Source organism: Akebia trifoliata, chromosome 3, assembly GCF_017979445.1.
Source record: "Akebia trifoliata isolate Shusen 1 chromosome 3, ASM1797944v1, whole genome shotgun sequence".
Lineage (NCBI taxonomy): Eukaryota > Viridiplantae > Streptophyta > Magnoliopsida > Ranunculales > Lardizabalaceae > Akebia > Akebia trifoliata.
The window spans coordinates 48,784,160-48,844,549 of record NC_141377.1 but is presented as its reverse complement, the minus strand read 5'-3'; the positions used below and the strand labels follow the sequence as shown (position 1 = coordinate 48,844,549).

The 60,390-nt window shown below is 35.0% G+C and overlaps 5 protein-coding genes across 6 annotated transcripts; 2 read left to right on the top strand and 3 right to left on the bottom strand.

Moving 5' to 3' along the window:
• Positions 1-1,354: 1,354 nt before the first annotated feature.
• CPK29 (calcium-dependent protein kinase 29) lies at positions 1,355-7,920 on the bottom strand. Its single transcript, XM_086436231.1, has 8 exons — positions 7,087-7,920; positions 5,411-5,554; positions 4,982-5,134; positions 4,371-4,486; positions 3,078-3,245; positions 2,870-2,997; positions 1,753-1,852; positions 1,355-1,658 (listed from the first exon to the last, which is right to left on the bottom strand). Exons 1-8 carry the CDS (start codon positions 7,784-7,786, stop codon positions 1,572-1,574), a joined length of 1,596 nt encoding a protein of 531 aa, XP_086292357.1. The 5' UTR covers positions 7,787-7,920; the 3' UTR covers positions 1,355-1,571.
• A 14,550-nt stretch (positions 7,921-22,470) lies between these two features.
• Positions 22,471-24,689, top strand: LOC147407587 (NEP1-interacting protein 1-like). Its single transcript, XM_086436230.1, has 5 exons — positions 22,471-22,784; positions 23,521-23,699; positions 23,886-23,969; positions 24,061-24,228; positions 24,348-24,689. The coding sequence occupies exons 1-5, from the start codon at positions 22,598-22,600 to the stop codon at positions 24,468-24,470; spliced, it is 741 nt and encodes a 246-aa protein (XP_086292356.1). The 5' UTR covers positions 22,471-22,597; the 3' UTR covers positions 24,471-24,689.
• Positions 24,690-28,329: 3,640 nt separating this feature from the next.
• LOC147407586 (protein CHAPERONE-LIKE PROTEIN OF POR1, chloroplastic-like) lies at positions 28,330-36,242 on the top strand. The gene is made up of 3 exons (XM_086436229.1): positions 28,330-28,706; positions 34,607-34,967; positions 35,822-36,242. Exons 1-3 carry the CDS (start codon positions 28,371-28,373, stop codon positions 35,995-35,997), a joined length of 873 nt encoding a protein of 290 aa, XP_086292355.1. The 5' UTR covers positions 28,330-28,370; the 3' UTR covers positions 35,998-36,242.
• A 1,028-nt stretch (positions 36,243-37,270) lies between these two features.
• Positions 37,271-43,236, bottom strand: LOC147407585 (protein ALTERED PHOSPHATE STARVATION RESPONSE 1-like). The gene is made up of 4 exons (XM_086436226.1): positions 40,846-43,236; positions 40,350-40,573; positions 38,875-39,089; positions 37,271-38,775 (listed from the first exon to the last, which is right to left on the bottom strand). The coding sequence occupies exons 1-4, from the start codon at positions 41,618-41,620 to the stop codon at positions 37,992-37,994; spliced, it is 1,998 nt and encodes a 665-aa protein (XP_086292352.1). The 5' UTR covers positions 41,621-43,236; the 3' UTR covers positions 37,271-37,991.
• A 155-nt stretch (positions 43,237-43,391) lies between these two features.
• Positions 43,392-51,470, bottom strand: LOC147407584 (putative protein phosphatase 2C 60). Of its 2 annotated transcripts, XM_086436228.1 has the most exons (5): positions 51,125-51,470; positions 50,183-50,599; positions 49,707-50,074; positions 44,102-44,338; positions 43,392-43,980 (listed from the first exon to the last, which is right to left on the bottom strand). In XM_086436228.1, exons 2-5 carry the CDS (start codon positions 50,499-50,501, stop codon positions 43,708-43,710), a joined length of 1,197 nt encoding a protein of 398 aa, XP_086292354.1. In that variant the 5' UTR covers positions 50,502-50,599; positions 51,125-51,470; the 3' UTR covers positions 43,392-43,707. The 2 variants fall into 2 exon arrangements, with proteins under 2 accessions (XP_086292354.1, XP_086292353.1); XM_086436227.1 differs by having other exon boundaries at positions 50,183-51,470.
• Between the last annotated feature and the right edge of the window lie 8,920 nt (positions 51,471-60,390).

Below are 60,390 nucleotides of genomic sequence, written 5' to 3'. Positions count from 1 at the left end.
TGCAATTACAATGCTTGCAATGATTGACTAAATTCTCATTAGAGAAGTTAAGAAAGCCAGAGCTAATTAATCCCTCTAATGTAGATTTAGATTCTTGCTTTGCTTACATGTTATTATTCTAAAAATTCTCTTCTGATTAAGGTAATCTAGCTTATAGTTTTAATCCAACTTAAATAGCCATTACTTAGATAAGTTCAAGAATGGTTACGCTCTGTGAAAAATTAGAAGATAAGTTGGGCAATCTAAATCATATTAGTATTTTCATGAATAGCTCTTGATTACTTTCAAGGATTTAATTGTTCTACCATCCGATCCATGAGCAATGACTTGCTCCATGGATTGAGTTATATTTAGAATTTATCTACATTATGGATTCATTGCAAAAGCTTACTTGACTTCTCTAATCTCTTTCTCTTAGATTTTCAGTCTTTATTTCTTATTTTGATTTTAGTTTCAATCTCATTTCCAAATTAGTTGTTACCTTCTTCTCTGTTTTTACAAATCAATTTGTTTAAAGAAAAATCTGTTTTCTAACTCTATTTTGACCTTTTTATCCGAATGAGTTTTTGAATCCAAACTGTCCCTGTGGAACAAATTCGACTTGCCCAAAGTCTTATTTTAATTTCTATATCTCAACATTTACACTACAAGTTTTACAACCGATCATGGGAGACCAAAATTAATGATGTTTTGTATAATAATATGCCCCACTTATTATTTAAAGGGCATTATGATCGTTCAAACACAATCTAGTATCCAGAAATTATTTTTTACCAATTTACTAACAACGATTATAAAAACTTCTAGACACAAAAAAACAATTCCTAACCACTTTCTCCAAATGACATATTAAACATTCACAATTAAAGAACTGATTTAAAGAGAAGTGAATCCATAGAAACATTTCAGTTAGAAGGGAATGTCACCCCGGAATAAATATTTGCTGTTTCTAAATATATGTGCTAAGCTGAGCAAGAGTGATTGGTCACTAGAGAGAAAATTTTGAAGCAGTTTAAGTGCTTTATTTTAGTATTTTTTATACATATGGCATCATGAAATTGGTTCATCAGCTTAGCACATAAATTACGAAATAGCAAATCTCCGTTCCCCCCAAATGAGCCCTTAGAATTTTAGTAGCACAAATACCATTAGTATCAAAATTGTTGCATCCATTAGAGTGTTCTAGTTCAGACATGGAGCTCTGAAAGATTAATTGGACATTAATACCTGCCAATCCAATCTATATGCATTTATTCTTTTTCAGGTCATCGTTTGTGTTCTTTTTTTTTTCCTTTCAAACGTCCAGTAGAATCAAGAGATTTAATAACATCATCTGCTTTTGTGATCTTTGATATAGGAAAAAACAGTAAACATAATATTAACAAATATGTATACATTTGGATCGTTAACATGTCTAGTCTTATATTTAACAACTCAATCCACAGAGAACAACCCATTATTACTCGTAAGAACAAGAATTATGTTACTGACATCACAAGAATAATGCTACCCAATTTAGATTAAACAGAATAGCTTTGGATGAAATGAGGAAAACTTTGGATTTCATATTTTCACACAATTGATATCTGTTTTCCTTCAGATTCATTAGTTCCCTTTTTCATCATGTTTACGAACTCCTCATAATTGATCTTCCCATCCTACATTATAAAATCAACATAAAAGAACTTCAGACACTGCCAGTGAGAAAAGTAAAACAAGGATGATTACAAAATAAAAGAAATGAAAACTCACTTTATCCGTGTCGACGTCATTGAGTACTTCATCTATTGTAGCTTCGTCACCCATTCCGTATTCAGTCATTGCTTGTTTCAATTCATCTCTCGTGATAAACCTGTTGATGATAAAAATTTATAATCCATGTTTGATCATTAAGATTAAGATCACACTACGCTGAACACTCACTCGTCTCCAATAAAAGACACAAACAATATGTTTGAACCAGTGTTCAAAAAATGTACCAACTTACTAAGAACTCGCCTGCATTAACTCGTTCTTCTTGTAGGTGGGGCTGAAAAGTATTCAAACTCCAGATTTATGAAAAGCTTGCCAAGTCAATTAGTTGACTTGGCCTGATTTTTACATGAAGCTGGCAATTTTTAATTCTCATACACTACTTGAAAAAGGTGTCAATTGGATGCCAAGATCCGTTGAATTTACCCCTTTTTCACGTAGTGATCCATCCATCCAATCTAAAGATTGATTACCAAGTCATGCTAGAAGCTCATAACAAGACTTAAACCCATGCTTGATTTTTTAGGTGGTTGTTGCATTGCGAGTTTCTCACTTGAAATGGGTTTGCGTTCGCTATCCTATGGACTCTGCTGGGTGGAAAGGCTCACCAATTCTACTGTTTTGCTACACTGACTTTGTTGGACACTGTATTCAACACTGTGCTCATGTGGCAGTGCACAGATAAACATAGATTTCTTTTTGAGTCGTGATAATCTGATGCTTTTTTTTTCAGATGCCCCCCCCCCTCCCCAACATACATCACAGAACCGTAGAACCTTTGTTTCGGGATACACAAGAAAAAGATTTATGATTATGTAACTGCCATGTCAGGGAGCGTAAGGGGGTGTCAGAAAAAAGGAGCTTCAGATTATCATTGTATTTTCTTTTTTTGAGATGCAAGATAAAAAATCAACGGTTCTCTATGCACTGCCATGTCAGCTCACTGTCCAACGAAGTCAGTTAAGCATTTTTCCTTTTTTTAATCGCATTTTTAAGTTTTTAAGGGAGGAGGAGCTCGGACAAGAACATCTACAAGTCCTAAAAACCAGAAAGAAGAAAAAAAACAGAATTAAAGAATAAACCCAAGTTTTTTAGAGGGTAGAAATAGAGTACTTACCCGCTCCCATCCTTGTCGAACCACTGAAAAGCTTTATACAGGTTCTCTCCTTTTTCTAGCCTATGTCGATGCATAGTAGCAGTAATGAACTCAATGTAATCGATACTTCCATTTTTATCAACATCAGCCTGACAAAAAATCAATCAAAAATTTAATAAGCCTTAATAATAGTAACGAATAGAAGTATACTTGTTATAGAGTAACTTACTGCATCCATCAGTTGCTGGATTTCCGCTTCAGTAAGTTTCGATCCCAGTCTAGACAGTCCAACTTTCAGCTCTTCAAATGTAATTGAACCACTTCGATCAGTGTCCATGTTGTTGAACATGTGCTGCAAACCCTTGATATCTTCCTCTGAAAGATTTTCTGCCATGACCTAAAAGAAATGTACAATTAGGAGGAACAGAGTTACGATACATGACATATGGATCGGATACATCCAGAAAATCACTTTAGCCAAAAGTAAAACTGATGCTAATGCAATAAATTGGACAGTTTAAGATCATCAATCTGATTTATTTTTGTCCTAGGAGATCAATTTGGTGGGATCCATCCAATGGTTGGTTGCAAAATTATATTCTTTCGTATAAGAGAAAAGAGAGCCTCACTCAACCAATGGTTACTGTAATTTCAATTTCTGTGCAATTGGAAAAAAGAAAATGAAAAGAATGTAGTCAAAAGTTTTGTCGGGCTGACTCTGGAGCCTCGGAATCAATGTAGTTGAAGGCAAAAGGCGCATCTGAGATGCTACCACACTAGGACAGGCACAAGGGGCATGTTGTTTTCAAGCTAGTTACTATTTTTAAAGTCAAAAGAATTAATTCTAAACATTTTACCATTTCAAAATGTATGAATGTGACAAAATCAAAGCAATAACCTACGTATGATACTATTCACAACAGTCATGGCAAAAACATGAGAAGAAGAAGAGTAAAGTAAGCAGCCAAATGGGCATAAAAATAGCAAGTCGTAAAGGTTATAGCTACGATTTAGGACACAATAGACTTTATAATATACAACTTGATTGAAAAGATTTAAACGTGGTACTTGCTATAAATATAATTGAACAGATTTTAACATGGTAGCTAGATACTATAATTATAATTAAGAGCCGTTCTACACTAACTTCCTATGATACTGCACCACCATGTCAGCGCAGTGTTGAAGGCAAGTGCCGTAGGAAGTCAGTTTGGTATTATTATTTTTTCCTATAATTAAGCAGGAGCTACCAACAAAACGATGTAACAAATGACATATTGGGACAATTTGCACCCAACTCCTGGCATTCACATTGGTGGATAAGGCTAAGGTATGTGCTGTAGTTACTGCCTTCCCTGGGCCCGGGAATGGGGTTTAGTTGTGTCTTGCTGTTCCATGTGCCCTCATGCATCCACACAATACTTATTGGAATCTGATATGTGTAAGACATGGGTAGCTCTCTTTTCTACAGAAATATGTGCACCTATGGGAAAATGTGGTAGTAATGAGATAAGGAACAGACCTTAAGAGCAAGTTTCTTTAGCTTGTTCATTGCTCTGAATTGCTTCAGCCTAGTTAAAACAGCACTATCGATAGGCTTGTCAAATGCTTCACCCTCATCTTTCATCCATGGATGTTCTGGTTCATATATCATATAACAAAATTATGACAATGTTTGTCCTTATAGATCAGTTTCTGAACATTCTCGTCCTATGTGGGACTAATCACACTCCTCCCTGCCATTCCACCCCTCAACGTGACGGCTCCACTTCGACCCCTCGGTCTCTGCAGCCCTTTTCACGTTCACCCAGTGGCGCACTGGAGAGGCCTTGACAACCTTCCTAACATGAAACAAGAAGAGTTGTCCTCATCTCTGATACCATTTGTCACACCTCAAAATCCGTGTCCAAAGCTAGAGGATCTTGAATATTCGGATTTGGGGGTGTGACAGGACAGTTCTATAACTGCTCTTCAAAATCCCATTAGACAATCCTAATCAATCGATGTTTGAATGGTTAGGATTGTCCAATTGCTATGGTTTTGTGGCGATAACCAACGTCCACCAATTAAAGGGACAGGCCAAGTTATAGGTGGTCGCACATTAGACTTATAAATACAATATACACAACTTACCGAGGATTTGGGCAGCAGTAATCCGTTTCTTTGGTTCCCATGTTAACATCTTCATGATGAGATCCTTTGCCGAGTTGGATATAGAAGGCCATGGTGAGCTTTTGAAGTCAATTCGACCTTCTAAGATAGCATCAAATATGCCTTTCTCTGTCTCTGCAGTCAATTTATTCATCTGAGCATCACATCAGTTATTTTAAAATTGTATTCAGTAAAGAAAGTATTGGTTCTATAAACAGGAGACCAAATGGCTAATGTAGCCAAGATGTACTTTATAGAATTAAGTCCATGATGGGTTCTTACCTAGTGTTATTGATAGAACCATTGTTGCCATTAATAAGATAGTTTTACATTATATTTGTTTTCTTTCAGAAAATCTACAGATTTTGCAAAAGCAATAGCAACTGAACTAAAAACTAGAAAATTTCTCACCTGCCCAAAAAGGAGGAACACCACTTAGAAGGATATATAATATGACCCCAGCACTCCAGACATCCATTTCCTTCCCGTACGCCTTAGCTAATACCTCAGGGGCCACGTAATAAGCACTTCCCACAATGTCATGGTAAACTTTCCCTGGATTTGCAAGGCACTATATTTTGTAAAAGAAGCTTACTAGGTCGATAATAACCAAACATATTAGATACAGTGGTAAAGTGCATATCTCTCAGATAAGAACTACAAATGTTTTGTTTCCTTTTATTTCAAATGGAACCAACTTAAGCCAATTGGACTAAATCACTGGAAAATATTATTGAGGCTAATAGTCATTCAACTTGTTTCTAGCACTTTTCCCCACCCTATTTTCGTCCACTTTCCCAAATGAAAGATATGCCATGGATATAATAGGATTTTCATGACATAATCTACCACATAAGTCTCCCCCCTCACTTGATAAAACCTCTGTTCAAAAAATTTCCCCATCAGTTTGGGTCTCTGATGACCAAGGATGCGAAAACTTATCAATTTTGTGGGATATTAAATGGTGATATCTTGAAAATTTTAAATATTTTCGAAATAATTTGCAACTTGTTTGATTCATCTGTTTTCTTCATCAATTTGAATGAATTCTTATTCAGGTATGAGTCTTGGAACATTTTGCATAAATATCCATTATATAATTATATTTAAAAGATCTATTATTCACTTCAAAATCCTAGTGGCCTTGAAATTACATATCTTCTTTATGTAGGTCCTAGCTTTATGGTGCAGGACAGGATCTTAGGAAAGAAAACCAAAATAAGATGGGCTAGGTTGAATGGCTAAACATGCACCGTAGCTTCAAATAGGCATAACTTTACGATCATAAGTCGGAATTTCTATTATAATATCAATTCGGGAAGCTAACAAAACCATCTACAGTATATCAAGAAAATGTACTTTTAGGGTATGAGTCCTAAATTATTTTAGAAGGTTCTTATTAAATGTTATAAGATTAGAGGGAAAGTTTTAGTTGAACTGGAATTTTTTTCACGTGAAAGTAGGATATTCCAAATTTGGGGGGGTCAAAGAGTTTCATAAAACGTTCTTGGTGGAAAAAGAATGTAAGTGAAAAATCCCACTGAATCGAATTTGGTCCATGAACCTAAGAAATAGTAAGAATGCTTGATACTATTTTTTGAAAATTTACTATTTTGGATAAGTACGGTAGGAGTACAAAGTAGAGTCAAATTAAAAGTCTGAAGTCTTTTTAATTCAATTTAAGAAATTTATTATTAGTTATTCATCCAGACTTGCATTAAATCTAAAATTTTCTTAGAGAATTATTTCTCATATGTTGCCTTGAGGATTCAAGATGTTTTCATAAGGAAGAAGACAGTGATTTTCTCTTTTGTTTCACCACAGTTCTACAACATCACTTTACAGAACAAAGTAATCAGAATTGAATTTGAATCCCCAAAGAAACAATTCAGACTATTGGAATAAAAAATTGAGTTTCTTAAACTTGAAAGATTATCGATGATGAACACAAACAAATCAATCAAATTGAAGAAATACATAACTCCTATGCATAAATTCAAACAATTCAATTGAAAAAAAAGAGAGGAGAATTTAACCAAAATTCAAATTAAAGATAACATTTATAAAAGTAAAAATAAAAAACTAACCTTCCTCAATGAAGACCGAGAGTCCAAAATCAGTTGCCTTGATAGTCGAATTCTCACTACTATTTACTAACAAGAAATTCTCCGGCTTCAAGTCTCTATGCATCACCCCCATGAAATGACAAACATGAACCACATTCGCAATTTGCCTAAATATATCTGCTGCTGCCCGCTCCGAATAACTCCCTTTAGCAGTAATACGATCAAAAAGCTCTCCACCCGAACACAATTCCATCACCAAATGCACATTTTGTTTGTCCTCATAAGCCCCTTTGAATTCCACAATATTGGGCTGTCCTGTAAGGTGCTGTAAGATCAAAATCTCTCTTCGGACATCCTCAATATCCTTCTTTTTGGTTAGCTTTCGCTTCGATATCGACTTACAAGCATAGTTGATCCCTGTCGCCTTTTCAGTGCAAAGATAAGTAATCCCAAATTGCCCTTTACCCAATTCTTTATCAAGAGCATAAATTGAGCTTAAATCAATAAGAGGGGTTCCTAGAATTGTACCAGTCTGTGAAGATGAAGGGTGTTTGGGTGAATTTGGCGAAAAAAATTTTGATCTTGATGATGGTGATGTAACTGGTATTTGATTCCTCTGTTCTTGAGGGTACTTGGATTGTGGTAGGTAGTGATGAGGAGGAGTGTTCTCTGGGGAGGAGGAGATTGGGATTTCATAGGTTTTTTTAAAACAATTACCCATTTGAGAAGATGTTGTTTAGAGATTTTTTTTTTTTGGTGGGTTTGGACTTTGGAGAGAGAGAGAGAGAGAAGTATTTGAAGGTGCGAGAAATGGAGGGGAATCGATTTCTTCCTTTCTTTCCACTTTTTTGTTTGGTATATTTTGGATTGTAGTCATCAAATTTCATATTTTCTTTGTATCTGTCAAGTACTTTGCTTGTATCAGATAGAGAAGTGTTGCTCTGTGTTTTGTGTCTGTTTCCTGATTCGTTGCGTGGGATCAGGCTTTTTGAGCTTTTAAAGTTACCGTTGCTCGTAGATTTCCGTAATTGCCCACGCGAACAACAGATCGCTTATGGGTAATTTCGTCATCTCATCCGATATGAGGTTTTCTAAGAGTTCAAAACTGGAAGCGAAGGAAAGCTTCTCCAACTCACAAACATAAACGTGTTCACCAATCGAGAGGTCTACACGTGTCAATTAGCTTAGCTACAACGCCACTAAGTAATGTAAAGAGCGTGGTTACTTCCCTTCTCATAAAGACACGTGGATTATTTTATTATTATTTTTTGATAAATATTTGACATGTCCCTTGACCACGGTCCTTTCTTATAGATGAAAGAAAAATGGTTTAAAAACCTTAAAAAACAATTATCCTTGAAATCATTCATCTTCAACCTTTGAAATAAGATAATGATGATGAAAATATTGGTGATTACGATATGAAATGCTAATCTAACTTCCTACAACTCTGCTTTCAGTCCATAGTTATTAAGTCAGAATGGATTAGACGACTTTCGGGTCTGATCCAATCCATAGCCCAAATCCAATTGTGGAATGGGGGTAATTACTGACTTCATCTTGCCTTGGGTGTATATGCTTAGTCTATCTAGTTTTAAACGTACAAATCTTTGATGTTAAGTGGTGGAGCAGCCTTGCAATTGCATAGAAAAAAAAAAAAAATCATTCTATCAAATTGGTTGAATTCAGAATATTTCATCATGAATTTGTGGTTCCAATTATTACCTTTTTTTATATACTAAATTCATATTTTCTTTTTTTGCTAGGCAATAAGGATTGACTTGAGTTGTGGGAATTGGGATAAAATGACGAAGGAAAATGTTGAATTGAGTGTGCTCATCACTGCGTTTGACATTGTACTGACGTGGTAGTATCTCTAGAACCATAGATTTTTTCCTCAAGCACAACATCAAACGCAACATCGAGAGTAATCAATTTAGAACAACTCAATGATCACACACTAACCAACTTGAAAAATGCTAAACTAGTCTCCTACGCCACTGTGTTCAACATTGCGCTGGTGTGGAGATGTGCACAAAATCATAAATGCTTTTCCTCGATATATAAGTGAAGAGCATATATGATTCCTTGCACACCTCCACGTAAGTACAATGTTGTAAGAAGTCCGTATAAAACGGCTCAACCAAGTTAGTTAAGGTAGCACCTTCAAAAGTCAATTCACATGTATACTTGAGATATAATTGTGATGTAAGATTAGTTGCAAAAGAGTTTATAGAATGTTTGGATCGTCAAAAGTCCTAATGTAAGGCCTAGTCTCATGTGGGCCCACGGATCCAAACAAGCGATGGAGTCATAATCGTCTGAGGAGACCAAGTCGTGGATGGAAACGTCAAGATTTTTAAGATCCATTGGTTTGTGATGGAATTTTCATTTTTAGGCTTGATTCCTTTCTTTACACCTCTTATCTTTTAAGTAATTTGACTATTTTTGATAATTTTTATTTTGTTAATAAGTTTAGTTATAGAAATCAGAATCACACACCGTTGATTCTGCTTTACTTTTAGGCTTAAATAGTTTGTATTTTCATGTTTAATTTGTCTTTGTTATTTTTAATAATTTTTGTATTTTTAACTATTTTCATATTCTATTAAGATTTAAAAAATATCTATAAAAGAGTTGTAACCCCAACGTAGAAATCATATCTAGTTTAATAAATTTTCTTTGTAAGAGTTCTTTTCTTAGGGATTTCAGATTTTCTTATTATTTTATCGTTTCGCGTCCCATCAGCTCGAAGGTGCAACTTAGCTAAGTTAGTCTAAGGCTTGAGGAGAATTGAACCCCATGACTTGGGTTCAGCTTGATTGGTGACTTAGAACCATTGGATCCTAATAATCAAAAAAATACTGAAAATAAGGTAGAACTAACCAATCAGACTGATTTGTGGTTTGCAGGAGCCGACAAAGATAGCCCAAGCATTCATAGGTCAATGGCTTCAAAGAGTGATCAGATGGAATTTTAAGGTCGAACCCACAACTCTTAATCCCTACTTAGTTAATGGAAATTTGAAAAAAAAAGAGAGAAATAGAAATTTTTTCCTAGTAACCACCACTCCTTTGAGAAATGTTACCTTGCATGGCAACCTGATCTAGTCCAATGGCTTTCCATCACTCTTCTTAGAACAATTGTGAAACCCACGCCGATGGGGATACTTAGGATGTGAAATGGCTGACTTGTCATTCCTCTTCTTTACAAGCACGATGCCCTCAAATCAAAGGAAATGTCTTGTCGTGCCTTTCCCAATTTTCAAACTTCTTGAGGTTACATGCACATATGGGCATGTCAATATACCAATCATTTTAGAGTCAAGATCCCATACGGTGTCACATTTCTATAGATACAAATGGTGTCTACATGGCACAATTTGATTAAGAAATAAATACATTGGGCAGCATAAATGGTTTGATTATAATCTCAATGTGTTTTAAACACCAACTAAAAGCCACATAAGCACCTAATCTATTTTATAGGAACGAGACACCATATTAGATCCCGTGTCATCATTTTATTGATGTCTCGATTTCATGAGCCAAAAGTAGTTCCCATCATCAATTGGATTGAAGTTTTGACATTTAAGATCTCTTTGGTGGGATACATTTAATCAGATGCACGATTGTAATTTTTTTCTAAAAAATATTTTACGATCCAAAGCACCCCCCTAGGTGGGAAAAATATATTCCCATCTCACCCATGGGAAATTGATTTTCCAACCACCTAATATTCGTCTCTCATACCATCCCATCCCCAAAACCAATAACTAGTGTGACCAAATGGTGAAAATTCATTTTCTCATTAACATTTTTCCAAGGAATTCATGTTCCCTTGAAAACTTTTATTTTATTTTAGTATTATTATTATTTACAATCAGACCCTTGGATGGGCTCAAAGTCTCTTGCACCATGTACCATGGGTGGCACAAAGAGCTATCTTCCCTTCCTAAACCAAATACCCCTTTCCAAATTAAAAGAAAAGTTGTTTTTATAATAGATATTGGCCTCAAAGATGAACAACTTGGATTGGGCCATGGTTTGGATTCAATTGAATTGGGCTTGGAAGGAAATGTTTGAAGTTCAGGTTGGGCAATTGTCTACCCCAAATCCAACCTAATCCGTCCAAGATGCATTTCTGCATAAATCCCCATTTAAAAACTTTTTCGATCTCCATTGTATACTATACTATAGTATATTATGTATAAAAAGCATCAATGATATGTGTTATTGATATCTTTTTATTCTAAACTGAAGCTAACCAAATCATGGTTGCAAAACAGTAGATATGGTTTAGGATGTTTTGGACATATGTTTACTTAGGTTGCAACCTAGGCACGTTGGAGGGTAAAGTCAGGCTTAACCCGAGTGGTAGAATCCTCAACCCGAGCTCAATTCAATCTAACCATCAAGTCAGAGTTCATTAACCCAAGCTCAACCTGAGTTTGAGCTTTTAAAATTGGGTTGAGCTCAGGTTAGCTCGAATTAGGTCATTTTGGACAGGTTGGGCAGGTTGAGCTCGTTGAACAATTTAATTAAATTCATTTTGATCAACAAATAACTTGTACATTTTAAACAAGAAAAACAATATAAAATTACATACAACCTCCAAATCCATCATTGAAAAAAATATTTAGACGATCCATACTAGAATTAAACCAATGCCCACAATAATAATATCAAATTATCTACAATCCATAATAATAAGATGAATAAAAAAGTTTTTAAAAAAATCTCGATAATGCTTCCCTTCACTCCTTAATCTTTAATCTCAATATCATTAATAAAATAATTCTTCATCTGCATATAATATAAACATAAATAGAAATGGATTCAATTAGAAAGAAAAGTAAAGAAAGAAAACTTTTAGTTACTACAATAGATATATAAGAAGAAATAATGAAAATAATTAATATAAACATATTTATATATTAATAAATAGCATCTGATTGCTAGAACCCTCAACCCAAATTGAAGTCGGGTTGAGATATTCTAACTCATGTTCAACTCATCTTCTACTTGACTTAGCCCATGCTTGCCCATCAATCGAATTGAGTTCGGGCCAACTCGCCCAATTTGCAGCCCTAACGTTTACCTTGTAAAAGGTTGTTTAACTCTCTTCTATTCCATGAAAATGTAAATTTTTTTTTTATATTTTTTGGAAATTTCCAAAGTATCATAACCTTTAATTTGGAATAAAATAAAATTGTTAAGATTTCATAATTTCAACTCTGCCCTTAGATCTCTTTTAAGATAATTCAAAATTTTAAAGTTGTCCCAAGTTCTCTCCTCAATCCAAACATGGTGGAGAGAAATTGAGCTTCTCTTCTCTTAATGAGTTTCTCTTCTCTCCACTTCTCTCAATCCAAACATAACCTTAAACATATGATTTTATAGTTTCATTACTATGAAATTGTTTACAATATTCTTATAAGTTCGATTTCCATGTTTTTAATAAAAATCATTTTTGTAAGTGAAAATAACATAACTTTCAAATTTAGGGGTGTCAATCGGTACCCATTTATTAGGAGCTGAACCACAATGAAATAGATTAGATGGTTTTGGGTCCCTTTCTATTGGAACTGATTCGAGTTTGGTCTTTTGGAATTGAATCAATTAAAAACCAAAACCAAAAGGAACTAGTTAAAATTAAGAACCGAAATCATTTAAAGAATTTTTTTTTTTTGGACCGTTCAAGATCTATTTAACTAATTTGAGAGTCAAAATTGAAACTGATAAGAATTGTAGGAACCAAGAAAAATTAATTGTTCCAATTTTGGTTCCTATAGGAAACAAATCCGCACCAACCCATTGACACCTTTAACTTTCATAACTTAACGAATTATTAAATTGAATCTTCTATTAGCCATGCATACCATGGTCATGATGGAGCTGTGAAAAATTGTGACAACTGCTTATCAAAAAAATTAAAAATTATGTAAATTTTCTTGCATATATTTTTCAGAAAACATAGATCGTAAGTGCAAATGGTAACTTCTACTCTCATTATTTAATATTTAATTAATATATATTCAACTATTACATTATATATGTCAATTTGTATAAGTTTGAAATATTTAATTAATCATCATATATTATCGTTTGATAACCTAAATTTATATTTTATATCAATATAATAATATTTTAAGTATATAGATATCACTTCGAGTGGACATATGTCATGTAAGGAAGTAGGTAAGTGTTCACATTCAAAGGGATTGTCATCTCAATTGACTTTGCTGATCGGATATTGATCGTGTTGGCTTAGTATTGGATCAAATATAGGGTCGAATCACAGTGGATTTGAATCCGAGTATCTGAAGTCCGAATCATATCTTTATCAAATCCCAAAAGCCCATTATAAAATCTTCTGGTTTGAATTGAATCGTATATATATATATATATATTGTTTGAGACTAATGGGATGGGTTGGGCCCACGTCCTATGAGCCCTACAGTCCCATTCTCATTAACTGTTGACGATGATAGGCCATTTCAGTTGACCAAACATGACCTACCCATGACACATTTGATTCAAGCACTGTACTTTAACCAATTGTCTTACTTTGGGTCCTCAAAGACCCTTTACTTCCATCCAAAAATATACATCATTGAGAAAAAAAAAACACAATTTTTTTTAAAAAATCCAAAAATAATGCCAGTGTCCAACTGTGTTGGATACAAAATCATCCAACACCAGTAATATTGAGGTATGCGTAATGCTGGCTGGATACCTATCCAATATCTTATCGACGTTGGACATATTAAACATCCAACAAAGAGTGACTCTTAACAAATTATTTTAAAAATAATAAAATTTTAATATAACTAGTAACAGCTCATATGACCTTTACTTTATTCTAATTCTTACCTAAAGTAAGTGAAAAAGGCTGCGCTTCCATCAGCAGCATCAGACACAATAGTCACAAGATCCAAGTCATTGGATAGACCTAGAAAATCACAACATATGAATCCCATGAATTATCCAATGGTCTTGAATTGATGTTACGATTCCAATCTTGTTGGGGCCAATAGTATTATTTTTTGTAAGTAAATTGACATTAGGTTGAATCCTTAATTAGTAGTTTTATCATTTTGGTATTAGTAGGTTGGCCGCAGGGAACCATAAGCAGACGTACCACCACCCACTTGTGGTTAAATTTATAATTTATGGAGGCATTTTTAAATGGCATTGGGGAAGATAATGTGTTCAATCGACCCTCACTTTTTGTAATGAGACTACAATGATATTATCCTTTAAGTTGCTTAAATTTATATAGGTTTTCTTAACATATGCCCTAGGGCACACGTTAAGATGCATTAAATATATCTCCAAATTTTATTTTCTTATCAAAAATGCCCTCGCACCCTCAAATGCTTATTTTCAAGGTGTATTTAATGCACCTTAACTTAGGACACAAAACCCAATTTATATTACTTTTATTTGAATCAACTATATCTTTATGTGTATTTTTCATTAAAAGTAATTTGTATGTTTTAATTTGTGATGGGTCGCGTTAACATAGTTTAGTTAAAGTTAATATATTTATAATAATATTTATTATTAAATCAAAAAATTTAATATAAAACTACTGTTTATGTTTTCTTATAATATTTTAAGAACATTTCTTTGGAGAATTACTATCACAACTCCAACATTTTTTAACACAAAAGTCAAAGAAATTATTACATATAACACATCTAATTAATAAGGATAAAGACAGATCAAACCGCCTAAAGCCGGAGTTAGAAGATGGCTTGCCCTTAGTCCCATGTATCCTAATATAAATTAGGTTACAAAACCCAATTTATATTACTTTCATTTTAATCAACTATATTTTTCTGTGTGTTTTTTATTTAAAAGTAATTTGTATGTTTTAATTTGTCAAGGGTCACGTTAATATAGTTTTGTTAAAGTTAATATATTAATAATAATATTTGTTATTAAATTAAAAAATTTAATATAAAACTATTGTTTATGTTTTCTTATAATATTTTAAAAACATTTCTTTGGAGATTTACTATCACAACTCTAACATTTTTTAACACAAAAATCAAAGAAATTATTATATGTAACACATCTAATTAATAAGGATAAAGACAGATCAAGCCGCCTGAAGCCGGAGTTAGAGGATGACTTGTCCTTAGTCCCATGAATCATAGACCTGCACACAATCAATATGGAAAGACTCAGTAGATCGTAACATATGTTCTGCAAGCAATCAGGTTAATCAGTGGTTCGGAGAAGCGAGGGTCAAGCGAGGGTCAATATAATATGAGGAATAACCACCTTTCGTCGGGCAGGACAGTCAACCAAGAGTCATCGTTTTCATATGCCCTTTCTCCTATTTCTTTCCGAGAGTCAAGAGAGAGATAGGGGGCCTAGGAGGCAAGTAGACTACCTTTGGCTACTAGCTGGAAAAAAAAAAAAAGCAATGATTTTGACCGAAATTGATTGGCAATCAATCTTCAATTTCTTTCTCTATCACTCTCTTAAAATTAAAACCAATCCTTTTACAGCTTGAAAAGCTGGTCTCACCACTTTAAAAGCTCAAATAGAAGAAGAGAATAAGAAATTGGAAGCATTGCATTTATATGTAGATCTACGCATCAAACGACACATGTTTAATACGAGATCAAAGTACTTGTACATGGGCAGAGTCCACTTGAACCAATTGCCTTATCTTTAGATTATCAAAGACTCTTCTATCCTCTTTACTTCCGAAAGAGTCCTGATAATATGATTCACCAGGTGGCATACTCAATTGACTCTATGACGTGAACAAATTTGGGAATCATAGATATATTTGCCTTGGAATACACAATTCCCTCAATATCACATTTTTTATGAGGAAGTAAAATAGTGTATCCCGAGATGTACAAATCTACAACTCTCAAATTTGTCATCGATTAAGTGTGCCATGTGGGGTAGTCATATATTCACAATTCTTCCTAAAGTATCTCCAATGCCCAAAAAAGTAAAAATCCCTGTCAAATTATTAAAGTATACATTATTAGTGGGTGGCCTACTACGTATAACCTTTCTCCTTCTTGTAGGGTCAGGACATGTGATAGGAAGGATTGGTCCGGGTTGTAGGATAGAATATGTTACTGGAAAAAAATAGAATTATATATCCAATGAAGTCGGCCACAGAAGCATCAAACACCAATAAATTTATGCCATGCCTATTATAATCTAAGTAGCCATTATTATGAGAGGTAGCTACGAATCTAAGCGATCAAATTCCCTAATATACTTCTCTACCCATGTGTCAATATCTTATTTTATTAGTGTTGTTGAACACTTTGGATCTTCTTAACGTGTCCCCCAAGGGAACATGTTAAAGTGCAATAAATTAAGCGGAAATTGGAATTTGTACTGATAATGCCCTTAATTTTTTTTTTTAAATTTTTTTATTTATCAAAATACCCTAAAATTCCAATTTTCAAAGTGTATTTAAAATTATTGCATTTTATGTGTGCCCTTAGGACATACATTAATAAAACCCCTTAAAGAAAACTGCGAGACAATATATATATATATATAGGAAATACTAATGTCATAAGGTCTAAGATTTTATAGGGACGTTAGGATTCTCCTACACTTTATTTTTTTAATAATATCCTAATTTATTTTTTCTTTTAGTGAAAATAAATAGAGATATGTTGATCTTTTACACAATAAATACTTGTTTGTATTGATTGTCAAATCATTGATTACGACAAGACATTTAATTCTAAAGATTAAACGCCCTTAGCATTTATTATAAAAGAGACAAGAATTAATTACATAAATAAATATTTATTATGTTAAAAAAACTAGTATACTTTTATCTTTTTCACTAAATGGATAATGATAGTATTTGAAAAAAAATGTTGGAGAATGTTAATGTCCTCATAAAGTCTTGAATGTTAGCATTCTCCTATATATATATAAAGGCCGATTTAAATGAACTTGTCTTTGAAAACAGAAAGTTAAGGAAACTTAATTTTCCTAGGGTTCAATATCACTTTTGAAATCTCCAGTGTTTGTGTCATTGGATTAGGTCTTCAGAGGTAATAATAACCTTCTTTTAAGGGTTTTGTTAACACGTGTCCTAGGGATCAATATCACTTTTGGAATCTCCAATTATTGCATCATTGGATTAGGTCATCCAGAATGACAATAACTTTTTTTTTTTTTCAAAATACCTTCAGTTTCCAATTTCCAAAGTGTATTTAGTGTACTTTAACATGTGCCCTTAGGGCACACATTAACAAGTCCCTTTTTTTTTTCATAAATAAAATTTAGTACTTTTCTTCTCCCTTGTTTATTAAAATAAATCTCATGGATGGTGAAAGGAAAACCGATATTAGGTTGAACCCTTAATTAATAATTTATCATTATTTCAAGGATTATGGACCAACTATAATCCCAGAGGATGTATAAAATACATACGTTTAATGGACTGGAAGATTTGATGCCTATATAATCATTCCTTTAAGTGCTTAAATTTATATAACTTTCATTACAATCAACCATATCTTCTCATGTATATTTTGTGTAAAAAATAATTTTTATACTTCAACTTTACAAAAATCAATGCCCTTCCTTTTCTAAGCTGGTTCGAGATTTAAATAATTGAAATAGAAAACTTCTGGGTAATAAATTTACAGTTGTATCTTCTTAAATATTTGTTAAAATATATAATTATTTATATTTTTGGTATAATATCCTTAAAAACATTCCTTTGAGATCTTATAGTCATGTTTCCAAAACTTGTTCAACTTCAAGACCGAGATGACTTGCCCAAGTTATCTTGATATTACTCATATGGATATTCAATTCGATGTGAATCATATTACACATTGTCGCGTGTGATAAATGTGTTGACTTTGACAATATTTTGAAAATCTCAATTGTATCAATAAAATTCGACCGAGCCAATCAAGATTTAGTATATTTTATTAATTTAATCCAAATAAAAATGTGATCTTATGACTAAGCATCTTCTAATCTATCTAATTTTATTTTAAAAAAGTTATAATTATTATTTAAGTAATTATAAATCGAGTTAAATGATTTGTCTCATCCACGTTGAGATGACTCATTCAAGACAACTCGGTCTTATCCATAAAGGAGACTAAACGTCAAATCGAGAATTAAAACCATGCTTATAGTGCCACACCAACCTTTTTTTATAACATACAAACAATTAATTGAAGTATCCCTGTGTATCCATGAATATTGGTCTGAACCTGGTATTACATTACAAGGGTTAGATCCTTATCTGCAGCCCATAACCATGAACTTATACTACAAGCAGAATTTCTTCTACACTGCTGGATGCATTAAATACGTTACAATAATCTGAATCTAGTGTATTTGGTGTGCCCCACAACATGAATTGGGAATCAATTTTCTTATCTATGGCCCATCATTTCAAGATGATCTCAATAATGATCGTTTTTTCATTTTCATACTGCCCACTCACATTAAATGCATCACAATCAATTCTTGTGTAAAACACAAAATTGCCATCTTCAGATATTTGTTTCCCTCTGCTGGAGGCTCTTCATCAACATGGCCGATGGGATTCGCGAAAAATTGCAGATTTCCTAGAGATCAGTACCAATCTTCTAGGGATTGACACACATTTTTCTAAGGATACATTTTTCTTGGGAATCCCTAACATCCCAACGGTCAAGTTGATGGAGGGTTAAGGCTAGCATTTTCCTTACAAGGACTTTTCTAACCTCATGACAGTGGGATTTGAGGAAAAATGCAGATTTCCTAGAAATTAGTAATTTTTACATAATGCTTAGCCCTTTTTTGTAAAGTTATTAAGGTCCATGGCCTAATTCAACCACACAAAAATCCTTTTTGTACCGTATGGATTGGGATCCCACAGGCGATGTGGGACTATCGTTTTCACAACAACCTCACAAAAATCCTTTTTGTACCGTCATTATTAAAGAAATTATGCAAGCGCATTCCATCGAGTATCTTATAATAATCTCTATTGTTAGTATGCCCCTCTTCTCCTTGGAAGGATGCAATTCAGTTGTCATCACTAAAATTGCAATTTCTCCAAGATTTTGATTATTAATGTTAGAGAACGCTCTACGAAGTAAGCATAAACTCCAATATATATCATAATTTTCATTAAAGTCGTCATAATCTTACGCTCCCCTCTGACATACGCTCCTCTATGCCCCCATCATAGAACTGTATATCATTAGCCTCAGGATACATTATAAAAGATGTATGATTATACGTATCCCAAGGCAAATGATCGTGGTTCTGTGATGGGGATGTATGAGGGAGGGGAGTTAGAAAATCATTATTCTTTTCATTATATCAAAACCGTTTGTCATTTTATTTAATATTTCGTTTGTCATCTTATTTGGTGATTATTACATAGGGGCAACTATTTGCATACACTAAATGGCTCAATGCACCCACTTAAGTCACTTATGTATATATAAATAATAAAAAAAGTAAATTATCATTTCACCCTTTCATTTTGACTTATTGCACCCACCGCTACCAAGTGAACAAAAACCCACTTTCTTTTTCTTCTTATGCCTTCCTTCCTCATCTTCTTCTTTTTCTTCATATCCATCTCCTTTTTAGTTTTGTTAGAGGTTGAATCAAAATAGATTAGGTTTTAGGTTTTTTTTTTTTTTTTTTTTTCTAGTCATCTTGTTTTTAAATTTTTTTTTTTTGCATTTAATCATCAAGGAAGATGGAAAACCGTTATTAAAAATCTTAAAACGACGATTTTCAATTGAAGAACTCGAATATTTTTTGATAGTTCTGTTCGGTAGGTTCAGACCGAATTTACTTTACAAAACCAATTCAGTAGGTACCTACCGAGCAAACTTTATCATGATTGGAAGTGTTTTGGTTATAAAAAAAAGTAAGATCAAAGCTTAAAATTCTCATTGGAACTTTTTAAATATAAAGAAAAAGAAGTGAGAGAGAGAGGAGGACGAAGAAGAAGAAGAATGATTTGATACCTTTAACTGGTTGAAATAAACAATTTAGATTAAAATATATTTAATAAGTGTGTGTAGATAGTTATTTTAAAGTTAAGGTGAGTTGATGAAATGAGCCATTTTAGTGTGTGCAAATAGCCACCCCCTTATTACATCCTAAAATAATCCACGTGCCATCAATCCAAGTCCATCGCATATATCATGCTTTTGTGGCATGTTTTCATTCTTTTAGCATCAAGTTTTGATGCTTTTTTTGTGCATATTTTTTTTAAGAGTTTACGTGTTAATTAAGTTAAGTAGGCCTTTAAAGGTTACTCATATTTTTATCTATATAACTCATTTATTAGAAGTCATAACATTGACGACATTTATTATATGTTGCTCTTTGAGATAGTGAAGGCTTCTTGTGCCCCTAGTTTTTGCTTCCTTGTTAAGTCTCTCCCTCTCTCTTCCTTTCTTTCTCATAAGACCACACAGTCTAAGTAATCTCAAACACATGTAACAAATGCCATGAAGTAGCCCTCCATGAAACACGGGAGGCATTCTGAAGAGCAGAGATCATCAAGACCTATTTAATGGCAGGTCTTTCTCTTTGGACTCAAGATCAAAGTCATTACATACATTTGTCATTAAATCCTTAATTATCTTAAAAGTTTATGATTGATTAAGGAAAAAAAAAAAGAAAAGATCCATGTTCCTCAATTCAATAATATCTACAGCTATATCTTTTGTTAATTCAAATTTGTTCACATATGTTCTTAATACCTCTAAAGTGTCAACTCAGCTGAGTTGGTAGTGCATGTGGAATGTTGATCCCCCGACCTGAGCTCAAACTTCAAATGTTCTTTTTTTGTAACTCGAATCATTACCGATATATGTATAATTTTTTTTGCACATGACCAAATCTTCTTAATTGGGATTTTCCTATATTTTCATAAATACTTTCATTTCTAATTTTATTTTCTTAGTCTTTCCATTTTATGAATCTTAGTATTCTCATCTTTTTTGGGTATTTTCCCCTCAATTTTGTAACTTTAGTCCTAGGGAAATTTTGTCTTTTGGACAAACTATAAATTCATGACAATTACTTATTTTACAGTTCATTCCTGGGAGATTTTCAATTTTTTTTGGGTGGAAGTGAGCTTGAGAGATTGTAACCTTATTTTTCTATGAAAATAGTGATATGATCTCATCAATGCCCATGGAATGAGGCAATCTTGTTAGATCACACGAATCTCGTGTTTCTTAATTGTTTTCTTTATTTTTTGACATAATCTAAAAGCCGACTCAAAACATATCGATTTTTTTTTTTTTTTTTTTTTAAATTTTCTAAGCAAGCAAGGTGGTTAGTTGTCATTGTGAAAGTGTGTTTATTGGGATTTGATCCTAACTTGTGGTATCAACCTTCCATATGCCTTTCAGTCGTGTTGGAGCAACATTGCGAGGGACATTTTTGACAATGAAAGTGTGTATATCTCAATGAAAAGTATTCATGGTTCCTACACACTTTCATTGTTAGAAATGTCCCCCATGATATCCCCTACAATGTTACTTCAACATTAATCTATGCTTTAACCAACTTAACTAAATTTGTACTTTCGAATGAGTGATGAAATAAACGTGGATTCAACGAGAATTGAACCTAGGTCATTGACACCTTCAATACTAAACATAGTAACATAATAATTGTCTCGCTAAGTTTCTAATCTCAATTCAACGAGTTTACAAATTGGCCCACCGAGTTTCTAAGCTGAGTTGATAAAGGACCCTTTTCATGTTTGTCTACATTCAACTACAAATTCCAATGAGTCAAGTCAAGTTAGCTGAGATTAGAGGTGAACCATCCAGTTTTAAAATGACCCGAAAAAAATAAATAATAATATAATAATAAAATATTGGATGATTTAGTCTTACTCATCCATGTTTTTTAAATATTTGACATACCCTATGTTTTCAAAGCCCTAGATACACCTCTTGACCTGAGTCTTCCTTGAGATACTAACATGAATTACCTAACTCTCATCTGCAATCTATGGTAAAAAAAATCCTTCAATTTTTCTCTTCAAAATCACTCATCTTCAATATTTTAGGCTAATTTTTTTTTACCATGAACTTTAATTTTAAGATCTTATCTCCATCAAACTTAACAACCACGATAAATGAGATTTGTACAAAAGTAGAGAAGAAGATGGATTTTAGAGTAGAAAAATTAAGGGTGGGGGTATTTCAAGATGTTGAGATGAGGTTGGAAATATTTTTTTGATTAGAAGTTTGAAAATGAGAGCATTTAGGTCATTTTAGTTAGTGTTTTAGAGTACTAAAAGGTCAAGTGGCATGTCATCAATTTAAAAACAGAGGTATCTCAAATGTTCACCTCAACATGGAAGGGGGTATTTCTAAATCACCCTGAAACAGAGGTCCACATTCCACAATTTCTCTATTAACGTTCTCTTAACGTCTAAGCATCTCTGTTACGTCTCTATATATTTAGTCACCGCCCAATCTACCTATCTTGATCCAAATTTTGATTAGTTTTTGGACCAAACAATGGAAATTTATACCTGCCCATCTCTTCCTCTTTCTCCTTCTCCTTCTCCTTCATCATCTTTATCATCATCATCATCATATTCTTTTGGGATTTGGGTTGATAGAGTCACAGAGATATGTAGTTCTGTGGTGTCTGCAGTTTTTGGGAACCTTTTCTCTGCAATTTTTACCTTCTTTTTCGCAGTGGGTGAGTCTCTTTTTCTCCTTGATGCGTTTATTAATTTTCATTGTTTTTTCTTTCCCTTTATTCAATTTTTTTTTTCTGCTCTAAAACCTGATTAAAAGAAGATGAGCTTTGTTGAAGTTGGAAAAGAGGAAAAGAGGAAAAAAATGGTTTGCTGTTATCTTCTTCCTTTCTTAAATGATTTTGTCTTAGAATGCATTTTTTTTTTTAATGAAATGGGTGCAGATTATCGATCTTCCTTTCGTTTTGTGACTTTTTTTTTTGTGTGGTAATTCTTCTTCTTTTTATTTGTATTTTCTTTTTAGCATATATGCTTCTGTTGTTCTTTCAATGCTTTATTATTGTAAATTCTAGTTTGTTTTCTTGATTTTCCATCATTAATTTTAATTTCCATGATACCTACCTATTCTTTCCCCAGAAATAGTGGAGTTTACTCATCTGGGTAACCTTCTTTTTGTTGAGTTTTTTTTCTCCTTTTTTCTTGAAGAATTGTTCTCGTAATCTAGAACTCATTTGTGCATCCTTTTTTTGGAATTAAAATCACACACACGCAGACACACACAAAAAAACTGTTTTTTCATCTAATAAAATTTGGAGTTTTCTTGTTAAATCCTTGTAGTTCTCAATGTTGTTTGATTATTTAAGAGTTGGGGGTATTAAGCATCTAAATTGGGAGGACTGACAAGGTTTCTTCAAACTGTTAGTAATGAAACAAGCCTGTATTTCTGTTTATTTGTAGTGGGCTCTACTTTAGGAGCCATGACTGGTGCATTGATAGGCCAAGAAACCGAGTGCGGGTTCTTCCGAGGGGCCGCAGTTGGAGCCATTTCCGGAGCTGTTTTCTCGATCCAGGTCTTCGAGTATTCACTTCTTCTCTGGCAGTCCGACGACACAGGAATGGGGTGTCTCCTCTACTTGGTAAGTGACTTGTTTGCTTTTCAACTCCTTTCTTCTTCTTTTTCCTCAGTACGGTATGTAAAAGAAGGAGAAGAAATCATTTAGGTTCCAATAGATAGCAACACTTCTGAATTTAATCTCAAAACTTAGATGTTGTGTTGTGATTTTCAGTGGGTACTCAATTCATAATTGTTTAATTTTCGACAGGTTGATGTCATTGTTAGCCTTTTAAGTGGAAGACTAGTTCGGGAACAGATCGGTCCAGCCATGCTAAATGCAGTACAAAGCCAGGTACCCCACATCTTTAGTTGAGTTATGGATTTCGAAACACTATAGACAACATATATCATGGTTTAATTAATTAAAGGATGTTTGTTATCAGATGGGTGCTATTGAATTAGGCTTTGAAGATGTTTCCAACATATTTGAGATCAGTGAGGTAAAGGGCTTGTCAGGAGATTCAGTTGAAAAGATCCCAAAGATTAAAATCACAACCAAGAACAATGTTGATGCCTCAGGGGAGAGGATCTCTTGTTCAGTATGCCTTCAGGTTCAATCCTTAATTCTCTACCAACTAAGTTCTCTTTCTAGAATCTCATTGATTTGATAAAATATGAAGGGGCTTATACCATTGTTCCCGATTTTTATTTTTTATTTTTCTATTTTCAGGACTTCCAGCCCGGGGAGACAGTTCGAAGCTTGCCTCACTGTCACCACAAATTTCATGTACCTTGTATCGATGCATGGCTTGTCAAGCAAGGTTCTTGTCCACTATGCAGAAGGGATCTGTAGTGCTCCTGTAATTTACAAGATCAAGAGAAAAAAAAAATTTCCCCTTTGTTTTACTAATATATCATGAGGTTTTGTCATTGATTAATTTCAATTCCTCATAACCCAGTTTGTATCTGGTATTGGAAATACACCATCTCATCAGTATAAACTGAGCAATTTTGTACAGAATTTTTGAGTTCCTCCTATTTCTTGTTTCTATAGGAATTTAAGTTCATGTCTTTCTTGTTTTCCAATTAAAGATACACCATCAGATGCGTATAAACGAAGAAATTTTGTATACATTTTTTGAGTTCCTCCTGTTTGTTGTTTCTATAGGAATTGAAGTTAATGTCTTTCTTGTTTTTCCAATTAAAGTTTATTTTGCTTTTATAGGAATTGAATGGAGGGATAGGATTTTGTTTCAGCGATCCCAAATATTTAGGATGAGGCTTTGATGATGATGATATTTGTTAATATGAACAACTTGGACCAATTAATAGGGAAATCAGTAGGTGTAACGGGAGACTTTCATTTTAATTACATATCCATATCTGATCTTTGTATTGTCCGAATTACAAAAACAATTAATAGAACATCTAACCATTCAAATCAAGAAACATAAGATACATTGAATTGGAACATCATCATGTTGTGCATGTTCCATATTGGCTAGTGTAACAGGGCCAAAAATAGGTTGGGAAAGGTATAGATTTCCTAAGCCACAAATATCGGAAAGAGTGCTTAAAAGCCGATTATGATTATGCCTTAGGAGGTGGAGATCTTGAGTTCGATCTCCACCTTAGGAGCCACCCTATGGGATTTATCTCGGGTCTCTTACATTCTATTGACGGTGTCAACTTAGCTAGGTTGGTAAAGGCGTGGAGAGTGTTGATCCCATGACCTAGGTTCAAATCCCATTGAACCCACTTTCAGGTAACCACTTTGCTTGTCTAGTTAAAAAGAAAAAGAAAAGATCATCACATTTGGAAAATGATTTGAAGTTGGAAAGCCAATGAACTCAGACAAGTGCTTGGATAAAGTTTCCATAGATTGTCAGCGGAGTTGACAACTGACCTTTTTCAGCTTAGTCACATATAAGAATTGGGGTAAATAACAGTTTTGGTAACTGATAAAAGATTTCTACACAAATCTATTTGTTATTCTTTTGGATGAGCAAGAATAGCGTGAACCAAGCAGTTAAGAGTTTGCATCCAAATAAATTTGAGTGCAGTCTTCGAGAATACATTAGGCCATGGGCATAATCCACAACAAAGAAACATCAATAAGCTTTATTATTGATGTTGAGAGCGCAGAGCTAGTAAGGAGCTGGTGGGGGCAATTGCTTCCACAGAACTTTGAAACACCCTTATATTTTCAACTAATTACATGTCTTATTTGTCCCCCCTCCTCTTGACTGGGCATTCTCAAATACTAATTGAAAATGATCTAAATATCATTTTCTTCAACTTTTGACCAAAAACCTTTGAATTTGTCCTTAAAATCATTCATCTTCAAGTTCTTCAACTATACAACTAACCATAGTTTGCCCCCACTACAAGAAAATCCTGACTCCGCCCCTGAGTGATCATGATGTGCCCATGATCTAGTAACTTTAGAACATATTCGTGTTGATTCAAGAAAATACCTTAAAATTATCTAGTAAAATTGAACGCCTAGAAAATTTACATTACTTTCAAAAAGAGGAGTGTGAAAGGCAATTGAAATGAAAAAATAAATAAAAGATTTCTTATCCTTTTTATTTTTAAAATCTATCCATAAAGTCAGACGTATTGCATTGTTATCATGATTTAGTAACTAATGCTAATATTGTATATGCACCAAGAAAGTATGTAAATTCTCCAGATCTTTGAGAGAGTATTGATGGACAAAATATGTACTATGGTGAGATCTACGTGCATGTTATTAGCAAATCATGCACATAGATCTTTATAAGAGTACTTGTGGTCCATCAAAGTTGAGACATAAGATTGTTCTAGACCTACTTGCAGTGAATCCCATATCCTTCGAAAACGTGCTCAAGGAGCTAAACCATGTCCTAAGTGTCTGTTTTAATCTATACAACGATTTGTGCAACCGACAAATAGGGTTTGGAACATGACTCTAGATGTCTTGTTCTTATTAACATAACATCCCCTTTTTTCTTGGCTCTTTTGGAATTGGTACAGAAATGGGTGCTTTTTCTACGTTGTTTACTTTAGTGACTAGAGGGTTTCATGGAAAACGAGAGGAGAAATCAACCTGTCATATGAAAGACTTGTGATAATCTGCCTCCCCACTCTGACATACTCCCCTCTCTACTCTCCTAACGTGGCATGTGCATGGAACCATCGATTTCCTTGAGATACACAATTGCACATCCCTAATAATATGTGCATTTGTGTATCTAGAGAAAGAAAAAAAATCTATGGTTCTATGCGCATGCCACGTTACGAGAGTAGAGGGAGAGTTAGAAAATCATTATTCTATATGATATCATGCTCACAAATCGATTGGTGTAAGCCTTAAAAACCGATTGGTCTAAGGGAGTAAGGTTGACATTCCACTCATAATAGATATTATTATCTTTAATTTATTTATTAATTTGTTCTAATAGCAATACTATTACTAAATTTTATTTTCTTATCACTAAATTTATTATCAATTGAGGTTAACAAATGTAGTGATGGTAGGAATTAAATTCAATGATACATTATTCATAAACTTTACAAATTAATATTGTTTGTACTTCACTCGAGAACAATTATAATATCCAACTACCTAGTAAGAGCAACTCAACAGACTATTTAAACAAAAGACGCTCTTTTATTATAAGGTGATGAATGCATGCAATAAATCATATGTGGTTGACGTGGCAAGGGCACAAAATCATATATCTTTTCTTTGGGATATATAAGGAAAAAGATATGTTGTTCTATGCTCTTACCACATCAGCCGTGTACAGACCGTGTATGATTTTCCGTGTGCATTCATCATCATTCTTCTTATAAAGAGCCAAACAACAAAAATCAAGTTCAACAAACTCTTTACTCCCCCCATGTTAAAGTAGGGGACATAAAAATCGAGACATAGACTCACTACATATAGTGAGGATGCTTTAACTTGTTATTAATAAAAATAATTATATAAAATCATAGAAAAAATATTTTCTTTACTAACTAAGTAAGATTTGAAATCTTACTAAAACTCGTTGGGCCTACATAGATTATCACATTGACAATCTAACACATCATTCTTCTAGATTTCATGGAAAAAATCATATTCATAAAAAAAATTTAATTTTTTTTAAGCTTGATTCAAGGTGTTGAAAATGGACAACTTCAAAACTCCCAAATTTAAAATTAAATTCAACAGTGAAAAATACTCTTTTTTCAAAGTTCTTAGATTTTCTTTCTCTAGAAGCCTGTGGCATCAAATCATGTTTTTGGATTTCAAGATGTAAGATCACGACTCTTAGTAAATTTGAACATGTTTTAGTAAATATTTATTTGTAAAATAAAATAATATTAAATATTAAGAGTGGAGAAAGATTTGTTAGTCTCTTGGAGCACTTAATAAATTTAGACTAGTAAAAATAACATTTGTCATTTTTTGACAAAATATACTCTTCATTTTAAAGAGCATTATTGAAGATACTCTTATCTTATTAATCTCGATTAAGATTACAAGCATTCTTGATTAGACAGATTTAATCTTTTACATTTACAGAATCCTAAATATTTTTATAGATCATAAACTTATATTTCATGTTTTAAAAATATAAAGTAAAATTGTAATATTCTAATGTGTATTTATTTATTAAACGCATAAACATAATTTTATAATCTAAAAATTATAATAAAAAGGTTGTTGGATAATAATAAAGTAAGCACCTCTTACTTCTCGCTTTAAGGGACTAGAGATATGGAAATGGCAACTTCTCTCTCCTTCGTACCAATCCCAACCAGATCCCTCTGGGCTCCACCTTTGGTTCGTCTATCTGCAACACCACCGCCACTAAGGAGGACGAATAACATAGGGAGATGGGTAGTGGTCCTCCCCTCTCGGCTGACATTAGCACGGACCACCCCAATCATCCTCGCCAGGTCGAGAGCAGACGATTCGGCTCCTTTTGAGATGTCTGTGGACAACGCCTTGAAACTACTTGGCGTCTCTGCAGAAGCTTCCTTCGATGACATCCTTCGCGCCAAGAATTCAATTCTAGATTCCTGTAAGGATGACCAAGATGCCGTGGCGCAGGTTTATATTATAAATCACCTAAACCTGCACCATTTTGTGTGTGTGTGTGTGAATTATAGTATTTTTGGTTCTCTTTTTCTTAAGATTGATTTTTGGGATTTCGATATGGGTTTTTATTTTATTATTATTATTTTTTTATAGCCGATGAACTATAGTTGTAGAAAAACTAAAATTTTCCATTGGGTTTGAGAATTCTTTTATCTGAGATGGTTGTGAGGAAACTGGGAGAGAACCAATTTTGTGTGTATAAGCTATTGGGCCAGTAGAGAAACTAAAATTTGAATAAAGGTATGTGAATTTGTGATTGGTTACTTGGAGACCCACGGCTTTGTTTGAGCTTTGGAGCCAATAGAGAAACTAATTTTTTTCTATTTTCATTTAGGTTTGTGATCCGAGTCGATTACTTGGAGACCACAATAATGTTTTTGAGCAATGATGCCATCATGCCAATAGAAATACTAAAAGTTTTCGTATGTTTTTTTTTGTGTGTGCTCTGAGTTGGTTAGTTTCAGACCTAATGGTGTACTTGAGCATTCAGTCAGTACAGAAACTAACATTTTTCATTTGGGTTTTTGAGTTTGAGATCTTAGTTGGTTACCTGGAGAGCAAGTATTATGTTTGATATTTGGACCCAGTTGAGAATCTAGAACTTGTCTGTTTTTGTGAACTTGTGTTACAAGACTCTGTATCCGATTGGGGTTTGCAGGTCCTTGTAAAACCAATGTTTTAATTTGGATCTACAATTTTTTTATGTTTTCATTACTTGGACTCTTGGAGAACCAATGTCTTTGAATTTTGGAACCATTTGAAAATCTAAAATTCATTTGGGTTTGTGATCTATATTGGTTACTTGGAGACTGAGTATGATGTTTGAGCTTTGGGACCAATATAAAATATGAAACTTCTACCTTGGATAGCGAATTTCTCATATTTGGGAGACATGATCATATTTGTACTCTAACCTTGTTGAATTTCCAAACCTCGTAGCTATCCTGTTCTCATCCTATTATTTGATGTTCTTAGGGAGGATATTGGCCAAGGTTGTTGATATTGACTTCTCATCTTTATCCGTGGATGATACGTTGATCTTCTTGGATTATTTGCCTAGGAAGTTGAGTTTTTTTAGTGAAATTCTTGGTTGCTTTGAAGCAATTTCTGGTATCCCGATAAACCTTTGCAAGAGTAAACTTTAGGGGGTGGGTGAAGCAGAAGGAGTGGAGGTAGGGGCAGCATCTATGGCCTTCCAAATGGGGTTTTTACCATCCACATATTTGGGACTTCCATTAGGAGCAGCATACAATAGTAAGGAAATTTGGGAGCCTAATCTAGAAAGGGTAAGGAAGAGATTAAGTAGGTGGAAGGCCAAGCTTTTATCTGAAGGGGGGAAAATTACTCTCATCAAGAGTACGTTATCTAGCATCCCTATTTATTTTTCTTCTATGTTTTCTCTACCGAGGAGTGTTGAACTGCAATTGGATAGAATTTGTCGCGATTTCTTTTGGCATGATAACGATGGAATGAAGAAGTATCGTTGGGTGATTTGGAAAAAAAACTTGTGCTTGCCTAAGAAGAACAGTGGTTTGGGGTTTAGAAATTTCAAATCAATAAATTCGGCTATGTTGGGTAAATGGTTATGGAGGTTTGGGGAGGAGGGTAAGAGTCTTTGGCGGAAAGTGATTGTGGAAAAGTATGGGGTAAATGAGAATGGGTGGGAGAGTGGTCCGACTAAAGGGTCATTTGGTTGTGGGGTGTGGAAAGGTATCTAGAGAAGTCTTTCATTATATAAGAAAAAAGTTAAGTTCAAAGTTGGGAGAGGAACTAAGGTGAGATTTTTTTTTTGATAAGTGTAATATATTGAATGAAAGAAAACAAAGTACAAAGAGGCCGAGAAAGCCTCTAAACAATCTACAAATCAAAAAGAAGTTAAAGCATCAAAGACTACATAACGAGTTCCATCTAAAAACGAAGTCATCAAAAGTAATCCCCTTGAACTCAATGTTCTGCTTCGCCCAAAGGTATAACAAGCCCAAAATCTCCAAGAATGTGCCGTGAGAGCTTCTCATCTTATTGTTAAACACCCTGTTATTTCTCTCATTCCACACCCCCCAAGCAATAGTCGAGGGAAGAATAGCCCACAAAAATCTTTTTCTGGAAGAGAAAACATTACTGGCCCACCCTTCTAACAACAAGGAGAACTTACAAGGAATGACCCACTGAATACGAAAAAGACCAAGGAATAATGACCAAATTTGATGAGAGAATGTGCAATGAATTAAGATGTGGTCGACAGACTCCCCATCTTTCATGCACAGGGGACAACAATTAGGTGTGATCCACCCTCGAGCAATCAAATTATCCAATGTAAGAATTTTTCCAAGGGAAGCCAACCAAACAAAAAAGGATATTTTAGATGGAATGGAAGTGGTCCAAATGATAGATCCCAAGAATGATCGCTTGGCATAAGAATTGAGGCACTTAAAGAATGAGCTGACAGAGAACCTCAAGTCCTTGGCCCTCGTTCATTCCCATCTGTCCTGTTCACTTTCGTTGAGAGGACACGAGTGCAAGAGATCAAGAAAAGATATCACATCCGTTATCTCCCAATCATTAAAGCTTCTCCTGAATCCCAAATCCCAAGTGGAAGTGAACTCATTGCGAATCAAACACTGCTGAATCGAGCAGTTCTTTTTTGTAGAACAGGCGTACAAGGACGGAAATTGAATTGCTAGAGGCGATGTGCCACACCAACTATCCTCCCAGAATCTGATCTTATTACCCGTTCCCGCCTTGAACCTAATCCCTTTCTCGAACTCCTCGCTCATTTTCAAGATACCCTTCCAAACACTACACCCGTATGAGCCTTTAGCCTCGCCACTATACCAACCCAGTCTCTTTTCCCCATACTTCACCAAAATGACCCTCCTCCATAATCTACCCCTTTCCTCTCCAAACCTCCATAGCCATTTCCCTAAAAGTGTTCTATTAGCAAGTCTAAGACCCCTAATCCCCAACCCCCCATTCTTCTTGGGCATACATATAACCTTCCATCTAACTAGGTGATACTTCCTCTTACCGTTCTTGTCATTCCATAGAAAGTTTCTCATAAGCCTCTCCAATCTGATTTCAACTGACCTAGGAAGTGTGAATAGGGATAGAAGGTAAACCGGGATACTCGTCAAGGTGTTCTTTATCAAGGTAACTCTCCCTCCTATGGATAAGTACTTGGCCTTTCACATACTCAATCTTTTCTCCATTTTCTCCAGCACCCCTTCCCAAATTTTGATGCTATTGTAGGGTGCTCCCAATGGTAATCCCAGATAAGTCGTAGGTAAAACTTCATGCCCACATCCCAAGGTTGCAACCATCAGATGTATATCACTCACGTTTCCTACCCCAAAAATCTTGCTCTTTTGCAAATTGATATGTAAATCAGACATAGCCTCGAAGCAACACAAAAGAACCCGTAACACCCTCACCTGATCCCTAGAGTGATCTAGGAAAATCAAAGTATCGTCCGCAAATTGTAAATGAGAAATCATCAGCTCATCATTCACCCTAAACCCTGAAAGCTTTCCTATTTCGACTGCTCTCCTAAACAATCTACCCAGAGCTTCTGCTATGATAAGAAACAAGAACGGAGAAAGCGGATCCCCTTGCCTCAGTCCTCTTGATCCTCTAAAAAAGCCAGCCGGACTCCCGTTGACAAGAATCGAGTAGGAGACCGATGTAACACATTTCATAATCCAATTAATCCATTTTACCCCAAATCCCATTCTCCCCATCATATATTCCAAAAAGTCCCAACTCACATGATCGTAAGCCTTTTATAAGTCTATTTTTCTAATCATGCCCTCTTTCTTTTCCTTAATCCTTGAGTCAAGACATTCATTAGCCATCAAAACACCATCAAGAATTTGTCTTCCCCTCATGAAGGCTCCTTGTTCGTCATCGATAAGTTTGGGTAGGACTACTTTCAACCTCGAAGCTAACACTTTGGATATAATCTTGTACACCGAACCCACCAAACTAATAGGTCTGAAATCACTTAACTTATCCGACCCAACTTTCTTGAGGATCAAGGCCACGAAAGTACTATTGAGACTGTAATCCATGCAATTTTTGTCTTGCAATTCTTTGATGACTTTCATGAAATCTTTGGCGACAACATCCCAGCAATGTTTGAAAAATTCCATAGTAAAACCGTCTGGCCTCGGGGCCTTTTCCCCACTCATAGAGCAAAGAACCGATCTAACCTCCTCTTCCTCAATTTGTCTTTCCAACCAATCCCTATCTTCTTGACTTAACGCAGTAAACTCTAGGTTATCCGGCCGAGGTCTCCGAGGTTCTTTTTCCTTGTAAAGATCTTTGTAGTATCTCACCACACCTTCCCTAATCTCATCTTCTCCCACCACTACGACATCCTCAATGGAAAGCTTATTAATCTGATTACTTCTTCTATGGAAGTTGGCAATTTTGTGAAAGAATTTTGTATTATTATCCCCCTCTTTCAACCATTTGACCCTCGATTTTTGTTTCCAACTTATCTCTTCCATTAGCGCCATTCTTTGAAATTCTAAGATATGAGAATGGGTCGCTTAAGGATAAATTCTCTGATCTTTTTGAGTTGTCTTTGAAAAAATGTCAAGTTATTTCTCTTCTTAGAACCATTGGGAATGGGGACACCAACTAAGATTTTGGGTTTAGAAGGGCTTTTAATGATTGGGAGTTGGAGAGCTTGGGGAGGTCGATCCATTTGGTGGAAAATAATCTTACGGAGGCTGCCTTGGATAATCGTAGACTGTAGGGTGGCGCAAGGGATGGGAGTTTCTCTGTCAAATCAATGTATCACTCGATTGCTCCAACGAGCTCTATGGTCTTCCCTCACATGTTTGTCTGGGGTGGGAAGGTGCCCTCAAAGATCTCGGCTTTTACTTAGCTAGCAGCTTAAGGGACATTACCAACTTTGGACCAGTTAATCAATAGAGGTTTCATTTCTCCAAATCAGTGTTGCATGTGTAGTTCTTGTGCAGAAACTTCAGATCATCTTTTCCTTCACTGTCAGGTTGCTCGTTAGATTTGGACACATTTCTTATTGCTTTTTGCCTTAGTGGATTGTTTTTCACAATCGGTTAAGACATTGTTTAAATTGTGGCTTGCTTGGAGAGGTTCGTTTTCCTTATCAATCAAAGAGGATTCTTTGGTGCTTCGTGCCGTTTGCGATCTGTTGGGGCATTTGGAAAGATTGAAATAGTCATATTTTTTAGGGGAAGGATTCCGAGCTTCAGAATTTGATTTTATCGATTATGATGCTCTTGTTCTCTTGGAGCAAACTGTTCAAGGAATTCGAAGGGGTCTTTTTCGGAGATTTTCTTTTTAGATGGGAGAGGGTCTGTAATTTGTCGTTGGGGTAGTTTGTTTGGGGTTTTTTTACTTTTTTTCTTTTTGTTTGTTCCCTTGTTTTTGGGTTGGTCCTCTCGACCCCCCTTCTTTCCCTTTCTTCTCTTAATAAAATTAGCTTTTCCGATCAAAAAAATATATAAATGACAATCTACCTATAAGCCAACCGACACCATGAAGGTGTATGATCTCTCCAAAGTCCCATTTGGAGATATACCATCCCAAAAACCATCCTGATCAGATGATCATAACCATCAATTTCTGTGGATTTTTCTTCTACCAGAGCTTCTGCCAAATTTTCTTGCCCATATAAATCATCAGCTCAGGTTGATTTTTGGTTTTGGAGATCTTACATAGTCAGCCAGATGCTGTGCCTCAAACCCTGCATGTCCACCACTGGTACTTGTTTTCTTTTGCAGACAACCATTGGGGTCCAACAAATAATTTCATTGTATTTTCTCATCATTTCAACCATGGAAGTAATGTGCTGGTTTGTGTCTCAGGTAGAGGCTGCCTATGACATGTTACTTTTGCATAGCTTAACACAGCGCCAGGCAGGAAGAGTTGTAAATAGCAGCATTCGTTATGCTGATGTTAAACCTGCAAATGGCCCAGGAATGGATTCAATGCCTAGGTGGCTACAAGATACAGTTAAAAATTCACCTGTTTCGGTTGAAGCACCTTCTGCTAGCGACTTGGGCATACAAGCAGGGGTTTTTGGAGCCTTAATGGTCTTAATGTATGCCAATGGTGCCTCCACATCTTCAGCTGGGCCATATGTTGGGGCTGATGTTCCTGGGCTAATCTTAGCTACTAGCTTTGGAGCTTCATTGTACTTGTTGACCAAAAAGAGCATTAACCTGGGTAAGGAGGTATTTTTTTAAAGGGTAAATTACACTTTGAGCCCTTATGCTTTGGCGTAATTTCATATTAACCCCCTAATGTTTTGACAATTGAACTTACCTCCCCTAAAGTTGTCAAAAGGATTCATTTAGACCCTTTTCATCCATTTTCTGCCAATAAAACAATTAGAAATACATTTTACTTTTTATAAAGAATATTTTACCCCTTTTTCAGAGTTGAGAACGTAGGGAGCACGAACTTTTTATTAAGAGTTGAGAACAGAGGAATCAGGAAATAAAGTTTATTCAACAGGGGCTTTGTCTTTTTCTTTTTTCTTTTTTCTTTTTTTTTTTTTTTTTTTTTACAATAGAAAATATAAAAATGAGGGGGATTAAAATGGTCAAATAACATTGGAACATTAACATCATCCTGACAAGGGAGGTAAGTGAAGTTATTAAAAAGGTTAAGGGGTCAACATGGAATTATGCCAAACTATAGGGGGACAAAATGTAATTTACCCTTTTTTTAGTGATCTTATGCATGGAACCGTAAGCATCTGATGGAATATCTTATAGGATAGAAACACACTAAACATGTTCAGATGATCACTCTCTAAGCTATAGAAGAAAATGTACTTTTGCAGATTGGAATACCCATTAACTTACATGCAACATAAGTTCATGTTCTTCCATAAAATACCAAGTTTCCATCAAGCATCTTACTTATATTGATCCCCAAATTAAAGTTTATTGTGTGCCATTTACCGTATATTTTTTTTCAAGAATGTGCTTCTGCAAGCACCTCACAGTTTCAGTTCTCTTGTCGGCAGCTTAAGTGGAAGTATCTAAGAAGTGCTTGGTCATGTAATTTTGCAGGAAAGGCGACTTTAATAACTATTGGGGGCCTTGTCATTGGTGCAGTTGTGGGTTCAGCAGTTGAGAACTGGCTGCAAGTAGACGTTGTTCCATTTTTTGGCATACGCTCCCCTGCTGTAGTAGTAAGTGAATTTGTACTCTTTTCTCAGTTCTTGGTCTCCTTGTATCTAAGATAGGGTTTGGAGCAGGAACTATTGTAACTTAAACTCCGATAGCTGTAAATATTATTCTAACTGTTTGGTGGTGTATTCTTTTGCATGACCATTAAGATGTCGTGCTTTCCTAGTAGGATGTATAATCACCAACTGGTACAGAAAATAAATGCATCAGAGCTAAAATTATGTAAGGATTCTGCTCTAGAAATTTCAATGGGTATGTACAGCTTTTGCTATCCAGCGTTAAAAAAAAAACTTAGAAGATATTTTATTCCCTTGCCAATATGAAATATTTGTTTCAAGTTCAGCGATATTTTTTATGGAGATCTTAAGTTGCACTATCAGATACAGATCTGCGTGAGAATAGCACATGAGCATGCTTGTTGTTCCTGCTGAGATCTTTTAAAATATGCTATTATGCAAACTTATTTGCTCCCCTTAAGAGAATCCAGGGAAGGAATGTGATGGGTATTGATAAAAGTAATCAGAGAAGGTTAATATTTGGAGCTTATACAGAAATTAGCCTATCCGTTCATCTTTTCGCATCCTTAAGTGACAAATGTTCAAATTTAATTTATTTATGTAAACTTGAGTAGCTGATGCCCAAACAAACCCTGTTTTCCCTCTCCATCTCATGGCATCCCTAATCCTTAATCCTTATATAAATATAAAGCTGTCGCCAAAATCTTGTTCTTCCTCTCCACCACATGGCATCCCTAATCCTCCTTTTTCTTTTATATGCTCTCTCATATATCAATTTCCCAAAATCATGTTTCCTTAATCCTAATATTGAATTCCGTTTGTTCCTTACCTTCCATCTCTCAATTCCTAATCCTAATTAAAATTGTTTTTCTTATATCTTTCTAAACCGCCTTTTTTCTTCTCGGCTATCATCCATGGAGGATCTGCTGTGACTAAGAAGTGAAATACCATGCTTCTCTGTCTGGCAATGTGAACCATGATTCATTGTCCAGGTAATTTCCCAACTTAAATTTCCATAGTTGAATTTTTTTTTTTTGTTGAAGTTTGTTCGTTGTCAACAACAAACAAATAATGCACCTCTTCTTCAATAAATTAAGATTTCGTTTCATCCACCACGAAAATATCTGGATAACATTGATATTTCTTTAGTGATGGTTTTAATCGAACAAAAGTTAGCACTATGTTTGAATGTTGCTGTTACTTGTATGGGTTATCTTTGCTACTATTTGTTCCTTATTCTATTTTTTTCCTTGGTGAGTAATGGGAAGCATTTTTTGAATGATTAATTTCTTTGAATTATGTTTTAACTGGGAGCATTTGAGGATCTATAAAGAATCTAATTATCTGTACTTCCATACAAAGAGTTCTTTCTTTCCATTCTTATTAAATTGTTTCTTACTATGATTTGTTATATGGTCATAGTAGAATGCCTGTTCGACGTACAGGCAACAAACACTTGTAGCTATAGAAGCACCTTTCCTTTCACTTTCAGAGCCTCACACAAGCTAAATGTGTTAAAGATCCAAGTTCAATCACAGACAAAAGCCTTCCACCCAAACCAGTTTCTGCAATTCTCTGAAATAGAAAATGTGCGTACTTGGTAAGTTGGTAAAGTATGTATGTTGTAATAACATAGACCTAGGTTCAATACCCACCTTCATCATTTGCATGCTATACAGCATTGAAATTACACCTGCAATAGTTATTCCCAACTCAATTCCCACTACACGTTTTTGTGGCTTTTGGCCACGAGAGATGTTAGAATTGAGGATTTTATAGGTGCTTCAACAAATTTGTGGGCAACCAGAATATATATGAATGTATTTTCATGAGCTGCTTTAATTCCATCGGACGAGAGTCCATCTCAAGATCCCAAAGACCCTTGAAATGTACCTTTCAAAAACAAAACAAACAAACAAAAATCTTGAAATGCCAAATACTCAAACTGCTTTTCTTATTTCCAATTTCATCTACTATCAATTTATAACTTAAGAGCCCTCTAGGAAAGATAGTTTTCCACCCTACTCAGCTCCTTACTTCGCCTTTTCACTGTATGTCAACACCTCATTGTAAATCTTTAGAGAAGCCTTTGAGAAGTCCACAAGCGACGCAAAAATCAAAGATAACCCTGTCTGAAATCCATTTAATGTGATCCTCTGTGTGTCCTGCATGAAATTGTGGTGCTTTGTCTTCTCTGCCTCAAGCCTCTTTCTGAACTTGATCAACAAGTCCTTCCTTTCTGCCAAGTACTCAACCTGATGCCGCATATCCTGCACAGCTTTTGTTTCTGAAAGCTTGGGCTCAAGAATGCTGCTTTCTGCCTTCTCAAATGCATGAACCTTCCTGTCAAATTCTTTAGTGAGACTCTCAACTTTCCTTTTCTGCTGCAGTTCCTTCCCTTGTTGAACCCACAAGACCTTGACATCTTTGGCAAAGCTCTTCATGGAATATGTAACTGCCTTAACTGGTAAATTCTTGAGGGATGTTAACCAGTCACAACAGATCATGAGCAATGGGGGCCCATTGACTATATATGGTGGGACCGAAGATATGGTCCTCGAGTAAAATTCAACTTCGGGGATGAAGAACTTGGACAGCCATCCATTGAGAGCTTCAACATACGCCCTTTGTGCAGAGAAGTACTCGGTAAAGCATGCGCGCCAATTCTGAAGCTCGAGATAAAGTTTGAGTGTGGCCAGCCGGTGAGACTCATCGCAGAACTTGCCATAAGCAGGGCATATAAAAGCTTTCACTTCTGACATAATGAGTTTCTGGGTTTCATGTGATTCCAACATAATCTTCCAGGTTCTCATTAGGCTGCACAAGAAGGCAAAAATTAGGCAAAACCCATAATTACAAATAAGATCCAAGAGTACTAGGACCTCTGCAAACAGTTCATCTCTTTTACTTCCTTACCCTTGTAGCAACTCAATAAGTTGTGGCTGCAACTCTTCGTCTCTCAGTTTCTGAATTCTCTTTGAGGTCATCTCAGCAGTACGGATGCCTACCAAGATCCTAGTATATAAATCTTTAACTGCAGACCCTGGTTTATCCATTGAGAGCTTGTCATCATCCTGGTTTCTCAGTTTTGTACATTTCCGCTCATACATTTTTCTCGTACGATTTCCTGCCTGAGGTGATGAAGATAGTATATCAAAGAATAGTATTATTATTACACATCATGTTGGGTGCGTGGTGGGGGAAGAAAAGAAAAGCCAAAAACAAAAAACTCCCACATTTTTTTCCTGACAGGCAACCAAAAGCAGCCACATTCTGTTGAGATTCTTTACCAAAAAATCTGATACATGGATCTCTTCCTGTGAAGTTCCTTGTAATTGTTCTTTTTTTTCTAGAAAACAGTGCAATAGATCAGATTGTACAGATGATTTCCCATGGAGAATGACTGAATGGTGAGTCCTAACCCCTGTAGCTCATATTGTGTAGAGCTTGGCCGACTTTGGCTGATCATTTAATCAGTTAGAGATGGTGTAGAAGATCTGCTAGGCCCATTTCCTTTTTGTCCATTTTTTTACTAGTTGGCTATGTTCAATGATAGAAATATTAGACATGAATTTCAAAATTTATGCTGTGCATAATATCAGATTAAATGAACCAAAATGATTTAAGTAGGAAAACTCTTTGATAAAACAAAGTAGGGAATTCTCAAGAGGTCTAATGAAAACCAGAGGTGAACTGCAAATCTGGATAGTATGAAAACAACTAAAGCTGAAAGAAGCTGCTTATCACATTTTTGCCCTCAAAATTTTAGTTTCTATTAACAGCGATGTACATAACTTCATTGTTAATGATTTTACTATAATGGAAATAGGTTTCTTAAACTTAGAACTTAATCCCAATCACCAACACTTTCCAAGTCTTGGAATAGTTCTATAGTTTTTTCTTTCAACAAATATGCAATTCTCATATGTAAAAGAGTTGTCATTTGTTCACAGTAATTTTATCTGAACTTCTAGTTATATCCAACAGAATATTAGCTACCCATGAATAGCTTTAATTCATGGCTAGAAGCAGTGATCCATTTGACACTGAACTTCTCATCGTTCCCCTGAGACACTCTTTTATTTGTCCTAGTTCTAACAAGCTTTCCTTCAATCAACACTAGGGAGGTGCCTCTTTAGTCACTCACTACATATCAGGAAGAGGAAGCATGGGAGGTGCAGGGAGGCAAGTGAAAGCAACAAGTTGAATGTTAGCTTTTGGTTATATGTAATCTTTTGGTTAATTATCCAAATATACAAGAACAGAGAACAAAATATATATATATATATTTCAGGTAATACACATCTAAAGGTGGCAGAGACTAGGATAAGCCATAGGACATTGCCATAAAGATGAAGATGGTACGAAGACATTTTGTTTAGTTTGCTTACCTTAATCTCTTCATAGAGCTTATTTTCCCAGGCATATAACCTTCCTAATGTCATTGAATGGCTCCCTGATTCCATTCCTCCATAATCATCATATAGACCACTCTTCAATTCTGTACATGTAGATGAACTTTTGGGGCTTGATGAAAGTAGACTCTTAGATGATGTTGACCAAGACATAGTGAACCGGCGCCATTTTATATTTCGATTAAGTTTGATTGAGTTCTCTACATTCAAAATGGAATGAATGCATGAAAGAGAGAATAGAAATTGAAATTGATAAGTATGCAACAATGTTAACCTATTCTTCCAACAAGTCACACTAACGGACAATACAGATGAATATAGTTAGACAAGGGTATGCTATTCTTCCAAGAACTCTTTTTTAGAGGAACCAAGTACAACCAACTTTATTTCATTCAAGATTAAGAGAAAAATTGAACCCTATGCAGTATGAACTTAGTTTTCAACACTATAAAGCAAGGGAAAGATAAACCACCTTTTATTTCCTCCAAACTAGGTTGCAAATGAACTCTTTTGGCCTCGAGCATCTTGGAGATGTCCTTGACAGAATCGTAAGCCTTGATGAAATTGTCCTCCACATCCTTCAATGCTTTCAACAGCTCTAACCCCCTCATAGGGGTATCGGTAGCCATCAGCCCCTGATGCCCCCCTAGGCTCACATTAGCCCCATCCATTACCTCCACTATCTCCAACCCACACTTATCATCCTTCGCAGTCACTCCCACATATATTTCCATGGGTATTGTCTCTTCTAAGTCTTCCATCTCTGGTCTTACCATGCTGAATGTATTGAAGAAATCCCACCCGGAATCTCTCTGTGGGGATGGCATTGGCGGTGGAGTACTCATATAGAAGTATGGACAAACTTCTTCTTCTCTGCCCAATTCTTCCTCCCTCTCCACCTCTGAAGAATCCGAAGAAATCGAATAATTGGATAAGTGATGACCCTTGGGTTCTTCGGTTGATTTGGATGGAATCTGCTGGGGGGATATTGGATTGGAGACAATGTTATCGGTGGGGAGAGGGGCAACACAAGGATGAAAGCTGATGAGGAATGGTGAAGACGGAGAGGAATGTCGAGTAACAAACAGTTTTATTGCTGCAGCTATGGCTAAGAATGAATCGATGTACCTGCTATGTGCGTCAGCGAGAGTGTTTCGGCGCTCTATGGCTAGTTTCAAGAAGTATTTCCTCTCTTTGCAGAGGGAGACCACCAACTCTTCTTCTGGCTTAGAAGTAGCACTACCCATCTCTTTTTCTGCAAAATATAGTATAGAATTCTTCTACAATGGTGGTCGTAGTGCTAGATTTTAATACTCATTCTAGAGTTAAGAAGGTGAGGGAGGTGGTGCCAATAGTGGTTCTAAAGAAACTACTCTCAGCAGTTCAAAGGCTTGAAGGTGATTCTAGACTTGGCAGATGGTTAGGAGAAGAGATTGAAAGGTGAGTTAGAAAGGAAAAAATCAAAGGTGGTAAAGAGGAGAACAACCCAAGGAATGGTTCATTGTAGATGGTGAATCAACCTCTTAATCTTATTAGTCTAAAATGTTCTCCATTAAATCATATTCTTTAATATTGAGTTGTCCTCATAAATGTCATCTTATGTTACCTTGTTCCTTAACTAATCCCACCATGACAAGTGGCAATTATAATCTGCCCTCTTAATTGATTTGTATTCTTCTAATGATTTTGCTCGTCTCAATATCAGTGCTAAATCTTGGACAATATATACGCCAACTGTACAAATCTGCCTGAATAAGAAAGATAGTAACTAGTATCAAAAGAAATACAATCAAGCATATTGTTGATAATAAGCTTTATGTTCAACTTATTTTCACAATCAGCCAATCACCCTCCATTGGGAAGAGTTGTTGATTATTAAATTTGTGGTCAAGATTAAATCTGTTGTCATAGTTAAAAGGGTGAGTTTTGATCCCTTCGTTTGTTCATTCTGATTGGTGTGAGCTTATCTTTAAAGAGTTGTGTTGTGCCCATGGGCATTCTCTACACACACACACGTACTCTTTTGTTTGCATCGTTCAAGCTTTTCCTTGTAGTATGTAACGGGTTATTTCTAAACGATAGTGACTGGTTTCTCATTTAAAGATGGCATTTTTTTTTTTACCTCGTGTCTGAAATATCCTGTTTTATTAACATAACATATTTGTAATTTGGATCATCGTGGTTCCCCCAAGGATCATGTTCAGATTCTGACCCATCAAAGAGCTACTTCCTTGATTGGATTGACTGTACCAGTGGGCTGATTTGCTCTCAAGTAGGGTGGATATGGCTGTTAGACGCACAATATACAAACTATATGTAAACCATCTATTGATTGCCTATTTATAAAGAGGCCCATTGATGGCCCACATCCACATCTTCATCAATTATATCTTATTAAATAGTGCTTATTGGTGATCAGTTGTAATTTTTGAGATGTGGGCCCATCCTGATCAATGATCTTGTGCACCAATTCGATACAAGCAAAGGACCTACACTGTCTCTAGTACCGAGAGTCGGGAAGATGCAAGGAGGGCCGACAATGGATTACATCTGGTTGTGATCGGATAATTATTCGATCATAATCAGATCTTTATCAAATGCAAAAACATTTTCTAAACCCAATTTGATAGCAGTGGCGGCCAGTCGGTTTGGAAACTAAAACACATTCAAATGAAAGAGAGGGCTCTTTACTTGTAAACATTTGAACTGAATTAATTTTTGTAACTAAACCATCATTCAACTGAAACAGGCTTATAAACTAAACAGAGAAAGCTATATCAATCATGCAAATTATTCAAGCACATCAAGAAAATAAAAAACTTTGCCACTACATCTCAGCCAAATTTTATCAGTCACCCACGAGCTTCCATGGATTTCTGTATCCATTCACCATCAAGGGAGGGCTGTCTGTGTAAATCCATCCCCACCGTTCTAGAGCTTGAACTCAATCATCTTTCTCATAACATGTTGACAGCTGCACTCACCATTAGTGTACTTAACAGTATAAACAAGCAAACAAAAGTAAAGGAAATTTAGATTGCCATGGATGTTTGTTTCACACAATTTACAAAAGACAGATAACCCCAAAAGAAAGAAAATAAGTGTCCTACGGAAATAATTTTAACCGTCACCTTGAAGCTCTCTTGTTTAATCTTTTGCTTAGAAACTAAATCAAGTACCTGACTTCCCAGTTAAATGTTACAGTGTTGTACATCAAAGAATTGAAGGTCTGCTCCTTACCTCTCCCATGGTTTACCTACTCACACAAGATAAAAGAGGATCCAAATGGCCCCCACATTAATACAACAGGGAGACTAAAAAGAAAGAACCCATTTCATCTAGTGGTACCAAGTTCAGTTGGCGTGGCACAAGGGGCAAGAGTGTTCGCAGGTAAGCTTATCCCGCCTCCCCTTACAGATACCATTGGGTCCTTTACTGTGCTAGCCCTGCTCACAAGATTAGAATCTAGAAACACAACTACAACTGTGATGTCATCGTGGAAATGCCGGCGGACCCCACGGTCAATTTTCTTTAAGTCTGAGTACCTCATTTCTCGTTTCTTTGCTGCTTCTTGAAGTGCTGCCTTCACAAGCCTCCGTGCACTTCCCTGCATAAACAGCATGGACAAATTATTTCAATTTCTGTACTTACTAAAATTAGAACTCATTAAAGTTAAAGTTTACTCAAACAAATATAGAGATGGGTTTCTTCTGAGATAAACATCTTACATTGCGTGGATTATTTTGAACCATATCCACCGCTTCTTGATTGCTAAGGTGCTCCCAAAGCCCATCAGATGCAAATATAAGAAATTGATCATGAGGCTGAAGTTGGTGCACAGAAACTGAAGGATCAGAACTCAGTATTGGCCTTTTGAAAGGTTCGCGGAGGCGAAACTTTGCATATAAAGGCTCTCTGTTGAACTCGGCCCTTTTTAAATACACATCACCAATAGATCTAGAAACCTGTATGACCATGACGGAACCATTCAAAGGAAATAATAAAAAAAACAGTCAAAATGTGTCAATTCTAGGGACACCATAGAAAACAAATATTAAACAACATTTTGCTAGAAGCTTATGTGGACTATGCATCTTTTAGTATCCATGTGATAATCTCAGAAGTGTTTAATCATGAAAGTGAAAAAGAGGAAAACAAAATGCGTTCAGGTTTCAAACCAAATAAAATACATTCTTGGATTCCAACACCATTTGCCAAACAAAATGCGTTCTAGTATTCTAACCCCTCCTGTAAATTAGACAGGTAAGGAGGTTAACCTCAGTATATTTACTTGCATCGTTACATTTAATCTTCCAAATACATTATATTGAAAGTAGTATAGGTGTAAGGGTACTGCACAAAATGTCAGGAAGTAGGAGCATCTAAGGACATAAACTAATATAGAGCAACTAAGAGTATATTTAACAAGATAACTCCATTTACTGTTCAGGTTCTTTGTTTCTTGTAAGTGCAATCAACAAAGGAGTTAATTTATGTAAGTTCCTAAATAAAGATCGCCCAACATAAAAGGACATAAAAATAAAACTACGTTCTACATCATTTAGTACTTGCACTTAGATGAAACTAAAAGCCAGAGCAGTATTGATTTCTATAACCGGAGATAAAAACTATGAAGAAAAATATTCCTCATCAGCCATTGCTATTAGAAAAAAGGTTTGAAGGCACAGATAATCAAAGTTTGATAATCAGGATTTGAATACTCAAATCAACTAGCAGTGACTCAGCCAACAACAGAACAGAGTCAATACCCATTTGACCCGGCTAAATCCAGGTCTCAATAAGAACCCATTGAATTTGCCAAGTCCACACCCAGTAACCATAACCAGGAACCAATCAAACTAATATAATTCTTCCCACTTGAGTATTTGAAACATGATACCAATCCTTCCTCCTAAACACTGATGTCCAGCCATGCGTAGTACTGGGGCCTGCTTAATAGAATCCTTCACGAAATCAAAAGATGACAGTACCTGATATCCATCCACCAACCAAAAAAGAAGAACCAGGATGAAGAGCCCAATGAAAAGGAAATGATGGAAAGCTTTGGTAAAAATATATTAAGAATAGCATAATCAATAACTGATCTGCCATTTTAGCCAAAACCAAAAGATATTTGTTCAGAGGTTTGGGTAAAAAACCCATACTATCGCAGTATGGGTGCATGTGTCAACATCACAGGGTACCAATACTACAACCACCAAGCTCCCAGACACATGCACAGGGTACCAATACTACAACCACCAAGCTCCCAGGGAGAGAGTACATTGGTATTGTCTATTGTCAACTATTTACTCTCTTAAGTACTTTTTGATTCTACACAAGAATGACGAGTTTGAAAAGTTACCATGTTTCCAAAAGACGGACAAACTATTTGGATACATATTTAATAATAAACTTATTAGTCATTTAATTCTCAAAAAAAAAAAAAACTCAAATGCTTCTTGAAGAAAATCAACACAAGAATAGGAAGCTACCACAAAAGATCAAAACATCCATTACTGGATAGACATAAGTTATGATCACTTGCAGACACTCAAGAATTAGAAGAATGTAAAGAAAACACACTATAAAGTAACAGGAAAGGAAACAAGACAAATCTAGGGGATATTGAGCTCCAATTCATGCTACTCTCAAAATCAGAAATCAGGAATAGGCAGATAGTCCTAGCTCGACAAATTCCAATTAAATAAAAATAAATTTTTTAGAATACAGTAATTAGAACAGTAATAGTTGGAAAGAACATGGAGATTGAAGGCTCTAAGAGAGCGAGAGGAAAACTAAAATCAAAGCTGATTGAGGTAGTGAGAGCATACATGAAGACATTTGAATTAATATATGACATGGCTTCAGATATAATTGAATAGAGGAGCAACAAGATGGGTTGAGATGAGTCAGATGACCCTAGGGATCTTTAGGTAATTTAGGAAAGGCTTTGAACAATATCATATCTATTTGCAGTGGAAGAAATTCTCCTTTCAAGAAAACCAAAAGGAGAGTCATTGGCTCAGTCAACCAGGAGCAAACGATGATAATAACCATCCATATTTATGTATAGATAGATCATCATCATCATCATATATGCCTTATCTGGACTAGAGTAACAGAGAAATAAGCAACAATGAATTGCCCCAGTTTATTAAAAATGTACGTAAAACATTATATTTATGATATTAATTACATCATTGAGCCAGCAGCCTCAGCTATAAATTTTCAAGGTCCAATCAGTTTTTCTATGAATTCTTCTTCACATGAAATGAATTATCATGACTTACTTGAATTGAAGTTTACAACATTCCTTTACCGAAAAGCCACCATGGTGCCTATCGTGCCAATTGAAATAATCAGTGAGGGAAAAAACCCACAAAACATGTATGAATTTCCATACGATTCATGTAACATTTTGTGACAAAAACAAGCACGGATCAAAAGACCATTTTGACAGTGATCTATCCAGCATCCAAATCAAGTCGGAGCAAAGTCAACTCAACAAATCAAATATAACTTGACCGAGTCTTTGTGAGAATAAATTAACCACAATAAATATACATTCAAACTATACATAAGTACATATATTATATAAACAGATCATCATACATTTTTGTTTTTTTTGAAAATGTTACTTCCGCATGTTTTAAGTCACAGCCACTACAGAGTACCTAAAAAAGTTGAACCAACTCAAATGAGTCATACAAATCTATACCCAAGATATGACTAGGTTGATGATCAATAAAACTCATTTACAAATGACAAGCAGACAAAACAAGTAAAGCATGTTAGGGATCAACAGGGGTATGTTCCAGTCCATATTAACATAACCATGTCAATTCTAGTAACAACGACAAGAAATAATATAACAAAACTCTGTAAAGCAATAGCCTTTGTGGGTATAAAGTAAGAGAGTTTAACATTTCGATGTGCAGCGAAGGCCATTCATGGAACTGGTAAAGAGTGCATTGGTGCAAGTTAAGGACCCCCTAGATATGATTTGAAAATATATTCATCAGTGGAGGATGAACAAGGATGCTGGATAGAATAGAATGGCTGAAAGGGATTAATGAATCTGACCCCAAAAAGTTGAGAAAAGACTTGGGTGATGATCATGATCATGGTGATGGTGGTGGCGATGATGACAACAGTGTGCTTTTATGTGATCTTCAATATTTTTGATAGCATAGTCAAGTAACTCAGACGGAGATCATATTTTCCTCCTTTCTCAACTGTAGATCAACCTTGATATTATATCAGGTTCTGCTCTAGTTCCTTCCCTGGAGCCTTGACAGATGATGCTTTTTTTTTTGGAAATGCACGTGTTAAATCACAAATCCTTGAGCACACTTGTGTCATTTCCTTTTGACGTGAAGTTGCAAGAGCGTAAACTGATATATTATAGACAGCTATCCATAACTAGAAGAAGATCTCTTGCAATTGTTCTTCACAAATCCCTTGGAATCCGAGAAGCTAATAGGTCTCAAAAGAGAGAGGATCCTGAACTAACCCAAAAGACCATTGGATAAATACTCAATATTAGCTAAATAACTCGGAGATATCCTTTTCTCATTAAATGAGAGTGACATGTTTCATTCCCTTATAAGAAAGAATGACAAGGGATGTAAGTGCCTAGATTACATCCATTATGTAACAAGGGAGAGAGAACTTTTTGCACACGTCCCAAGGAGATGAAAAACATGAGTTAAAAATCTTCACCTCTCTCCCTTCTTTTGTTTCTTTTCTAGAAAATGAAGGCCCTTGTGTAAAGGATAGGCTCCTTCCAAAAGAGGAAGCCATACAACCAAACGATATCACATGCTCTTGACCTCCCTATAAACAGAAATTCTTTTAAATCAGATTTTAAAAGCTCTGAGATGATTAAAAGCCTTGTCCATTCTCCAAAGAATCACACAAATACTTGCAAGGGAATGGACTCCTCCAAATATAATATTTTGCAAAAAAGTATATTTATGTTAACCAACCAACTACTCCAAAAGACCAATCTGTTGGAGAGGGGGAGAACTATGAATATAAGAGGGTCAAGGAGCTTAATTAGGGTGTGACACGCTCGGGAGTAGAGGAAAATATATACTCAACAATCCCCCTCACCCATAAGGGTGGAAAGAATCAAACCCGTGACATCTACGAACCTAGCGCTCTGATACCATGTTAACCAACCAACTACTCCAAAAGACCGATCTGTGGGAGGAGGAGAACTATGAATATAAGAGGGTCACGGGGATTAACTGGGGTATGACACACTCAAGAGTGGAGGAAAAATACACTCAACACGACCAAAAGAATAGAACCCGTGACCTACACAAACCTAGCGCTTTGATACCATGTAAACCAACCAAATACTCCAAAAGACCTATTGGAGAGGAGGAGAACTATGATTATAAGAGGGTCACGGGGCTTAATTGGGGTATGACACTCTCGAGTGGAGGAAAATATACATTCAACTAGATGTATCTGTAAATAAATCACTCGGATCAATTTAGATCAAAAGTCAGAATTGTATTCCCTCGTCCCCAAAAATTATATAATTGCTGGTCCACATCAACCTGATTCACCCTAAGAGATTGCAATACATGATACCTCAAATCAAACATATATATCATCAGGTATTGAGACATTGAAACCAATATTTTAAATATTGTATCAAACTTCTCAAACTGAATGAAAGATGGACCTTTCTCTAGACACTTCTACATGTTATTTGAACCGCCCAAATACAGGCACCTGGTCATGGTCTAGATTGTTAGATCAGTGTGGTTTCAAGATATGGTGAGTCAAATGGTGACCCCCCCCCCCCCCCCCCAGTATCTTCAGTGAGTAGAAATGATTCATATACTTTAAGAGATTCCTACCCATTTCTTGGTGAGGAAAAAAACAGGAGAACTTCAACAATAGATCGAAACAAAGACCTCCATCTACTCCCACTTTTATCCATCTCGAATTTACTAGCCAAACAGGGATCAAAACCACCCCAAAACATAAACGAAAACTAGAATTCGCTTCAAACTTCAAACAAGCTTAAAATAAAAACGAAAAATAGAAATACAAAAACTACTTTCCTATTGGCCTATGAGAGTATAAGAGATAAATAATACACTACTAATAACTCCAATAGTACCAGATAGTTGCAACTCATCTAGTCTACTAAATGCTTTTGAATTCTAAATTTGTGGACTAGAAGTTCCTATCAAACAAGCTGAAAATTGGTAACAGCGCAGAAATCAGTCACAATGAGATAATTTAAACTAATCCAAGACAATAAAAATTAAATATCAATCCCCATTTCTTGAGAGATGAATGGATCACCTGTATGAGGCCCTTAACACGCCAGACATTGTGCTTTAAAACTACAATCTGCGAGTCATCTGGATGCAAAGCATGAAGTTCCTGTCTTACAGACTCTATGCTGGCATTGTGCTCCGCCGACAGCTGGACTGACAGAACCTCCCCAGTTGCTTTAACAAGCCTCCCCAAAACAGCACGGGAGTCGCCGACGTTCCCAATGTAGAGGGTCCCACCACAGATAACACCGACCAGACAGCAAGATCCAACAGCAGCGATCTGGGGTTTCATTGACCATTGCCTAGTAACAATAGATAGAAACCCCTCTTCTGTTGCTTGAAAAGCTTTTCGTATCACATCCACTGACATGGATTGTTGCTCAGATGCGAACCCTGCATAGAAACAGTCAAAAAATAAACAATTCTATCAATTTTAATCTAAAAATTCTTTTTTTTTTTAACGTCTAGCACAAGAACCAAACCATTTCAATATGTTCTTACTTTTGAGATGGGGGAAGAGGTGATCATTGATGTAGCGAGACGTCTCAGGCCCACCATGCCCATCATATATTCCGATAAAGGTCCCATAAGGACCTGATTCGAGCGAGCTCAAAGAACCAGACTCAATCTGGCTCTGATCCTCAAGTAAATTGTTGGCCTGGACCACGGCCATCGAGAACTCACCATTCAAGTGCTGCCCAGTGTCTTTGTACCAAAGAAGACCGTCTTGTCGTCCCACCGCATCCGAACCCGTATGAACATAACGATCCGAGGATGGCCGCCAACAGGCCCTCAGAAAATTCATCAACCTTGATAACATCCCTCATTTCACCCAAACTACCCTCCAATTTCTCCACATCCAATAAGGATGTAACAGAACAACTACCCTAATAAAACCCAAACCTACCTTCTTCTCCACTGAATCACCCCAACAAACAAAACCCAACAAAAATCAAAAGAGCCACATAATTTTAGCAACAAAAACAGAAGACATTATATCAAGTAAATGAAGAGAATCCAATTACCCAACCCTTTGTTTACTTAATTCAGTTTCAAAAAAAAAAACAGGAAAGGCCTGAAATTTATAAAACCCATCTTTTTTTTCTTCTTGAAATAGTAACCCAGAACCACAACAGCCACAATAATTGAAAACAACCGAAACAACAAAGAGGGGTGGAGAGGGGGAAAAAAGAGAGAGGGTCAAACCCAACTTTTATTTCAACTTTTTTTTTCTCAAAGACAAGTGTTAGGTCAGCGATACCAGTTCCAGAAGGTCTCCCCAAGACCTAATATCAAAAACCCCTTTCCATTTTCACACACTCAAGAAAACCCAGAAACCAAAATCGTCAAAAACCCTTAAATAATACAACACATATTTTACAAATTTTTTGTTTAAATAACCATGAAAATTAAAAAATACAGAAATTGAAGAACAAAGCTCACCGTTACCACAAAACTTTTATCCCGATTTGATCAACTATTTGGAAATGATGGATTTATGAAAAAGAGAGAGTAATCTATATAGCTGTAAAAGCCTTAGATCTGGAGATCCATCAAATCAGGTAGAAATAGATGAGGAATTTTGTTTGCTTTCTTTTCCTCTGTAGTTTTTCTCTCTTGTGGGCGTGGTGAGGAGAGAGATGAAAAGGAGTTATTAATTAGTGTATGTGTGATTGGGGAAACTGAAACTCTCGTCTCTCTCACCAGACAAAACTCCATAAAAATCACCAAAAGAGAGAACTCAAAGGCCAGCAAAGCACAAGGTCAGCTCTGGGCTCCACCACGCATAGAGAGAGGAGAGAGGAGAGAGAGGAAGACAGACTATTTTTTAACTAGTTTCATGGGTGACAAGAACGATTTAAAATGGAATTTTGGCATACCCCTCTCGTTCTTAGAGAATATTTAAGATACACCCATGTTTTCAAACTGATGGTAGAACCCTTGACCTTGGTCTTCTATCATAAACTAATAAAATGACCAAATACCCTCATCTCCAATACGAAGCCAAAACCCCTTAATTTTTCTTTTCAAAATTCTCTTAATCTTAATTTTTCACTCTCATCTTCAAACTTTAGATGTTCTCTCCATAAAACCACAAATCACATGAATAAAAATATGATTTTGGGAAGTAAAAGTAAGTTTTTTGGTTAAAAAATCAAGGATTTTACTTTCAACAAGGTTGGAAATGACAGATTTTTTGATAAGTTTCAATAGGTTTAAAATAATTTCACACAGAGGTTAAAGATCATAAAGATTGAAGATATTTAGGTAAATTTTTAATAGTCTTTCACAGTAGACTGAAATCAACGGATGTATGTTTTGAAAAGAGGGTATCTCAAAGATTGACCAACATGAGCGGTATGTCTAAATCATCTATTCTAATTAATAAAGAGATCTTCATGATTATTTATTTGATATTCCCTTTTTAACCTTTCAAACAGATGACTGTGCTCTACACAATAAACTAATAAAAACTTTTTGCAAAACTTAACTCCTCACCCACAGAAAAGAAAAAAAAAAATCTCCTTCAAAGTTTAGATTTTTTCTAACTTTTTTCGTGGAAAGCTCCACTGGTTTTCCCTTTATTTATGGTAAAAACCATAATAAGGAATCATAAAACAGAAATTAAAAAGGATACAAGAACTTAAGTGAAACCAAATTTTCTAGATTAAAATTTTGATGATTATTGATTAATGGACTTTTGTAACCTAGAAGTTTGAGGCTTTCTTTTAAGAAAATACAACTTAAGATCAATATAAATTATCAAGGAAATCCCAAGGAGCATTCGCTCATCTTAATCATTTGTTTTCATTCTTCGACATTTATTTACTCAATCATGTGGCTTTGGTTCAAGTTAGATAGAAATCCATTTGGACTGTTTCTTGTATATTATTAGTAGAGATCATCAAAATAAGCAAGAATATTATTTCTACAAAAAATTTCATCAAAGTTTGACCTCAAATTTTAATTGGTAGACATATTATAACATTCTTAACTTTACCTTTGGTTAAGGTTATATTAAATTATTAGTCGACGTTTTTTTTTTTTACCGTGTAAAGTACATGTCAGGGTACCAAGTCAATAACATCAACCACTAATATGATTATCTTTAAATTGTCTTATTCATTCTCCTAACAAAATGAAGGTACACAAAACTTGACTATGGACAAAATAGAGTGGAGTATTATAATTCTTTTAGTTAATCTCAAATAATTGTGATAAAAGACTTTGTTGTTGTTATACTCTCGAAAATGGCAAGAGAAATACTTCTTTTGGAGCCTCCAATTCTATGAAAATTGGATTCACCTCTTTACACCAAAATTTATATATATATATATATATATATATGAACAGCGTTATTACGACCCCTATTACGACTCATATTTCGACACACCATTTTGTCTTATATGGACAAAAATGTTTGGAATGGGCTGATTTTTTGTGAGGATGATCTCTATGATGAGAGGATCATCCTGACAAAAAATCATCCAATTCCAAAACTTCTAACCCCATCAAAATTGATTTACAAAAATTGGACGGTCTATAATTTTTCAACAAAAATTGGACGGTCTAGAAGTTTCATAATGAGCTGATTTTTGGCAAAGATGATCTCCTCACCATAGAAATCATCCTCACACAAAATCAGTCCATTCCAAACATTTTTGCCCATATAAGACAAAATGGTGTGTCGCAATATGAGTCGTAATAGGGGTCGTAAGAACCCAACCCTATATATATATATATATATATATATATATATCTTTTGGTAGATTTCTTGCAAATTGATTTTAGCATTTTTATCATACAACAAAATTTAAATAAAAAATAAATAAAAGGAAAATATTAGATTTCAAATAATCAAATCTAACATGTAGAAATCACTAATCAGATGATTTTAGGTGTATGGGACCAACAAGGGAAAGGGCCAAAAACCATGGGTCAAGTGGGCCCAAAAGCGATTATGACCCCATTGTACTTCAATCTTCTTCTTTTTCATTTTGCCTTTTTCACTTCTCTTCCCCACCACCACACCTTTATTAACCATTCAATTCATGTGAATGTGGTCGAAGTAACAAAGTACATGTTACAACCACCCATTTTTCCCATGTGAAAGTCCTCACCATATTTTTTTTCTTCCTTAGTAATCTATTGCAAAATAAAATAAATAAATGAAAACACATAAATAATGGTGGACCCACTTTCTTAAATACTTATTTTCTTTTGATGGGATAATAGATTAATGTATAAATATTCAATCAATAATATATATATGGTCCTGTTCAACAACAAATATTTTGACAAAATATTTTTCAAAACATGGTTTAGAGGTTTTGAAATGGGCTGATTTTTGGTGATGATGATCTCCTCACCGTAGAGATCATCCTCACCAAAAATCAGCCCATTCCAAAACCTTTAACCCATGTTTTGCCAAAATGTTTGATGCTGAACATTTCCCATATATATATATTATAATATAGATATGCCCCTTCACCTAATGTTTCAACCCCAAACTAGCAAGATTTTTAAAATTTATTTGAGTCCTAATCAACTCTAAGTTTGCCAATTTGAATTGATCAAATCTTCATAATTGGTCATCTTATAACTACATGATCAGATGACGAGCAGGAGCGGAGAACTTTCAAAATCAAAAGTTTAGTTAGCTATTGCAACAAATAATAGTGGCGGCCATTATTACTCCCACAATTTTTTATTTATTTTTAACTCTTAGCTCTTCTCACAAAAAAATAAAAAATAAATAAAATTCACTCTTATAATTGCCCCCACCTGGGCAAAATGCACCATTTGAATTAAAATTCCCTAGGGGGCCCTCTTTTAATTTCATTCTTGTGAGTGTACATCTCAAGTGTCACTCTGCCAAAAATCATTTTAAATCAATTGTTCTTCTTCTTAGAAAGGCAAACTTAAAAAACAAAACAAATGGGTAGATTCCATAAATTTTGATTGAGTAAATCTGTTTAGATTGATTTCGATGCTTTTGTCATGTGTGCAAATGGTTTTTAAAAATTTACAATATTTGTGATTCCTACAAATGATGAAAGTTTGTGATATTGGATCTATTAATCGGACAAAGATTTGTTGTTATAATTTTTTGGTGCTAAGCTTATGAACTATTGGCATGACGTAACATGCATTGAAATAGAAATAGTGACTGATTAGCGGAGAGAAAATTGTGGAGAAATTATCTGCAAGGTCTGAGTGCTTGAATTTTACAGATTTTTCAATACACGTGACCATGAATACCATTGGTTCATCAACTTAGCACAAAATATTTGCAACACCAAATCTTTGCTCTTATTAATCTATTTTAAATATAAACTTAAGAATTAATAAAAAATTAGATTGAAGCCATTTGAGTTTGACTCAGCCAAGTCAGATGGGATCAGCCAATTCAAAATAGACTCGACCAATGCTTATTCCTACTGAAACATACCATAATAAAGTTCCGATTCAATGATTATTTGGAGGGACTTTAATTTGATTAATTCAAATAAATTCAAATAAATTTCATTAAAAAATAGAGAAAATTTTAGAAATTATACTAACGATGTTTTCGAATTTCATAGTTTTCTTACCAAAACCGGTTTGATTATCTTCAACCCCTGAAAGAACATTGCTTGTTCTCCAAGAGTTGAACGTTGAAAGGCAAAAATATTATCATACATTTAAATCAATCCATAAATCATCCATTAATTTCTTGAATCGTCAAATTAATCGGCTAATTTAGAGAATTTTAGAATTTTGTGACTAAAGGGACAAGAGCATAGAGCCCATCTGTGTGGTATAGAGTTGAAATAAAAAGAGTAGGGAAGGGGCTGGAGGGGGTGAGAAAGCGATGGACAAAAGTGTACCCTCACATTAGGCTTCTGAAGCCTAAAGTGCGCCACATGCATGATGTATGGTACAAGACACCCTACCGCCCTCTGTGATGAGATTTGACCCAAACTAAATGATTAGAGTACATGAAGATCTTATCCTACACCACTATCAGCTTCTTTGTCAAAATTATAACAAAATTAGCTTCAAACAGGTTTTTGGAGAGGGATCTTTCATGGATTGACCCACAAACAGTAACTTTTATGAACTTTTTCTGGCCAATGTGGAATTGCCTAACTTTCCTTAACCATCAAAATCTTTTTTTTTTTTTTTTTAGAAATATCTAGATGTTTACTACTTGCAACAAAAACATACTTTATGACTTATATTTTTTTTGGTTCAACTGTCTTTGAAATTTCAACTCAATGATTCATTATTAAACCTTTTCATGATTTCCAATGAATAATTGAATGAAAATATAGATATAGATTTTCTTTTTAAGGATTAGTACTAGATGGAATATCTTCTCCTTTAAACTATTCCTACACTATTTATTAATTGACCAAACTGAAAAAATAAAAAATCTATTTTCAATAGAAGAATGATGGTATAATAGCCATTTTTTAAGAACATTATAACTTGGATTAGCAAATTGATTGCATTAAAGATAATTGCACAAAGGGTCTCATTGAGATATTTACAATGATATTAATTATTAATTATATTTTAATTATAAAAAACAAAAATTAATATTTATATAAAATTTCTATGATCACCATTAAAGTATGGCTCTTTGTGACTAAAACTATAACAAAGAATAATAATATAATAATTTGAGTTTGTCATTTTTTTTTTTTTTGTGGTCTTTCATTGTTCTCTTTTCCCTTTTTTTTCTAGAAAAAAAATTGACCATTCACAAAAGCAGCTTAACCAAATCCATTTATTGAATATAACCTACTCTCTTGACCACCATATGCATCACACATGCCCTTCCTTCTCCTAATATTGGCAATAATATAAGTTACTTCAAATAGAGGATAATAAACCTATACTCCATTAGATCTTATACCCACCACTTAAGCCATATAAATATCCAATCATCCAAATTGAATAGGCCTGATTCCCGATGTTGGGCTTAAGATCTTTTCCTCTAAACTCTATTAATATTTGAGTTGGATCTAAATATTACGTATCCATATACCTAGACCGGGTGTACATCCATCATTTGATTTTGATAGGGTAACCTAACCAAATTCTTCACAAGGTAATTCATTTGGGTACCTTGTCGACACTGGGGCTGTCAAAGGATTGGATCAGATTTAATTCAGACCCATATTGATCTGGTCGATGTTGGAACAACTATTGTCAATCCAATGGGAATCCAATCTGATAATATATTTGTAATACATAAAGGGAAAAGGTAGCATAACCGAGATACGCATTTGGGTCACATGGAAAATCCTCGTCGTCCAAATGACAATTCAATTCTCTTGTTTGTGATCTAGATTGGATTTTAAAAAAAAAAAAAAAAAAAAAAATTTATTGCCCAAAAACAAAATTATTTTTTGAGTGGGATCTTGAATTTGAAATGGATGACTAATGAATTCCCAGATTTGAATTTTAAATCCATCTCTGATCAAAAATATAAAAGAAAATTTGAAAGTTCATATAATTTTATTCTCTACATACATGTAGCACCCGATGGTGTGTTTGGGCACCATGTTGAGACATGGTACTGCGGTCCATATAATCATATCTCATATATAAATGACGTGCATTAAATATTGATTTTTCATATCATATCAACTCCAAACTTTAAAAATGATAGACTCCGATCCAGATTTGGTCAGGATCTAATATATTCTTCATTGGATTGGTACCCATATGGACCCAAACCAGATCCATTAACAGTCCTAATTCACAGTCAACACCTCATTCAATGAGGAGCATTAAATATAAGTCATTTTGTCAAACAATTAAAAAGGGAAGTTTGATACATGCATGGTTTGAAAAGTGACCAAAGGAAAGAATCTCAAATCAAAGTCTAAGTTAGTTAACGCCTCCCTCAAAATGATTTCTGTTTGCTTTTCTTTAATTGGTCATTTGGTCAAGAAACCGCCCATGAATTCTTGATTTTTAAGTTTATATTGGGATTCGGGTACATTCACATCACATTGACTCCTGAATTGGAATATATGGGCTCTACCTTTCGGGTCAAGTATGAAATTATGTTTAAGAATAATGGTGAATGCACGCTGTTTTGATACGCGGCTGACATGGTAAAGACACAGAACCATGGATTGTTTTATGAAATTATGTTTAAAAATAATGGTGAATGCACGCTGTTTTGATATGCGGCTGAGATGGTAAAGGCATAGAACTATAGTTTATTTTCGTTGGAATGTAAAAGAAAAAGATATGCGATTTTGTTCCCTTATCACGTCAGTCACTTACCAAGATCGCATGCATTAATCACGACTCCTTATTTAAATATAGTTCATATGAAAACCAATTAGACACTAATTCTCTGATGACATGTGCCATGAAGTGCTAGTTGGAGAAAATCCAATGTTTTAAAAACCGGATGGAAGTTGTGGTCCAAAAAGTTTTAATCTGATTTTTTAACAAAATCGATTTGATTAGTGAACAAAGTGTGAGGCTATTAGTTTTTTAATAAATATAAGTTACTTGAAGCAAATTAATTCTGGGTCTTATTTACAAAAAAAATTATCCACTAATAAATGATTTGATTGTTAAAACATTGAAAAAATCAAATAAAAACATTGGTTCTTAATCTTTTGATGTTCAAATCTATGATTTGAGAATACATGTGAAGGTGGGTTGGGTCATAGGCTGATTACGTGCTGCTCAAACATCGCAATCGTCCACTTGTATAGTCATCAATCAGATTCTATGTATTTTTGTTAGTAGTCGACTCAAAATGATTAGTTGTGATTTAGTGAAAATTGCCCAGCCCTCACATCCACTAGTCACAAATCTTAAAATCTGCCATCACAATCGGTTAGTTGTGACTAAGTAGTGTAATTGCCCTCACGTCCACCAGTTACAACTCTTACAATCTCCAATCTTATTGTGCGTGGAGGTCAACAAAATATGTGCCAAATCAATGGAGACAATGAAGGAGGACCCATCTGCGGGACATGTGTATTTATGACAATGTTGACGGGGAATAGGGCTAGCCTAACTAACATAGTCAGGCTGCCAACCTTACTATGACTTCTTGGGGCCACATAAAGGAAAACTAAACAACGATGAAGAGAAAATGGACCATATAATTGATTCTCCCTTCACAAAACACGCTTAAAAGCCTTAGTAAGGCTTTTAATCTGATTAATTTAGTCACACTAGAGTTTTTCTAGCGAAAATGTTTATCCTTTTGCACCCATCTCGAGAATTCCAACCCTTATCATCCTTTTGATGCATGGCTCATGTTAAATATTGGTCAAAATTATATTTATTTTCTATATTGAGCTCTGTTTGGTAGTAGGAAAAGATCTAAAGACACATTGTTTGACAATACTCAATTGTTAATGCCTATCAAAAGAAAACTCTATTGTTCATCTTTTCTTTGGAATAAAAAGCTAAAACTTACAACTTACAATATTTACAAAAGAAAGTTTAGCGAGCAATGCGAAAAAGAGGGATACTATTTAATCCATGCCATCAATCATAATAAAGGGTTTTTGCAATATCTAAAAGAAGTGAATGTTACTCGATGGGACGAGAGAGGGAGATAGAGTCAAACTAGAACTCTAGAAAACTATTTCAAAGTAGAATTACAAAAGAATAAGTCGAACCAATACATAGTATTTATAGTGCAACTTTTGTAAAGACAACACTAGATGGGAATGACTATTAAAGATAGTGATCTTGAAATACCCCAAAGCCTAACTTTTTCTTCTTTGCTTTATTATACAAATAGTGACCTATAGAGTTAGAGTTGGATGATGAAACCCAAGCTGTGTTTATGGAGTGCAATGTGATCAACACATTACAATCAAATTAAAGGAAAATTGTTATAAGATGACAACAAGATTGACTATGTTTCATGTAATTTAACATTTGAGAATCAAGAAGCAATATATTAATAGATTTAGTATTATAATTGAAGATGGCAAGACTGGTGAGTATAAAGATTAAGAAATATAAAATTATAAATGAACAAATTCGTGAAAATTAAAGGGTGTTTGGTCCAGATTTTGAAGTTGCAAATGATCCCTAAATTAATTAAGAGCAAATACTTGATGAAGTGAACTAATAATGTTGGATAGTGTACCAAAGGGGATCGTCGGTCCCATGGGAGTTTATCCACGCACAAAATGATCGTACCAAACAGGGAACAATATCACCCCTATTTAATAGGCACCAAACACACGTGACACGCCAACGCTAATGCGAGGCAAAAGTGATACTCTAATGGATCTGTGAAAAGGCAGATTGATGAGTTGATAGGACAATGTGAGGTAGGGTCCATTGAGAGGATGATGGATCCAAAATCGGTCAAATTCTTTTTGGGCTTGTAGATGATAGGGGGCCCCCCTCACCAATCATCATCACAAAAATCCCAAGAGCTTTTCTTTTTTTTTTTTTTTTTTTTTACATTCCCTACCCAGAACCATAGATCATTTGCTTTGGGATACACATGTAAAAAAGATTATGATACTATGAACTGCAAGGCCAGAGAGCGTAAAAAAAAGGGAGTCAGGCTTCATTAATCAAATGACAATAAGATTTTCAAAATTGTCACTCCAGCGCCACAACTCTAGCTCTAATTCGACAAAAATTTTCATACCAATCTTAGGATAATTAATATTGGCCTTCTAAAAGAAATCTGAACTCAAAATACCTTAAAA

Excerpts from the sequence above, each read along its gene's own strand:
- LOC147407585 (XM_086436226.1), bottom strand. The coding sequence starts at position 41,620 with ATGGGTAGTGCTACTTCTAAGCCAGAAGAAGAGTTGGTGGTCTCCCTC. Across the intron at positions 40,574-40,845 it reads TAGTTTGGAGGAAATAAAAG|AGAACTCAATCAAACTTAAT; the intron begins GTGGTTTATCTT and ends TTTTGAATGTAG. Across the intron at positions 39,090-40,349 it reads AGCTCTATGAAGAGATTAAG|GCAGGAAATCGTACGAGAAA; the intron begins GTAAGCAAACTA and ends TCATCACCTCAG.
- LOC147407587 (XM_086436230.1), top strand. The coding sequence starts at position 22,598 with ATGGAAATTTATACCTGCCCATCTCTTCCTCTTTCTCCTTCTCCTTCT. Across the intron at positions 22,785-23,520 it reads TACCTTCTTTTTCGCAGTGG|TGGGCTCTACTTTAGGAGCC; the intron begins GTGAGTCTCTTT and ends GTTTATTTGTAG. Across the intron at positions 23,970-24,060 it reads TAAATGCAGTACAAAGCCAG|ATGGGTGCTATTGAATTAGG; the intron begins GTACCCCACATC and ends GTTTGTTATCAG.
- LOC147407584 (XM_086436227.1), bottom strand. The coding sequence starts at position 50,501 with ATGTTATCAAGGTTGATGAATTTTCTGAGGGCCTGTTGGCGGCCATCC. Across the intron at positions 50,075-50,182 it reads CCTCTTCCCCCATCTCAAAA|GGTTCGCATCTGAGCAACAA; the intron begins GTAAGAACATAT and ends GTTTCTATGCAG. Across the intron at positions 44,339-49,706 it reads GTGTTAAGGGCCTCATACAG|GTTTCTAGATCTATTGGTGA; the intron begins GTGATCCATTCA and ends ATGGTCATACAG.
- LOC147407586 (XM_086436229.1), top strand. The coding sequence starts at position 28,371 with ATGGAAATGGCAACTTCTCTCTCCTTCGTACCAATCCCAACCAGATCC. Across the intron at positions 28,707-34,606 it reads ACCAAGATGCCGTGGCGCAG|GTAGAGGCTGCCTATGACAT; the intron begins GTTTATATTATA and ends TTTGTGTCTCAG. Across the intron at positions 34,968-35,821 it reads CAAAAAGAGCATTAACCTGG|GAAAGGCGACTTTAATAACT; the intron begins GTAAGGAGGTAT and ends GTAATTTTGCAG.
- CPK29 (XM_086436231.1), bottom strand. The coding sequence starts at position 7,786 with ATGGGTAATTGTTTTAAAAAAACCTATGAAATCCCAATCTCCTCCTCC. Across the intron at positions 5,555-7,086 it reads CTCGGTCTTCATTGAGGAAG|GGAAAGTTTACCATGACATT; the intron begins GTTAGTTTTTTA and ends TTGCAAATCCAG. Across the intron at positions 1,659-1,752 it reads ATGACGTCGACACGGATAAA|GATGGGAAGATCAATTATGA; the intron begins GTGAGTTTTCAT and ends TTTATAATGTAG.